This window comes from Andrographis paniculata, unplaced genomic scaffold (genome assembly GCF_009805555.1).
Source record: "Andrographis paniculata isolate CXL003 unplaced genomic scaffold, ASM980555v1 Contig11END, whole genome shotgun sequence".
NCBI lineage: Eukaryota > Viridiplantae > Streptophyta > Magnoliopsida > Lamiales > Acanthaceae > Andrographis > Andrographis paniculata.
This window is the reverse complement of record NW_026137391.1, coordinates 2,244,822-2,316,910: the sequence shown is the minus strand read 5'-3', so window position 1 is coordinate 2,316,910 and position 72,089 is coordinate 2,244,822. Positions and strand designations below refer to the sequence as shown.

Sequence of the window (72,089 nt, the reverse complement as noted above, 5' to 3'; positions counted from 1 at the left end):
TTGTATATATTTTATTAAAATAATTAAATATATATTTTAAATTTTATATAATAAATTATAAATTATATAAATCACTTTGAATTTAACTTCCAACTCAAAAGCTCGATCGATACCCAAAGGCCCCCTAAAATATGAAAAGGAAAACGCAACCAAATAAATCTAACATGCGTCATGAGTACTTATGATTAAATAAAAATTATTATTTATCTTGAGGATATCCTCCTATTTAATTAATTAATTTTAAATATATAATGATTGGGAACAAAGTTCATGAACCTTAATTTAGAACACGCATGCACGCAGAGATTAAATAAATAAATAAGAAATTGAATATTAGATTATATATTAATAAAATTAAGTAATTAATTAATTTGTACAGCGCCGCCAAGTAACGATAAGAAATGGACAGTAGCTAATAAATGATCTTCCTCATGACTTTCGTTACAAACAATGTATCTGACGTCACTATCAAATCAATAGATATATGATGATAACAACGTTAAACTATATATCACTATTATTATTATTATTATATGATAATATAGTTAGGCAAGGATTCATAGTACTTGGTCTATTTTGTCGATTTTCCTTATTGGTCCTTGCTTTTTTCCACATATCCTTTTTTTAAATTGTTGAGTTGAGATTAATATTACTCTCTCCGTACCATTGAAAAATTATTATTTTTTCGTTCATTTCAAAACAAAGTTATTATTTTCTAATTTAATAATTGTACTACATATATGGGCGGATATATGTGGGGCACCAGCCCCCTCCTCCCACCCCACCCCACCCCACCCCGTTTTTAACTTTTAATTTTTTGTTTTTATTTTATACTCTCTCCGTCCAATTTCTATTGTCCTAAAGTATATTTGCACGGTTTTTTAGGTAATTGTTTTTTTGTTATAAATTGACAAATTTGCCCTTAATTGTATGGTAGAGATTAAAAGTAATAAATGAGTGAAGGGTAAAAATGTAAAATTTGTGTTTAAAAAAAAGAAATAGGACAATAGTTGTTGGACGTCCCAAATAGAAAAATATGACATTAGTTTGTGGACGGAGGGAGTAATATATAATATAAAAAACAATAAACAAATTAAAAAATTGTTAAAAATTGATAGAGTATTTATGTGAAAATTTAAAATTTGAATAATAAAAATATTTTTATCATAATAATTGTTTGATGCTATAAAAATAGATATGAACAAAAAAATAATAAATAATAATTAAAGAAAAAAATCTTCAAAAAATTCTCAATCAAATATACAGGAAATGATATTTTTAAGAGCTATTTCTTTTTAATAAATGTTTTTACTATTTATCAATTTTATATAATACAAAATTCATCTGTTATTATGCAGTTGTCACTGTAGATTGATATTTTGCAAGATTTTCGAAATATGATAACTTCATTGATAAAATTATTGGATAACAAATAGATGATGATCGTTTCGAAATTTGAAAAATTAGCCCCCCTCTCATTCTGGTTTGGTTCCGCCTCTAACTACATACCTAACATAATAAATACCCTTTCAACTTACAATATATTACACAAATATCATTACTTTTATATTACATAATACTAACAGGGATATTTTTATCTTTTTTTACTACAATCCAATATAATATTAATATTAAAAAATCTACGTGTAAAAAACAAATGTCACCCTTTCAATAGGACAGAGAGAATATTATTATTACTATTTTACTATTTTATTATTTTATTATTTTTTGGGAGTTATGATCACCAGATTCAATACATTATATTGATATGGATTGTGTCATTGTTAAGTTGAGTTGAGACAAATTAAAAGAGTTTAGATGACAATGTTTCAAATATTAATGCTTTGTTAAATTAATGAGAACTCCCTCCTATCGGCTCTAAGGTCTTATTTATCTTTTGCGTCATTATACTTAACGTTAAAAATATCATTATATTTATATAATTTTTTGTACAAATATCATTACAATAGTATTATAAGACACTAATTGAAATATTTTTGCTATCTTTTCTTAATTTGTATTACGTTTTCATATAATAATTAACATTCAAATATCAATACGAAAAAAGTAAATTGACCCTTAGAGCCGGACGAATGAAGTATATTTTTTGAAGTTTTGATATCATTTATTTATAATAATTTTCTTAAAAAATATTACCACCTCCGTCCGGCTTTAGGGTCTCATTTATTTTTTGCGTGTTGATATTTCAATATTAATTATTATATCAAAATATATTAGAAATTAAAAAAAAATTACAAAAATACTTCAATTAGCGTCTTATAATCTAATAGAATGATATTTGTATGAAAAATTATACAAATATAAAGATATTTTTAATATTACGTACAATGACGTAAAAGTAATGTTACCCTTAGAAGTAGACGGATGGAATATATAATTACATCTATTTATTTTAACAAAATATGATATCAAATACTCAAATTTTAACTTTTTTTTTTTTATTATTTCAAAATTTCAAAAACAACTTTATAAACATAGCCTTATATATTAATTTGTTTGCGTTAGCCAGTGCGCACTTTCGAGTAGCGGTTGCGGGTTCCCGTATCATAAAAATAAAATAAAATAAAATACTAACACTAGAACAATTTTTTCGATACCGAGTTAAGTTACCAACTTATTATTATTATTATTATTATTATTGAATGCTCAATTGATTTTGTGATTCAAAATACTTAATATGCCCATATTTGATTTTGAAATGTTTAATGATATTTATTAACACGTTGTATTTATTTTAACAACAATAATAAATATGAAGACTGGAGATGTTGTCATATTCATATATTTAATTATCAATCAATTTTTGAAATAATATATATATATTTTTTACAATAAGACTTTATTGTATAAAAAAAATATATAATAATTTATATAAGGAGAGAAAGAGATACGATCCCCTGCACTGCCACTACGCTATCACAGAGATCAAATAAAAAAGCAAGCAAAATACAAACACAGCCGATAAGCAGAAACAGTGGCCCACATGCAATAGAGCCCAAGGCCCAAACCGAGAATCAGCCCAGCAACAAAGAGTGCCAGCCCACTACAAAACTTTTCAATAATAACTTATTGCAACTTACTTCAATATATATATATATATATATTTCAAATTTTGCAAGTGTAATCATAAATCAGATCAAGATGCTACATGCTAAAAATTAGATTTGTGTTTGGATTTGATGTTTTCTTATTGAATTTAGAATTTAAATAATATTTTATATAATCTTAGACCATCTCTAACTGGGCTGGAATTTTGACTTTACAGCCCCATAAATGGAGTTCTCAAGTTTTCAACTGGGCACTATTTTTTACACCAAAAATGATGTTGCAATGTAGCAATGCCATTTTCATGGTGTTATGTATTTTATTTATTTATTTTTAAAAAATTTGTATTTTAATTAATTTATTTATTTATTTATTTTTTAAATTCTTTTTTAAAAAAATATTAATTTTAGATATAAAAAGTAGTTTAAAATAATATATATGATGAAATATTTGAAGAAGAATATTAGTTTTGAAGTAAAAAATAGAGTTGTGGGTTGAAGTAAAATTAGTATAGCAACTGCATTTTTAGAGTTATAACGATATAAATGAAGTTGTCCGGTTGAAAATGACCTTATGTATTAAAAAATAATACTCTCCACTAGAAGTATGTGTTATTTCTTTTGGATGTTAACTAAACTTGTGTACACAGTAAACGAATTTATTAACCCACCATTATATTACTTTTATTTTAATAATAATTAATCAAATTGTCACTATTTTTTTTCATTAATTATATATATATATTTATCAATCTTTAATAATTTTTTTTATAATATTCTACTTTATTTTTTTATTTACCCAATATTTATTTTAAAATACTACATCGGTCCCGCAACAAGAGCACTTTTTCAATGTAGATTTTTTAATATTAGTATTATATTAGTTAGTAGTAAAAAAGACAAAAATGCCTCTACTAGTATGATGAAATATAGAAGTAATATTATTTGTGTAATTGTGATGTTTTGGGCATATTACACTTCGACCCGACCCAGCCTATCGAAACCCGGATCCTGTGCCCGCGGTTCGACCCAATTGAGCGATGAATTGGATGATGGGTTCGTTTGGCCTGAACCGCCCTGGACCGCCCCGAACCGGTTTGGAGTCTTCATATAAATGAGTGTTTCCCCAGTTCGGTTGATAGCGTGATTCATTCTCTCATCCCTTCACCTCGCGATACTCACTGAAGCCCTAACTTCCCGACGCATCGCGATCGATCTATGCTTGGTCTTTCCGGCGAGATTGGCCATCGAAGCTTGAGATTCGTCCCCCGTGGTTGTGATTCAGCCTATTCTAAGGCTGTTCTTCGGTTTGATTTCTTGATTCTGTCTTTATGAGCTGTTCGTGGTGTTATTTGGTTGTCCGCGATGATTTAGGCTTAGAATCTTGAGTTTTTCTTTCGATTGGGGTTAGATTCGCGCTGATTGTGCGTTTCCGTGGATGTCAATAGGGTTTGGGTTGAGGTTGTGTGTATATGTTGCTATTCGGTTGGAACTTTGGGTAAACTGAGTCCGAACTCCTTCGATTTTAAAAGTATATAAAAGATTCGATGTTTCTTGTTTCGTATGTGTTCGATTAGTTGTAAACTACAAGTATTAGGTCCTTTTTTACATCAACAAGTGGTATCAGAGCCATTAGGGCTTGTTAGTTTACTGAAATCGTGATTTTCGAGTTCCTGGAGTGAACACCTAGTTCTCTCTGTAAAATCCGAAGGTTTTGTGTAAATAATCTCAAGTTTTATCGAAATCTTGGTTGTTTACTTTTCTGTCAAAGTGAAAACTGATTTTTAAAGGTGTTTTTCACTTCTGTAAAGGTTAGATGTCCCTGATTAGGGCTAAGATAGGCCCTATAGGAGATTAGGACTTGAAATCATCCTTGTTTGGTTGATTTGTGTAGTTCCTTGTTGATTGATTCATCCAAACTTTACTAATCTGTGTATTAAGTGCGCAGTTGGAAGGATTTTACAGGTTGGAGGCTTTGAATTACGAAAAGGAAGTCGAAGAATAGTTGCGGAGCTTGGAGCGGGTAACATTCCTAACCTTGTTACGTGTTTCTTGTGAGATTTCAGTTTTTGGGTGGCTAAGTGTGGCAATTTTAGTCTGCTAAGTGGCTGTTTTTGTGCTAAGTGTGGATGTTTGAGGTTGTTGTGACATTTAAAGTGTTAGTTAGAGCAGTTTGTGCAAATCTGATAGTGTGTTGAGTGATTCTGTGAATTTTTTTTAAGAACCAACGGCTGTTTTTTTTTTTTTTTGTGAAAATTTGGTGATTGTTTTTCCTCTTTTAAAATCATGGTTGGTCAAGCATTCTTTAACATACAGCCTTTTGATGGAAAATTTGATTTTGCAATTTGGAAACAAAAGATGAGAAGTGTCCTTGTAACTCAAAGATTGATAAAAGCCGTTGAACCTGATCAAGCAACCGACCTTTCTCTTGAAGAAAGGTTTGAGCTGGATGAACTTGCGTCATCGTGCATTATTTTAAACCTAGCTGACCATATAATTAGGAAAATAGGTACTTATGGTTCAGCTGAGGATTTGTGGAACAAATTAAATAACATGTATATTGAAACTTCTCTTCCAAATATGATACATCTTCTAGAGCAATTCTTTAGTTTCAAATTAGACATTTCAAAGATAATAGATGAAAATTTAGATGTTTTTTTCCAAGTTAATTCAAGACATAAAACTTACAGGGGATAAAAACATAGATGATTACAACTCTATTGTCATGTTAAATGCTATCCCTAGTACATATTCGGATGTAAAATCATCTATAAAGTATGGTAGGGATGTGATTACTCTAGATGTTGTGGTAAATGGTCTAAAAAATAAAGAAGTGGATTTGAAACTAAGTAAAGCTAATAAACAGTCACATGGTGAGGTGATGCATGTTAGGGGTAGATCTCCCTATAGACCGAATAAGAATGGCTCTTTTTCCAATAACTATAAACAATGGAATAACTCCTACAATAGTCAACATAAGAAGAAGTCTAGAAGTAAGTCTAGGAATAAATCTCAAACCCCTTCAAAGTATGTTACACGGTGTTTTAATTATGGTGACACTTCACATTTCATTAGGAATTGTCCTAAGAAGAATAGAAACTTAAATAACAACAACAATAATTTTAGAAATGGAACAACCCCTATTAATACTTCTTCAAATTAACAAGTAAACTTGATTTCTCATGATGATTGCTTAGGTGAAGTGTTTGATGTTACTGCTAAATGTTCCAATGTGACTGGTTTTAATAAGAATGAATGGTTATTAGATTCAACTTGCACCTATCACATGACCCCTTTTAAGGAATTTTTCAGTGATTATAAAACTCTTTTCAACTGTAATGTGACTATGGCTGATAATAGGGTTTGCAGTGTTAAAGGAATAGGGATTGTTATGCTGAAATTTAAATATGGAAATCTTTTAAAGTTGTGCAATGCGAGACATGTCCCTAATCTGTCGAATAACTTGCTTTCTTGTGCTGGTTTGTCTTCTTTAGGACTAGAAGGAAAATTGGAAATGGATTTTATGAAAATAACTAAGGGTTCTTTAGTAGTTTTCAAGGCTGATTTGATAAATAATCTCTATATTGTGACTGCTGTGCCTATTTGTGATTCTGATGCTTGTGTGAATGTTGTCCATGACAGCACTGAGTTGTGGCATAGGAGATTAGGTCATTTAAGTAATAGAGGATTGGAGATTTTGCATAAAACTGGTTGTTTAGGTACTGGAAATTTCTCAAATGTGCCATTTTGTGACAATTGTATATATGGAAAGCATCATAGAGTTAGTTTTCCTAAAAAAACCCACTGAAAGTAGGATTTTTCAAAAGATATCCTTGAATATCTTCACTCAGATGTATGGGGACCGGCTAGTGAACCCACACATGGTGGTAGAAGATATTTTTTGACTATAATTGATGATTTTTCAAAGAAATTTTGGGTATTTTTAATGAAACAGAAGTCTGATGTGTTTGAAATTTTAAAAAATTGGAAAATTTCTATTGAAAATCAAACGGGTAAAAAGATTAAGTGTTTGAGAACTGACAATGGCTTAGAATATTGCAACACTTGGTTTGATAGCTTTTGCATTGAAAATGGAATAAAGCGACATAAAACAACCCCTTATACACCTCAACAAAGTGGGGTGGCTGAGCGGATGAACCAAACTCTATTAGAAAGAGTTCGAAGCTTGCTTGCTTCCTCGGGTTTATCCAAGAGCTTTTTTGAGGTGAGGCTGTGCTTACAGCAGCCTATTTGATTAATAGATCACCTTCAGTGCCTTTAAAGGGTGAATGCCCCGAATTTAGGTGGAGTGGAAAGAAAATTGATTTTTCAAACTTGAAAGTATTTGGCTGTTCTGCTTTCATACGTGTTTTTAATGATAAACTTGAACCTAGGGCTGAGAAGTGTGTGTTCCTAGGGTATCCCAAGGGTGTTAAGGGATATAGGCTATGGTTAAACACTAAACCAGGTTTCAAAACTTTTGTTAGTCGAGATGTAGCATTTAATGAGAATGAAATGCCCTGTTTGAAGCAAAATCAGACTTTAAATGATGAAAACACTGCTGTTAATGGTTCTAATGATACTCAAAATGAGGTGGAGCAAAATCATTATAATTTAGCCAATTTAGAGGCTGAATTACTTGATAATAATGCCTCAAATGGAACTGATACCATAACAGCCAGTTCTGATCCAGATTTTAATTTTAGAAATTCAGAGGCTGATCCGGGAATCAGTTCTGATGATGTTAGTGAGGGAATTGAATCTGGAATTGCTGAAAATATTGATCAAAATCTAGAAAATTATCAACTTGCTAGGGATAGAGTTAGGCGAAATGTAAGGCAGCCTCCTAGGTTAGATGATTTTGATGTTGATGTTAACTTATTAACGTATAATGTGTTTGAATCATTAGATGGTAATGAACCAAGGTCATATAGTGAAGCTATGAAATCAAAACAAAGAAATGAGTGGATTAATGCAATGAATGAAGAAATGAAGTCATTAAAGGATAATAAAACCTGGATTTTGGTGCCAAAGTTAGCTAACAGTTCTGTTGTTGATTGTAAATGGCTTTACAAAGTAAAACAAGATGAAAATAGAGTTAAATTTAAAGCAATATTAGTTGCTAAGGGGTTTACACAAAAGGAGGGAGTAGATTACAATGAAATTTTTGCTCCTGCTGTTAAATATTCTACTATAAGGCTCATGCTTGCTTTAGTTGCCTATTTCAATTGGGAATTGAAACAATTAGATGTAAAAACTGTATTTTTACATGGTGATTTGTATAAAAAGATTTATATGAAACAACTGGAAGGCTTCTTTGATAAAATTAATCCTAATCATGTGTGTCTTTTAAGGAAATCCGTTTATGAACTAAAACAGTCCCCTAGGCAATGGAACATAAAATTTGATGAATGCATGAAATATTTGGAATTTAATAGAAGCAATTTTGATCATTGTTTGTATTTTAAAATAGCATGTGAGCATCCCATATTCTTGCTATTATATGTTGATGATATGTTGATTATGAGTCCTAGTTTGGAAACCATTAATCATGTGAAAGATTGTTTAAGCAAGAAATTTGATATGAAATACCTAGGAGATGAAAAAGTAATTCTTGGTATGAATATACTTAGGAATAGACAAGGTAACATGCTGTTTTTAAATCAGTCTTCATACATTAAGAAAATTTTGAATAGATTCTGCATGACTGATGCTAAACCCTCTGTTGTCCCCCTCGCTTCTAATTTCATTTTATCTAAAGATCAATGCCCAAAATCTGAAAATGATGTGAAATACAAGCTGAATGTTCCTTATACTAGTGTTGTAGGTTCTATTATGTACTTGATGGTGTGCACTAGGCCTGATTTAACATATTCTATTAGTTGTTTAAGTAGATACATGGCTAATCCGGGTGTGGAACATTGGAATGCTTTAAAGTGTGTGTTTAAATACTTGGTTGATACTATTGATGTTGGTTTAATATTTGGTAAACACATTAGTGAGTTACAAACTAAATGGCTATGTGGATTCCAATTATGCGAATGATAGAGATTCTAGGAAGTCAACTACGTCGTATATCTTTACTTTGTGTGGTTTTTTTGTTAGTTGGAAATCCCAACTACAACATATAGTTGCTCTTTTTACGACAGAATCGGAATATGTGGCCATAACTGAAGCATTAAAGGAAGGTATGTGGTTAAAATGTTTATTAAATGAAATAGGCTATTTGAAAAATGAAGTAACAGTTTTTTTCAGATAGTCAATCCGGAATCCAGCTTTGTAAAAACCCAGTTTTTCATGATCGAATGAAACATATAGATGTTAGGTTTCATTTCATTCGTGATATAGTGTCTAAGGGTTTTTTAAAACTAGAAAAAATACCTTCTGAATATAATCCTGCGGATATGGGAACTAAAGTTTTATCAATAACAAAATTCAATTTGTGTAAGAAAACAGTGTATATCGATACTTTTGTTAGAAGAATCTTTGAAACTTAAAGGCTTGTATCTTTTGAATTTTAACATTCTGTTTTTAGCATGATACATTTAATCATGTAGCTGTTTGTGTGGCTGTTTTTGTTTAGTTTTTCAGCTGATTTGTTTTTTATGGCTGTTTTGTTAAAACTTGAGAACATTAACCGTAATAATAAGTCTGCAGGTTAAAAGACTGAAATCGTTGGAGCTCGGACAAGGATGACACCCTTAAAGCACTTTCTCCAATGCCCAAAAAGGTGGAGATTTGTGATGTTTTTTGCATATTACACTTCGACCCGACCCAGCCTATCGAAACCCGAATCCTGTGCCCGCGGTTCAACCCGATTGAGTGATGAATTGGATGATGGGTTCGTTTGGCCTGAACCGCCCTGGACCGCCCCGAACCGGTTTGGAGTCTTCATATAAATGAGTGTTTCCCTGGTTCGGTTGATAGCGGGATTCATTCTCTCATCCCTTCACCTCGCGATACTCTCTTAAGCCCTAACTTCCCGACGCATCGCGATCGATCTGTGCTTGGTCTTTCCGGCGAGATTGGCCATTGAAGCTTGATATTCGTCCCCTGTGGTTGTGATTCAGCCTGTTCTAAGGCTGTTCTTCGGTTTGATTTCTCGATTCTGTCTTTATGAGCTGTTCGTGGTGTTATTTGGTTGTCCGCGATGATTTAGGCTTAGAATCTTGAGTTTTTCTTTCGATTGGGGTTAGATTCGCGCTGATTGTGCGTTTCCGTGGATGTCGATAGGGTTTGGGTTGAGGTTGTGTGTATATGTTGCTATTCGGTTGGAACTTTGGGTAAACTGAGTCCGAACTTATTCGATTTTGAAAGTATATAAAATATTCAATGTTTCTTGTTTCGTATGTGTTCGATTAGTTGTAAACTACAAGTATTAGGTCCTTTATTACATCAACAGTAATATATTGTAAGTTGTAAGAGTATTTATTGTGTTAGGTGTGTAGTATAATAATTAAATTAGAAAATGATACCCTTGTTTTGGAATGGATAAAAGTAAAAAAATGGTATTTTTGTTATTAGACAGAGGAAGTATCATTATTTCGAACTTTCTATACTTACACAATGTAACATAAGCATCACATATAAACAAAGTATATTTTTATTGAGAAAGTACATTGAATATTAGAAAATTTATTTTGAAATACAAATAAAACGAACTTTAATTTTTAGTTCAATATGCGAGGTGGTCAACGAATTCATAGGCAACCAACGAATTCTTGGAAATAAAAGGTAAAATATTAGGAATATTGAAAATATTTTTTACATCCAGTGCGACAATTGTAATCGTCGGGTTGCCATATTGTGAAATCTCTGTAAAATCTTTTTGATTTCACATTTTACAAAAATATTTTTTTCAATATAATATACTAGACAATCCGCAAGAAAATTATCTCGTGTTACACAAATCAGTCTTTATAATCTTCATAGCAGAAAAAGATCTTTCAACTGTTGCAGTTATGACGGGCAAGACCAATACTAACACTATAAGTCGATATATCAAATGAAAAACAGTATAAGCTTTGAACTCAATCATCTTATTTGCAAGACCTTCAATGTCACAAAGATTTGAGAAATCCGATTCTCTTCGCACATAATGAATGTATGATTGAAGTTGTAATCTCAATTCCATTAGATTCTCCCCAGTAAAGTCTTCTGAGTACAATTCAGACATGTAGAATATCTGTTCAAAATCAAAGTTAGCAGACAAATTGTTAGGATCAAGGCAAGCTATGCACATAATCAGCTCAGAATTCAACTCAAAAAATCGGGCATTCATTTATTAAGAAATAGCATCAACAAGCTACAATTAAAAAATTAATAATATAAAATAATAAGTGAATATCATTATAAAATGAACAAGAATTTAGTTGTCCGTAAAACTATGTTTATACGAGAATGGTGAATATAAGTCTTTCATCCCATCCAATATTCTTTTTGCCCAACCCAATATAACATTTTCCATATTGAGTACTAAAATCTCATTTTAAAAACAAAATTCAGTTAATTCCTTCAAAAACTCATTCCGACCATTATTTCTAAATACCCTCATTTCATCTTTCAGTGACTCTATCAATTGCACAACAAGAGATATGTTTTGATTCTTATGTTGTAAAGTTTGTAACAAAACAATTATCATTCCTAATAAACACATAATCAAATGACCAATGGATATAAATTTAAAACTCTCCATCTTATCAATCACACTACCGCAATGAATCGACTCTTCGGACCATCACCATCCTCAAATACTGCACTTCTTTCATCACATCACATAATTGAAAAAGTCAAAGAATTGTTTTTATGTGAGAACCCCAATGAGTATCACCCGCTCGAGCTGAGGCCATTTCTTAAGTTTTTCCTTTTCCTGTCAAAGCACAACCTTCCTCTATACGTTTGACATGGGCATCATGTTGTTATCTCAAATTATCTCTCTTTTTACATGAGGCTCCAACAACGTTTACAATCATAGAAAGGTATTTAAAGAAATTTAAGACATACCCATTATTTCTCATGCTAGCAACAACAACAACAAGTAATTGAAGTTGATGAGAAAGACAATGGATATAATGTGCACGCCCATTTTCATTTAAAACAAGTGCTTTAAGTCATTGAACTCACCTCTCATACTACATGCACCATCGTGGCCTAGACCTCTTAGTCTTCATAATGACAACCTATTTTTTGCAAAAATATCATCAATATCATTTTTTCAAAGATTGCGAACAAGTATCACTAATATGTACCACACCAAAATATCGTCCAATCACTTCTCCATCATCATTAACAAATCTTAGAATTATCGACATCTGCTCCTTTACCAAACTATCTCGCACCTCATCAATTAAAATAGAGAAATATTTATCTCGAATTTTATTCAAAATCACATTTCTCACCTCTATAGCACATACATTGATAATTTGCTTTTGAATATCTGGAGAACTCAATTGATTGTTGGCAGAGGCATTTGAATTCATTACACTATTTATGTCTTTATTCGCTCACAATACCAACTGATGAGTTCAAGAAACTTACATCACTGCACGGATTGTGATGACTCGTCATGTCCACGAAAAACTAAGCCTTGTCCCAGAAGATATCGAATTATATTAACAACAACAGTCAACCGAGTGTAATAAGTGATCTACATTTCACTACTTTTTTTGCACAAAAACACAATCCACATTATACTTTTGATCTTTATATCCAAAGCATTTAGCTCTAGCATATTTATATGAACTATTTTTACCAACCCCGTGCTCCTTGAATTTCTGAATAGCCTTTTTTTCAAGTTTAGTGAATGCATCCACTTTGTATTTATGCCCTTCACCAAACAAATAGCACCAAAGACAAAAAGACAAAATCTTTAGACACACTATATTTTAACCCGACAAAACTCTTGAACCATGCCTCTTGAAACTTTGTTTTACACTCATATTGACTTAGCGGAAAATCATATTATAATGATTGACAAGGTCCATTGGCCAAATATCGTCGCCTCAATTCATCTTTGATTTCTGTGATAACTTTCAATTGGTTTTGGAATGCCAAGATCACCAATAATACCATTCTCTTTATCCAATTTCGCCCGATTCTCTTTTATAATCTCATTAACATTAATATTAGAATTCGACTCGATACAAATTGAAGTCGCATCTTTTTATTTAGGATTTTTTGGAAGAAAATATATTTTCATTTTTCCCTAATTAAAAAAAAGATATAACAAATAAGAAATTCATATTTAAACAAATAAACACAAACAATATATTTTATAAAAATATAACCCTAAAAATATACTTACAAATTCACACCCAACAAGAGACAGGAGCAAGATTGAGACAAAAACTAGAGATTGTGACAATAGACAAACTGCAAAATAAAAAATTAGAGTTACAAAAATAAAATAGTATATTAAGATTAAAATTAAAAAAAAATTAAATTTATTTACCTAAATAGAAAAATTGTTCCCATACAAATACAAATACAACTATGACACAGCGTCTTCAAGTTTCAATAATTTTATTCATGCCGATTTTCGGATCCAAATGGCCAAGAAAAGGGAAAAAGAAATTTGCTAAGGAAGAACTAGAGGACAAACAAAACAAAAACCAAATAAGTTGAGAGATTGTCTGTCTGTCTAAAGACCTAATATTTATTATATGTTTTTTTTTATAAATAATAATAATTATTATATTATATTATATTATTATATTATATTTCTACTGTTTCTTTTATTTCTTTTATTATATCATATTTGGATATATTTTACATAATATTTTAAAATATATGATTATACATTTTAAATTTATTATATATTAATTATTTTAATTAATATACTTAATTACTTATTAATTATATTTAAATAAATTTCCACATGTATACAAAAATGTTGAGACAGTACATAGTTTCAAAAGTAATTCAATTCAAGAAGTTTGACAAACTCACAAATTAACTATACAACAGTTTAAACTTACTTTGTTTTGGTGTTTGGAATTTGAGTTGGGATTTGAATTGTAAAAATTTTGAACGTGATATAAATAGGTATTGATGTGATGTTTTGAATGTAATTTTAATTTTTAGTATAATATAAAAAATTTAAAATAAATATTTGATTTGATATTTTTTAGGGAAAAATTTTGGATGAATAGTAAAATTTTGATAAAATCCTACAAGCGAACACAGCCTAAAAGTAGTAGTGGGGATGGAGGCTGGAGATCTAACATCATAAAAACCTAAACTGGTCCAATCTCCACTGTAAAATTAGGGCTGACAGACAATTTCGATGTTTCCACCATTCTCCTGAACTCCAACATTTCTTCTCTATCCAACATGGAGACTCGAACTTGCAGGTCTTCATCAATTCCACGCCTTTCCCTCTCCACTAACATTTGCAGTGCTGAAAGGGCTGTTCTTCCTCTGCAGCTATGGAGTTGAAGAACTCTCAGACTTGGAATGTCTCCTAAAAATATCGTAACGTCGACCACTGTACCCAGATCAAGAATTTCCAGAACAGGAAAACAGCACTTGTCTATGTCCCTAAAATCTATTTCAGTGAAGCCATAAATTCTCAGATACTTTAGAGAACGAAATGGCCATCCCAAACGATTCGAACAGCCTCCTAAAATGCAGCCATTGATTCTGAGATCTTCGAGATTAAACAAAGAGGACAACAATCCCACATCATCCGGAAAAAGCTTGATGTTGTCTAAACTCAATTTCTTGAGTGATATTGGAAAGGAGAATTGGCGCAGCAAGACACTGTTCATATCCGATCTCGTAAGAAAATATATTGTCAATGATTCGAGCCCTTTTAAACCACAGATATTCTCGAGACAGTAATCTGCATTTTCCTTGTATAGCTTGATTTTTAGCTTCTTGATGTGTTTCATCTTCCTAAGGACTTCCTTTGTGCACTTGAAATTTACTATATTCATGAAAGTCTGAAGATGTTCCATAGCATTATCTTCTTGCAATTCAATGGTTGAAGGAGGGTTAGGGTTAGGGTTAGGGTTTGGGACATAAATCTCACTGAATTCCACATGTCTCAGATGCTTCATGCTCCATATTTCAATTGGAGCTGAAACTAAACGAGTGTTGTGACAAATTATAGTCTGCAAACTCCAAAGGTTCCATATTGCTGAAGGAACAGCTCTCACAGAGGTTGAACAACATCGAATGTACTTTAGGTTGACATGTCGAAAGATATCTTCGAAAGAATTTATGTCCACATCATCTACTACACGCAGCAGCGATTTATCCGATATCTCCGGCATACCCTCGCCACGGCATATTAAAGTGCGGCGCCGTGGTGGATTTAAGGCATCATCGAATTCTTGAGAGAGATCCTCTTCATTAAAAGCAATGTAATGATTCCTTGAGACCACATAGAAACTCTCTTGTTGAGCAATTGTTAGGCATAGATCTCGGATACATTCATGAAGACAACATGCTTTAATCTTTCCGGTTAATCCCTTCCAAAGGACTAAAACAAGATTCCTATCGACGAGATCCTTTAAATAATCCTCGCCAATTTCTTCCAAACTTTTGTTATCGCGACATTGTTGAACAAAACCCTCCGCAATCCATAGCTTAATAAGTTGAGAAGCACAAATTTCATGATTTTCGGGAAAATTACCCAAATAAAGAAAGCACGGTTTCAAATGTTCGGGTAAATATTTGTAGCTCAATGACAATATGTTGGCGTAACTTTCGCAATCTTTTAAAGTTAAAGTTGGCTTTAGGTCTCTTGTCACAATCTCCCATTTGTCTTTGATCAACGGCAAATTTTTCAGAAGCCCTCCAATGACACTGATAAAGAGAGGAACCCCTTTACATTTTCGAGCAATATCTTGTCCAATATTCTCAAATCCATTAGGGCAACCTTCTATTCCAAATGTAGTTCTACAAAGCATTTTCCAACTTGTAACTTCATCAAGAAATCCCTTCTCAAGAACTGAAACGTGGAAAGAAGCTGTCATTCTTGATGGTTTAGTTATTACAATGATTAATCGACTCATATTGTTGTTATCCGGAAGGCAAAACCTTATGGAATCCCAAATTTCTAAACTCATCATGTTATCTAATATAATTAGATATGTGCGACCAAATAATCCTTGGAAAAGAAATTCTTTCAATTGGTTATCAGTCACAGAAGCATCAATGTGTTCTTGTGCTATTAGACAAGCACACATTTGCTCAAGAACATCTCGCAAGCTGCATTCTTTGCACATTGTGACCCAAATTCTGACATCAAAGTGACTCAAAACAAGATCATTTTCGTAAGTAGATTGAGCTAGTGTGGTCTTACCAATTCCGACAATCCCGGTTATTACAATGACTTGAAGTGAAGATAGCCTTGCCATGAGGTTTTCCAAGATATAATTTTGTTCGATCTCAAGTCCCACTACAGGTTTCTTCCAAGAACCTGTCATGGAGTATTGGTGTAGATGGTGATGTGCAGGATGACTTGATGAACTTGCAAGAGACCTGGAGGGCAGCAGCACCTGATCTTTGAGTCCTACACACAACTGAATTATCGATTTCATATTTTCCACAACTCTTACAAGCAACTTAATCTGTGACAGGAGATCAGATCTAGATCCTTTGAAAAATTCAGCCACTATGCAATTATCAATGGCATCCTCTGCGTTGTGAGCTGCATCTACGATCTTTCTCTCCAGATCCCATAGCTGTTGACTGTCTCCATGAAAATGGGTTTTCAAAAATTCCTGAAACAAACAACCCATTTCCCCTAGACGATCAATTTGCCACCTGTAAAAAGTTAACTGGCTGCTGCTATTCTTGATGCGCCTGACGGTATGAAGAAAAGAAAGAACAGCTGCATAAGCAGCAGCCATCCCTAACCTCTAACTGCAGTTAATTCCTACATGTTTCAGAGGAATTTAGGCATGAATCCAGGGTTGACTTTTTTTTTTTTTTTTTCTTTATTATTGGAAATCTAATCAAAGAATTAAAAAGATACATACATACACCAGGAGATCGTAATGGATGCAAGAAACGTTCTGCTGGTGATTTGCTGAATCAAATGATCAACTGAAGCACCTGTTGTAGGATTGATTATTACAGATCCCGTACGTGGTTGATGATCTCTTAGCAGTTGGGAGTTAGGAGTGGCTGATGAATATTGAAGATTTAATTTATATAGCACAAGAAACATTCTTAGTGCGATGGTGGCCCCACACTTGTTGTAAACAGATCCCAATTGTTGTTGTTTTCTGTTGTACAGTAAAATGTTTTCGAAAATAGGATGATATGAAGCCTATAGAACCTGTTTTGAGTCCTACACATAACTCAATTATTGATTTCAAGTTTTGCTCCACTTTTAGTAGTAACTGAATCTGTGAGAGGAGACCAGATCTCGATCCCTTAAAAAAATTCAGCTACTATGCAATTATCAATGGCATCTTCTGCTTTGTGGTCTGCATCTTTGATCCTTCCCTCCAAATCCCATTGTTGTTGATTGTCTCCAAGACAATAAAATGTTTTCAGAAATTCCTGTACCGAAAAACCCATGTGTTCTAGATGATCAATTGGCCATCTGTAGAAACTTTGGCATGAAGAAGAGAAAGAAACTGCCGTAATTCCTCTAATAAGAAATATTAGAAACAGAGCACACAACATAAGGTTGAAGAAGGTAAGGCAGAAGAAGCTGAGAATAGCAGACTTTGAAATGAATCTGTTTTCATTGGTCCAAAGAAGAAGAGAATACAGAGTTCATATATATATATATATATCTATATATATCTCAGACTGATCCAATCTAAAACCACCTAGAGAAAATGGAATCAAACTACTGATATCTAACAACCTAACAAACACAATCAAAGTTTATTACAGAGGTAAAGACCACTGAAATAGTGATCCCATGTACCAAGAAGCACTGCACCAATCCACCTCGTAGCCGTTGCATGGAATCCATAGAGCCGAAAGCATAACTCTATCGGTAGAGGTCGAAGTGGCGGAGCATGGAGATGACAACATAATCGTGGATATAAATAAATACGACAATAAAATATGAAAAAACATATATGGAATATAACGGGTATGGATGTACCGGGAGAACATTTGATTCTCATACCATGTTGAAATATGAAACTGAAATTCTCTCTTTTAATCATAAGAATATATGCATATCTATAATGATATACAAATAGTCTAAATAAGATAAGAATCTTACAAATCTCTTATATAAAACAAATATCATAAATATAATATATATAAATATTTTTACATTTATCTATAATATCTGTATGATGATATAAACAAACTGAATTATGAAGAAATCTACATTGATTGCAAATGTAATTATTCGGTATAGTATCCCGAATATATCGAACAAAACCATATTTTCTATCGAACTTTTTGATATGGCGAAGGTATATATATAACGGTATTATACACCAAAATTTTTGATACAATATTGACATATACTGTTTATATAGAAATTTTTTACACAATGTCGTTTATGGTAAAGAGATGGAATAAGCACAAGACAGACAAAGTCCACATCGAATATAATTATTGAAAACTCGAACGCTCAAACTTATTCTATTTCCCCATTATAAAACAATTAAATAAACCTAAAATTCATCGTCTCCTCCTCTCAAGGGGAAATCACTCATCAATATATCAGAAGTTATGGAATCATTCACTAAAAAAAAAAAAAGTTAGAAATTTAGTTACAAAAGAATTTTGTAGCAAAATGTAATGAATTTATAGCAAGAATATTTTTGCGAACAAATTCATTTAATCACTTATACCGCGTTAGTAAAGGTCTTTGGCAATATATATGACTTTCGTAAAAAAAAAAAAAAGAAAAAGTTTTTTGCAATGAAAATTAAGAAAAAAGATATAGTTACAAAAGTTAAAATTGATAACAAAGAGTTTTAAAAACAAAATATGTATGGATTTTTTAGCAAAATAATTTTAGCTATCAAAAATAATTTTGTAGCTAAAACCTTTTGGCTATGAAAATAGAATTTTTTAGCAAAGAAATTTTAGCTACAAAATTAATTTTGTAGTGCATACTTTATTTTTAGCATGAAATCAATTTTTATTGTTAAATGACACGTTTTAACTACAAATATATTTCATAATTAAAAATATGATTGCTAATCAAATATATATATATATATATATTTTGTGATTCCAGTCTGCAACAGCAGAAGAAAACGCAATAGAGGTTGTCTCGTGTAAGCTGCATGCACAAAAATAGAGCCTCATATGGCAAAAATAAATTCGATCCTACCTAAGATAGACAACTACAACCGAAAATGAGGGTATTAGGGTTAGAAGATATTTTTAGTTTATTTATTTTTAATGTAATTTTTAATTATATATTAATAATTAAATTATTTAATAAAAATATTATCGATATGGCATAACACCGAAATATCAACATTCCAGAAATAAATTCTAATATTGTACTTACTTTTTTGACACAATACCAATACTATACTGAGAATTTTGATATGCCAAAATTTTTCGGTACAAAAGTCAGTATTTTCGGTAAATTTCTCCATTCTCATATATAACATTAGCATATGGCCTATTATGTCGAGCTTTTACCCATATTTGCACTTACCCATATTTGCACTAAGTGCCCGCTAACATCTATTTCTTTAACTATTCGTCTATATGGTGATCTTTTCTTTAAAATGATATTTTCAAATTTAAATGGATCAAACATAGTTCGATCACTATTTTGGACTACATTGTTTTGTTGAACACAATTGTCTCACCATTAATTATTTTCATATTATTTGTTTTCCATATGCTAGAGACGGTCCGTCTCGAGATACCTAGGGATTCGATGCGCTCTTAAAAAATCTTGACCCGTACTACTTTTCCACTTTTATCGTGCTCTAACAGAAATTGGGCCACCCGTATTTTTGTCTCTATTGAAAGATTTGTTTTGTTACTTCCTTTGGGTCCATAGTAGGTGTAAAAACTACTTTGGATATGAGTTCGATTGCTTCAAGGTTGTTGTTTTGGTGGGTAAATGAGTATTAAATATGAAAAAATTACAAAAAAATATTCCTCATATATATATCTCATTATCACTTTTTTTTCTATATTTAAATATATTTTATATATTTGCAAAAATCGTTATTTATGTTCTTTAGCCGCGCATGACGTTCACACCACGCGTAGCTACGCGCGGCCAAAGGATATAAATGACGACTTTTATAAATATATTGAACATAATTTACCAACGAAATAAATACGAGACAAAAGTGATAATGAAATATATATGTGAGATATTTTTTGCAATTTTCCCTACTAAATATTGTTATCCTCACGTATTTATAGATGTACTATAATTAATGATTTAGTTGGATTTAGGGGGCAATTTTTTAGTGGCCAATATGATGAGAAATATTTTTGTGGAGAAATGGAGGGATAGAATTAGAGCCAAATGAAAGTTTGAATAAATTTGGAATGAGCTCTGTGTTTTTATGGTAGACAATATACATCTCTTATATAGAAAGCATGATGAAAATCTAATTGACTAATACAAATAATGATATTTACTTTCATTGGATTCAGATACATACATAAAGTGTATAAATTTTATTTTATAGTTGTTAAAATATATTTATAAGCAATATATTATATTTATGGTAGTTATCTTATTTAAGAGATTCATGGGATTCTTGTCTTATTTAGACGATTTGTATATCACTATAAATATGTGTGTATTCTTATGATTGAAATAGAGAATTTCAGTTTTATATTATAACATCGTATCGGAGCCAAATTTTCTCCGTGTACCTCCATAACCCGTTATATTCCGTATATATTTTTATATTTTATTAATGTATTTGCTTCTATCTTCGATCATGTTGTTATTTTCATGTTGTCTCCGCTTCTACTACTCTACTAACAGAGTCTACTTTCGACTATAAAGCCGTTGAGAGACATGTTTTCGACTCTAACTCTATTGGAAGCGAGGGAGTCCTGTTTCCGACTCTAGCTCTATTGTGAGCGAGTGAGTCCTGTTTTCGACTCTAGCTCTATAGAGTGAGCGAGTCCTATTTCCGGCTCTAGTTCCATTGTGAGCGAGCGAGTCCTGTTTCCAACTCTAACGGTGTTAAGAGTTCTGCTTCTGACTCTGATCCAGTGGACGACTACATCACTCTCAGTCAATCTTGGCGAATTCAAATTCGTACGTGGAAGATCTCGGTTGTATCTTTTTCGGTCACTTCTGACAAACTCAAGTTTGTTCGATCATATCTTGAGTTTGAGGAGGGGTGTTAAAATATATTTAGAAGCAATATATTATATTTACGGTAATTATCTTATTTAAGATATTCGTGAGATTCTTATCTTATTTAGACGATTTGTATATCACTATAAATATGTGCGTATTTTTATGATTGAAATAGAGAATTTCAGTTTTATATTCTAACAATACTAAACTATTATAAACATCAATAGTTAACGATGATGTTCATGGATCTGTTAAATACTGATCAAACTAACAATGATTTTTTAATATTCGTAGGTCAATCAATCAATGAAGGGTTAACATAATGATTAAGTTAGAAATTTCTTCGAATCCAATGGGTAGGATATAAAAAAATGTATCAATAAATACTTCTAAAAGACAAAAGAAGAGTTGACGAATAATTAGATATGTCAATGGAGGGACCATTGTAAGTGCTACAGTGGAAGATGTTCCATTGTTTTCGAAATATCCATCTAGATTTAATGAAGTTTAATGTATAAATAATTGCGAGTTCTTTATAAAAATTTAAGTATCATTTTTATATCAATAAAGCATCCAACATTTGATCTAAACATTCATTTCAACATTTTTTTTTAGTTTCTAAATTTGTTGTTCGTATCACACAATTTTTCGAGGCTTGTTACAGAATAAATCGAACAATATATGTGTATATTATAAAAATACATATCTACATAAATCTCAAATTTATTTATTTATTTATTTTTTACATAAACCCTTGACAACATATCATAATATCTCATATAATATATAATAGAATATGTAATAGCACAAATATAATCTGTCTAAAGTATAAACAGAGAGTATGAATTGTCGTCCCGACTAATGCAAAATTTTTATTTCTTATATTTATAAATGATTAGTTAAATATATGAAGGCAAAATGTCATGAATGTTAATACATTTTTTGGAAAAGTGTAACATATAATTTAATACAAAATAGTCTTTTTCTATCTAATATTATTATTATTATTATGATGATTTGATATATATAAATATACATATATATAGAAAGTTGATACACAAATAATTCACCTCTAAATGTCTGATAATTTTTAAAGTAACAAAATAACGATTTCACAAATTTTAATTTATTATAGTATTTAATTTCATTTGATAAAGTATATTTATAAATTATATATTACATATGTATAAAATACAAAAAATATAATTTATATTATATAAAATATGTGGAAAATGCCTAATAAAAAAAATTGAAAGCAGGATAAAATTTTCTCAACAACATAAGAGGCATCTACGATACATCACATAAATTACATCAAAATATATTTTCAATAAAAATGTATTTTTTGCAAAATCTGTTTGAAAATCCCACAAATAATCATCTTGATTCATGCAAAAAAAATTAAATAAAAATCAGTAAACAAAACCATTTTACTTCTGCTTTCCCTTACTCCTACCTTACCCCAGCTCTTTCACAAGTAACTATATCCTTTTTTCACTATTTTTATGACTTACCTTTCTCAAGATTTTGTAGCATATAGGAATATGGGAGATGGAATCGATTATTAGAATATAATTTGAAGCGGAGACGTCGACAAAAGTGGACAACAACAGTGTATAGCGGAGGGCTAGAAGAAGGGCTTGCGGGCAGGGAAAAAGACGCCGTAAAAATTTCGTGAAATAAAATAAATTGTAAATGATCGAGAATATTAGTATTTACATATATTTATATTGCACACTAATGGTGTTGATGTTTACGCCCTAAGACAAACCTATTTGATTGAAAAAGTTGAGAGTATTTATGCATTATACATATTAAAAGTCGGTATAATTTGTACATTTAATGTGAAAGCATGAATAAATTAATTTATACAACAATATATCATGCCTTTACTAGACAACACATTCCGTAATAAAAGACATGTATGACTTTGTCCGTGAACTTATGCCTGAAAGATCATGAGTTGAAAATATTTTTATCAATATTTTTTCAGTTAATTTATCGCACAATATTTTCTCAGTGTGACTTTCTGAATTAGCATGATTTGCAGGTTATTGCATTCAATTTAGGAATTTACTCGTCATGAAAAGTTATAAATACAATAAATATTATTAATTATGAATTAACCTTATTAAAACTACTCAATATTATATCCAATTATCTTAATCTTAATCTATAATTATTTTATTTTTATTAATACACTTCTTAATTACTTATTAATTATACTTTACCTAAATTCTCGTATCTACAGTAATAGACACATATTATCTAGGACGGAGGAAGTATATATTTTTAATGGGAATGCGCGGTGATAAATAACGTTAATTTTAGTTTGAAATTACAACCAAATACACCCTACATGCATGATCTATATACACTAAATATCATACGAAACAAAAAAGAAGATTTGATAGTTAATGTTATTGGATCGGTCCACTTGCTAAGTATATATTTTTTCATTTTGTGTTGTTCAAACACAACATATATTTTTTAGTATGTATGAACCTCATTGGATATTACAAATACTATCACATTATAGGGATAAATTTCATGCAAAAAGTAAATATTTGCTTTTGAAAAAGACAAAAGGAGTGTAAATAATAATCACTGAAATCATACCAAAAAAACAAATGTATATTTATAAGTATATTTTATTTAATTTATCTTTTTTTCTTTTGTCACATATATATATATATACTGGAAACAAAATATCATAATTTTTTAAATTCCATATATATTTAAAAATTTCAAATCTAATCAAAATTTATTCGTTCAAGCATGTGCACAACACTAGATCATTCTTAACAAGTTAGCAAGAGATTTTTTTTTTTTTTTTTTTTTTTAAATTTATTTCATTACAGTCTATCAGATATTATAAATCTCTACCTCTAATGAAGAATTCAGAAAAATAAACGATTCAATTAATTCAAATTGCGGCGCGTACCTCAATCCTATGTTCTCTTCTATCCTTCTCTCCATCGAACTCCACAATTTCTATGCATTCTTCGGTGTAAGTCATTGCTGAATCTTCATCACGGAGCCATCCCTGAATCTTCATCCGTATTATCGTACCTGTTGGAGTGGATGCTCAGTTCAAGAACTGTGAATTCATCGTGATCAAGGCCAAAAAGTCGAGCATAAATAGCATCTCGATTCCTCGCGTGCTCCAAAATTTATGCAGAAGGTTGAGTCATAGACTTGCTGTCTTTCTTCTCCAAATTTGCATATTCAGCTGAACAAATAGATATGATTATGTGACCGTCTGTCTCTGTGATAAACCATAATTTTCAATTTTAGGTTTTTCTTCAACTTACAAAAAAAGTTTAATTGTATCTTAAAGTTCAAATTATTAGGTGAGATTGTTATTTAGAATAATTAATCACTGGCAACCAAAAAAACATGAGCACACAACTCAATCATTACCTTCTTAGTCTACCTCGACATCGCTACCGAATAAAGTGTAGTACATCTACAAAAGGGAAATGCAATTTTCAGATATGGCGATTATTGTAGTTTCTGAAATGGAATCAGTATATCTTCAAGATCGATATACTTACCATCTCCCTCGAAACATCATGGTTCCTGTCTGCGCATCTTTCATTTAGAGCTTCTTGATGTTCAGGCTGCAAACCATTGAAAGGGCATTGGTACCATCACTATCAAATATGAAATAAAAAATTTAGGAATTAATGCATTTTTAGTGAAGAAGTCGTTTCAATTCATGCGGGCCATGTTGGTGAAATCATAAATGTCTTTCTTTCTATCCATATAATTTGTTACTTAGATCGAGCATGAGAACAAACACTTACAACAGATCGCATTCTCCTGCTGCTGGTCCAGTTTTCTTCGAAAGTATACTCGAATCACTTCTGAAGTGATTCTTCTTCTCTCCAATCTCCGTCGCCCACGGTGGAATTGTTACCACCTCCGGTGCTATCTCCGATGGAGAAACTCTGTCAATCCTTCGTGCAAGATTCAGTCTCTCAGTATTTACTGCAGTGTCTCCCCCATTCCTCCCCACCATCGATGGAGAATTCATCCTCTCGGCTCTTATTGCAGTAGCTCCGTCGTTCACCGGCACCATCGAAGCAGAGTTTGACTCAGCAGCTGCCATCGCATTATTATGCACACTTTGATTCTCAATAACTGCACTCAATTCGGATATGGAGTATTATGATAATTTCAATACAAATTGTTATGCTTCCATTATATATATCGAAAAATTGTTCATAACCATCATGTGATTTTGAAAGAAGCCATTCTCCCTTGTATTACGAAACCGTATGAAACTCTCTCGTCTTTTATAAAATATGCACATAATTTATTTTTAGGCTTTATGTGCAATATTTCATCAAGTACAAAAGAATTTTGTACAAATTTTAGAAAATTTTATGCAATATTTTCTTAAACACAGAATTTCATTAAATTTCTAGATCATATTGGAGAATTGGGCAAAATTTTCTAACTATCTAAAAGCGGATTTTATAAATAATTTTGATTATAGATACGTGTATGTATAAAGACATTGCTTTCATAATGAATGATAAAAAAATTTAAAAAAAAAAAACAAAAAATAGACACTTTAGATCATATATAGTGTTAAGAAGGGATCCGAACTTCCAACCTAAAACCAATCGGTAATAGGTGGAGTGGCTCTTCACCCTTATATAGTAGAAAAGTTCTCACATATTTACCAATTTGAGACAATATTCAATACTCCCCCCTCGAAATAATAATCTCGAAAATCCAAACCGGATCAACACCCAATATGGGGACCATGGCTCTGATATCATGTTAAGAAGGGATTCAAACTTTCAACCTAAAATCAAATTGGTGGTAGGTGGAGTGGTCATTCATCCTTATATAGTAGAGGAGTTCTCACATATTTACTAATAGTAGGACAATATTCAACATATATGATACATTATTGTGGATTAGCTTTAAAATAAATTAATACTAAGATAAATACAATAGATGATATGTTTGTATTTGATAGTTAGAAATCGCATGCGTTTATATTCATATCATATGCGATAATTGGGTGATTTTGATTGGATTCTACATAATTTATATGCAAATTGTTTATTTGCTGTGTGCAGAGGGCAAATATTAAATTTGGCATAATTGGCAAAAAAAATAAAATAAAATAAAATAAATTAAAGACCCAAAAGCCCATCTACAAAATAATTAGGGCAAACATTAAATAAAATGAGGGATCACACGTTTCAAAAGAGAGGACGGCTAGGGCAGAAACGCACAGGAGCAGGAGACTGATAGATCCATAGATCGCGCAGGAGCAAATCGACAGAGAAGATTTCCCCTCCCACTATGACTTCATCTTTCTCTCTTGTTCTTTGTTATTTAATTATGGAGTAGATACTTTTCTGGTTTGAGGGGTGATAATGTTTTGGTTCTTTTGTTTTGGAGATTCTTGATTTTCTTTATAAAAGTTCTTTTTGATTATCAATATTTGTCTAATTCTGATAATAGCGTTTATTATTGTTAGATTGATTGAATATTTTGGTACCGATATTTAAATTAGTCTGATAATCTAAAGTCAATTCAAGTAGGATATCCGTAATTGTATTCGCACTTGAATAGGTGACAACCGAGTTGAATAGTTCCTTCCCGGGGGTTAGACAATCAAATCTAATTGCTTCTCTTAGATAGTAATTGTTTTGAATTGGGTTTTTCTAGATTGGAATGCGGTTAGGCAATATTCTTATGGGCACACCTAGGTTTATTTGCTTAATTAGGGATAGTTAACGGTCGTACCTTAATTACCTACACCGCAAGGAAAAATTGGTTGTCAGAGCTTTTTGATAACTATAACCAATTTATTGATACTTTAATAAGAATTAATTTAATTGAATTAATGATAGAACACAAGTGCCATAACTGCATCATCCCTTGAGCCAGACATCCCCTTGATAGTCAGTTCCCCTTTAATTTAATTGCTTTGTTATTTTATTTTAATTAGATAATAAAAGAAAAATCCCCCTTTATTTATTGCATTAGAACACGAAAGAGTGAATCACACAATCCCTGTGGAGACGATCCCTTCCCCTATATTACATTAAACTATGATCACGGAGTAGGTGAAATATTTGATTGACCGCGCGACAGGTCAATTTTTGGCGCCGTTGCCGGGGATTGGCGCTTTGTTTTACTCTTTTGTATTATTTTAATTTATCCTCTTGTTTATGCCCCGTTCTTCTCGTACAGGTGAACTGATATTTAATCTTGAGATCGAGAAGGTTGAGCGAAAGCTACGAAAGGAAGCCAAGCAACGAAAAGCTGCTCAGGTTGCGAAGCTGGCAGAATCTTTAAACTACCTCAAAATCTCTAGCTTTAGCGACTCTGAAAGTGATCAAGAGACTGTCATGGCTGAAGATACCCGCACTTTAAGGGAGTTAGCTGCTCCCGACTTGGCGCAGCAGCCCTTATGCATTAACTTTCCAACTCTGAATAACACTATTGCTTTTGAACTGAAATCTGGATTAATTCATTTATTGCCTTCTTTTCATGGACTTGCAGGTGAAGAACCTCACAAACACTTGCAAGAGTTCGACGTGGTGTGCTCCAGCATGAAACCACCAGGTGTTACTGATGAACAGATCAAACTCAGAGCCTTCCCATTCTCACTCAAAGATGCTGCAAAGGATTGGCTCTACTATCTCCCACCTGGAAGCATCGACACGTGGAACGACATGAAAAAGAAATTTTTGGAGAAGTACTTTCCAGCTTCCAGAGCTGCGATCCTGAGGAAGGAGATATGTGGTATCAAACAACAATCAGGTGAAAGGCTCCATGAATATTGGGAGCGATTTAATAAGCTTATCATTAAATGTCCACAACATCAAATTCCCCCTCAACTATTGATTCAATATTTTTATGATGGTTTATTATTCATGGACAGGAACATCATCGACGCTGCAAGTGGTGGAGCTCTAGTAAATAAGACGCCGGCACAAGCTTGGGATCTTATTTCGAGGATGGCTGAAAACACGCAGCAATTTGGTTCAAGGGATGTTGGACAGATGAGCGGAAACAACAGTGACCATGCCATCCAATCGATGCAACAACAACTTTCTGAGTTGACGAGCTTCGTTCGCAAGATGGTCGTGGAAAAATCCAACCCGAGTGTCCAAGTCAAGGTGTGTGGAATATGCACGAGTGCAGGACACCCTACAGATGCATGTCCGACCCTCCAAGAAGAATGTGCAGTGGATGTGAACACTGCAAACTACGGTATGAATAGACCTTCAGCGTACAATCCATACTCCAACACCTACAATCCAGGCTGGAGAGATCATCCGAACTTGCGTTATGGAAACGCACAGCAGGGTAATGCTCATCAACCATTTGGAGCTATGCAGCAGATGCAACAACCTCGTTTCTATGAAAAACAGCCGCCTCAAGCACCCACAAGCAACTCCAGTCCATCTTTGGAAGACTTGGTGAAGTCTATGGCTACCAGTACCATGCAATTCCAGCAATAGATGAAGTCAACTGTCGACAAATTACAAGGTCAGATCAATCAAGTGTCAGAGGAGGTGAAACAACTACGTGAAAGAGGAAAGTGGCCTGCTCAGCCTGAGCCAAATCCAGCAAATGTCAGCGCCATCACTATCTGCAGAGATACGATGATTGAATGTTCCTCCCGGCCTAATCCAAGGAATACGAGTGCTATAACTCTTCGTAGTGGAAAGGAATTGGAAGGTCCACCTCTTATCTCAAGGGAACAGAATGAGGATCAGATTGAGATGGAGATTGAAAAAGAAGCTGAACTTCACGAAAAGGTACTTCCTGACTCTGTTCCTCCTACTGAAACTAAATCAGCTCCTTTTCCTGACAGGTTGAAGAAACCACAAAAGGCAAACAAACGAAAAGAGATGATGGAAATATTCAAGAAGGTAGAACTTAATATCCCGCTCCTGGAGGCTATCAACCAAATCCCCAAGTACGCAAAGTTTTTGAAAGAACTGTGCACTAACAAAAGGAAATTGCGAGGGGACGAGCATATTATAGCGGGTGAGAATGTTTCTGCTGTTATCAAGAGAAAGGTACCACCTAAAACAGGTGATCCAGGTATGTTTTCTATCCCTTGTAAGATTGGAAAAACTGAGATAACTAAGGCTATGCTAGATCTAGGAGCTGCTATTAATGTCATGCCTCGATCAATATACGACTCTTTAAATCTAGGGCCTTTAAAAGAAACAGGAATTATTATTCAACTTGCTGATCGAACCCATGCTTATCCAGATGGTATGATAGAAGATGTATTAGTTCAAGTGAATGAATTGATTTTTCCTGTTGATTTCATATTCTGGATATGCATGATGCACACTGCTCTAATCCACCGCCTCTTTTGTTAGGAAGACCTTTTATGTGCACTGCAGGAACAAAGATAGATGTTAAAAAGGGCACACTCAGCTTGGAATTTGATGGAGAAGAATTTCATTTCAATATTTTTAATCCCATCAAATGTCCTGTTGAATCTGAATCGTTATATGCAATTAATGTTATTAATTCTGTGGTGCAGGAAACTTGTGAGGTTGGTAATAAGAATAAACGAAGAACTTTGTTGACAAAACAGTTAGAGAAAAGACCAACTTGAGAGAGTAAGAAAAGAAAAAAGATTGTCGAAAAGTAGAGATGGATTCCCAAGGGATCACCATTGCTGGCAGCAAAAAAATATCATAAGGAGAATCAAAATTCTAAACCGAAGAAAAAGTGTGTGGCCAATAGACATCGCTTCAAATTATACCATGAGGGACCCTCACTTGATCCTATAAAGTTGGCACCCGTTGCCAATTTCGATGTTCAGAATTGATGCGAGGCGAAGTCTAGCTCAAAGACTATAAAGAAAAGCGCTTTTTGGGAGACAACCCAAAATCATTTAATTGCTTTCTTTAATTTTATTTATTTTTATTATTTAATTGCTAATAACACTTTTGATAGTTTTGTTTGGTTTAGTCGCCACCTCCAACCTCCGGCGCCGTCGACTTCTTCCTTCCCTACTCAGTCATCACCGATCACCACATCCGCTCCTCTAAATGGCTTGCGTTGGTTAGTTGTTTTCGCAGGACTCAGGAGAACTTCAAGCCTCCCTAAAAATCACGATCAAATGAAGAGGTGTTAACAAAGCTCCCAACTACTACACCCCCTATGGACTCCAAGGAAGTTCCTCTCTTCTTTTATTGCTTTCTTTACATTGAGGACAATGCATACTTTAGGTGTGGGGAGAGTTATGCAAATTTTTGGGCAAAATTTTCAATTTTGTTTTGCTACTTTTTATACCTGATTTGCTGTCCTTTCGCGTGTTTTTGAGATTTGTCTGAAGTGAGTCAAAGGTGGTTTGTGTGATAGGTTTGTCTAGCATGACTAATGAGATTTGATTGGTGATATATTGAGTCAAGTCGACGTTTGAACCCTGTGAGAATTTGAGCCTATGTTCCAAAGTTACAGTAGAAAATAAATTGCATATATTCAAGCTTTTGGAAAAAAATTTTCATGTGTGATTTGTAGTGCTCAATTAGATGACCTAGAACTTGAGTGATTATGCATGTTGAACTTGCAACTATCGGGTTTTGCGTTTTGAAAATGATAAGGGCATTAGGTAACCCATTAAGCCTTTCTTTATTACCCAGCACAATATATTCCCCTAGTTAGCCCATTTGAGCCTTCTTAGCCTATTTTTTTCTTTTATAGTAAACTGTTTTTTTAGCCTCATACCCTTCTTTCGATTGAGCCTTCTCCGATTTGAACTCTATGTTAGAAACAATTACTTTAAGTCCATGTTGTGATGCACTTTATTTCTTCGGCACTAGTTAGAAACGAACTTTGGTACGAATAAGTCATAGTATGAAGGAATAACTGTGGGTAGTGTAGGTATATATATATAGGCAAAAGCCAAAAATCAAAAATCAAAAATCAAAAAAATCAAAAAAAAAAAATAATTCAAAAAATCAAAAAATCAAAAAAAAAATAAAAAATCAATCAAAAAAAAATAAAAAAAAAAACGAAAAAAAATAATAATAAAAAAAAAATAATTATCTTAATAAAGTATTTTCATTATTAAAGTTTGGGTGGTGAATAGAGTAAGGATTTGATTATTTATGCCGATTTGTTCTTCATGTGCTAGCATCGTGTTCTTATTGTGTTTTTTTTCTGACATATTTTAGCCCTTATATATCCTTTTTCCTAACCTGACGATAAGCCCCGTTACAACCCTTATTGGAATACCCTTTGATTCTTTATGCTAGATTCGAATATTTTAAGCAAGGGAGATTTGATTTTTACTCAAGCCTATAGAATAATCTTTTGTTGCACTACCTGAGTGTTGATCCAATTATACACTTAATTCTTTCAGAGAGCATGTGAGAATACACTTTATCTTGTGAGGTTGACTTGGCTTGATGTATTAAAATTCGAATTGAATTGGTTGTGTTGGACCCTCTTGTCATACCGAGTTGCCTGCGATTTCTTTGGCTTATTTCGAATTTATGCTTAAGGGCAAGCATGATCTAGGTGTGGGGAGAATTGATAGTTAGAAATCGCATGCGTTTTATATTCATATCATATGCGATAATTGGGTGATTTTGATTGGATTCTACCTAATTTATATGCAAATTGTTTATTTGCTGTGTGCAGAGGGCAAATATTAAATTTGGCATAATTGGCAAAAAAAATAAAATAAAATAAAATAAATTAAAGACCCAAAAGCCCATCTACAAAATAATTAGGGCAAACATTAAATAAAATGAGGGATCACACGTTTCAAAAGAGAGGACGGCTAGGGCAGAAACGCACAGGAGCATGAGACTGATAGATCCATAGATCGCGCAGGAGCAAATCGACAGAGAAGATTTCCCCTCCCACTATGACTTCATCTTTCTCTCTTGTTCTTTGTTATTTAATTATGGAGTAGATACTTTTCTGGTTTGAGGGGTGATAATGTTTTGGTTCTTTTGTTTTGGAGATTCTTGATTTTCTTTATAAAAGTTCTTTTTGATTATCAATATTTGTCTAATTCTGATAATAGCGTTTATTATTGTTAGATTGATTGAATATTTTGGTACCGATATTTAAATTAGTCTGATAATCTAAAGTCAATTCAAGTAGAATATCCGTAATTGTATTCGCACTTGAATAGGTGACAACCGAGTTGAATCGTTCCTTCCCGGGGGTTAGACAATCAAATCTAATTGCTTCTCTTAGATAGTAATTGTTTTGAATTGGGTTTTTCTAGATTGGAATGCGGTTAGGCAATATTCTTATGGGCACACCTAGGTTTATTTGCTTAATTAGGGGTAGTTAACGGTTGTACCTTAATTACCTACACCGCAAGGAAAAATTGGTTGTCAGAGTTTGTTGATAACTATAACCAATTTATTGATACTTTAATAAGAATTAATTTAATTGAATTAATGATAGAACACAAGTGCCATAACTGCATCATCCCTTGAGCCAGACATCCCCTTGATAGTCAGTTCCCCTTTAATTTAATTGCTTTGTTATTTTATTTTAATTAGATAATAAAAGAAAAATCCCCCTTTATTTATTGCATTAGAACACGAAAGAGTGAATCACACAATCCCTGTGGAGACGATCCCTTCCCCTATATTACATTAAACTGTGATCACGGAGTAGGTGAAATATTTGATTGACCGCGCGACAGGTCAGTATTTTATGGTTGAATTTTGAAATTAAAATAATTTTATTATGCATTAACTTACTATAAATAAATGAAAATATATGGATTGTGCATATCATATATAGATAAATAACTATTTTCACCTTTGACATCAAAGGACTGAAGTTTACATTTACTTGCATATCATGTGTAAGCAATCAAAATGGCTTACAATACATCTCCATTTACATGGAAAATAAAGCATTTTGAAAAAGTTTCAAAAATATCTTCCAACTTTATGATGATTATTTGAGGATTTACAGTAACATAACATATAATGCAAAATCAAGAAAGAATATACTTGATAGAAATAAAGTAATGCAACTTATGCTAATGCTTTAAAAATGTTATAGATACCTTTATTTTTAAAATTTGTGACCGAATTGTTCTCCTATTTTGTTGTGGTATTCGACCACTAGGAGCAACTAGAATCGATCGATCTTCTCTATGAGCAGCACTTGTGGCTAAGACTTTTCTCTTTCCTTTTTTACTATTTAATTGATGGTTATCCTACAAAAAATAAGGCATATAAGATTAATTAGAATTTAAAAGCTTTAAAAAGAATACTGGAAGTTTTACGATAACGCGAATATAAGATTAGTAAAAAAGAATAATATTTTTTTACAAAAGTTAATCTCTTGAATTATTATTATTATCACCATCTGATGACTCGGTACATTTAGAAAAAAAAAAAAAAAAATCTTACCCTATTGTCAAGAGAGGATTAAGGGTTATAAATTACAGTGTCCTTTCGAAAATTGCCAAAAAGAAAATCTCAAATATCATATTTATAAAAATAAAAACTCATTAAATCTTTACTAGCTTTCCATAATCTCATTGGTTATAAATAAACAATTCTTTCACCGTTCTAATTTTAATTTGTCAATTGATTTGAGTTTTTTGTCAAAAACTTTGAATATATCAAAAGAACACCGATTATACCAAACAACTTGATATATATATATATATAAATATATATATATATATGAGTTTCTCATTTAATTTTAGTCATTGAAGTGAATTTTTCAAACTTGAGCATCGAAAGAATCTCAAGCAAATATATAATAACTAGATCTAGTCTGACTAAAAGCATAAGTAGACGAAAATAATGTCAATAATGTACCAAGAGATAGAGAGAGAAAAAGAGATTTGAAGAATAAAATCACACGAAAATTTTATGGGTTGTTTGTTTTGTGAAAACAAATCAACGTATTTCCTCCAAAAAAATTAATATGTTATATAAACTAATTATTTTTATATTACCTACACAAATTCCTATATCTTATATATAAAAAATATCTTTTCAAATCATTTCACAAAACAAACAAACGCTTTGACTCTCCATAAAAAGCATAGAATTTCAAATTTTTTTAAATTTTAATTGGTTAAGTTAAAATCTAAATTTAAGAAACTTGTGCAAGACAATTTTTATATAGATGAAAAATGACAATATCTCATAATCAAAGATGTACAGTAAAAACAATGATATAGAGAGATTTAGATTGTTATATAAAAATTCAATTACTATGATTTTTCAAAGAAAATGGTCCGAAAAATTGCAAAAAATATCCCCATGTATACTCCATTATTACTTTTGTTCTATATTTATTTTGCTGGAAAAATATATCCCATATATTTTGCGAAAGTTGTTATTTCTATTTTTTGGCCACACGTAGCCATACGTGATCGCGCGTGGTGTGAACATCGCGCACGGCCAAAGTACAGAAATAGCGACTTTTGCAAATATATAGGATATATTTTTCCAGAGAGATAAATACATGACAAAAGTGATAGTAAGGTATACATAGGAAATATATTTTGCAATTTTCTGAAAAATGGTCTATTAACACTATCTAAGAAGTTTTAAATAGAAATTGGTATAAAAGAACTCTTACAATTTTGTAAAAAAATGGATGAAAGACAAAAAAGTGTTGTGTTATCTTTTACCTTAAATCTTGCTTCAAGAAAACGGCAGAAAAAAAATAACTTTCACAATTCATATTTAAAGTGTATTGAAAGAATAAAAAATGTATGAAAAAATAAAATTTGGTCAAACTGAAACTATAAATAAATAAAAAGATGTACATTGTATTAAAAAAAAAAAGGGAAGAAAAGACGACATATATTAAAGTATATAAAAAAAGAAACATCACCTTGAATTTAGAATTGATTCTCTAAAAAATTATTTAGAACGTTTAAATGTCTTGATTTTCTAGTGCTCAAATCTCGAAGAACAATATTTTATGAATTGGTTGATATATGACAAAATCCACCGACCTCACATACCGAGAAATTTAATTCACTATATGAAATTTTCTATTATTACCCTCACCTACCATCTAACGAGAAGATTTTCATTATATAGAAATTCTATCATTAGCCTCAATATTGTTCAAAGCAAATACACCATCAACAATATTCTAAAAAAATTGAAAACTATTTTTTTTTTTTTTTTTTTTGTCTCATAACTAACCCCCTTATCATTTTAGTCCTACAACTGAAGTTTGTATAGAAATCATCCGTAAGTAATTTTTTTTCACAATTTATCCTCCGATTCCGGAGATGCACATGTGGCAGTCTGGCACACCAAAGCACACGTGTCCGATAGGTAGGCGCCATCTAGTAGACACATGGAATTTTTGTTTTTAGTCCCACAGATGATCCTCTTATCGTTTGTCTTAAATTGACTTTATTTTTGCGTCTATCTAACGGATACGTGTGCTTCGATGTGGTAGGCGGGTGCTACGTGCGTATTTTCAGGCTGCAGGACTAATTGTGGAAAAAAGAATTTACTTATGGGAAGATTTTTATAAATATTTCATAAGTTATGGAACTAAAATGATAAATAGTTAGTTATTATACTAAAAAAAAAAAATCATTTAACAAATTGAATAGAAATAAATGTACAAAAAAAAATTTATTCAAAAAAAATACACGAAAGACAACAATTTTTCTTATTTACTTAGACTTTCATATTTGATTCGAGAAAACAATAGAAATGGAATATATATCATGTCTCAATTATAGTTTAATCTTAGAATTGATTTGAGTTTTTAAAAAATCGAGTGTATATTAAAAAAACTAGATCTATTTGAACCAAATGTAAAAATAAATGAATAACAACATAACAATGTTCCAAATTTTGGACAAATGACATCAAAGTGTTGTATTTTTTTATTTTTTTTTCTACCTACAAAGTTCTACAATTGAATGTTGTTTAATATTACCAACTAATTTGAGTGTTTTCAAATGTATATATATATATATAGAGAGAGAGAGGGGGGGGGGGGAGGGGAGTAGAATAAAAATGCATTTTATCTACTTAAATCTAGAATTAAGAAACATGGGCAATCCTTCGAGAAAAAAAATACTATGCTTTCCTCAATCTTCAAATTTCCGTCAAGTAAAATGTGCAAAAATAAAATACTCATTTTACAATTGAATTTAATTTTCATTTGTCGTAGAATTTTACAAAAAATAAAAATAAAAATGAAATAAAACGATATGAAAGTCAATATAATTTGTAACCCACTTTCATTTCAATTGAATCTACCTTTGAAGTCGCCAATAAGTAATGTATTTCACTGATATTCTTTAACCAAATAATAAAGATTAAAAAAAATAATAGAAAGTAAAATTTTATAAGGTTAACCCTAATTAAACTCATATTAGACCATCCCAACAAAACCCTAATCTCAATTCATTATAAGACTTTTCAACCCAACATTGTTTTATCAATAGATTTGGGTTTTTTTAATTCACATGTGTCAAAAGAACTTTTAATGTATCAAAAAGTTAGATCTCCTTAAATAAAAATAAAATAAAATAAAATAAAAACTAGATCTAACGAATTGAAAGTAAAATTGAATGAATAGAAAAATTCACAACTTAGTTATCAAATGAGAGGGAAAAAAAAACGGAATATGTATGAAATTAGATTGAAAAAGAAACATTACCTTAAATTTAGAATGTCTCGAAGAACTAAATCTAAGTGAATCGGAAGTAGGAATAAATGAATAGAAACATCCGCAATTTATTGGTAGGAAGGTGGAGGGATACATGAAAATAGATTGAAAATAAAGAAAAGAAACAATCACCTTAACTTTAGATCGACTCTTCAAAACATGTGTTGAATGTTGAAATTTTTGAATTATTTCGACTGCTCAAACCTATATTTAAGAAACTTGCAGGAGCTTATTTATATAGTAAAAGAAAAACAATATTACACGACAAATAGACCTTAATCTACTCAGACCGTTACTGGGCTCCAAGTGGAAAAAAAAAAAAAAAAAAAATGCTAAAATAAACTTGAGTCCATATTTATTTATTTAAATATATGAAAAGAGTCTTCGACCTTTAAAAGTGGATCAAAAAAATAGTGCAAATCAAATGTGATTCACAACTATATGGCTCGTCAACATACCCATGCCCTAGCCATGATATTATGTCACATAATTTATATAAATTGTATATAAACACAATCAATTTTGTGTTTAACTGTCAATGTGGGGATAGTTGGTTTATAATTTTAACAAATTATCCCATAGTGACTCTTAATTAACAGGCCATAATTATATTTATAAAGCCCAAATTTCCTTAGCCCAACACCTATATATATATATATATATATAAATATATATTAATCCAAACTAATAATTCAATTTAATGTGGTTTGTAGTGGCCGTTAATATTTCTATTCATCGATTAATCGATTTCAAAAATTTTAAATTTAATTTTTAAACAAAATCTAGCAATTATTATTGAAATTGACTTTCCAACATCAAAATATTGACAAGAAATTTAGATCATTATATAGTAATCCCATTAGTATGGTCAATTATCAAAGCAAAAGTACAGTAAAAAATTAGATTAATTGTTGTATTTTCTTCGACCATAAAATTTGGTTAAAAATTACTGAGGAAATGGAATAAATTACATAATTCAAATATAGTTTAATTTTGAGAATTAATTGAGATTTTCAACCCTTGGGTGTAGCAAATGGCATCGAGTCGTATTGAAAAATAAGATTTAATCAAATATATATATATATATATAATATAAATTAATAATCCGCTACATCTTGTTTAAATATATATATATATATATCAATTAATATTTAAATTGATTATCCATCCAACATCAAACAAGAAATTTAGATCAGTATTTGAAAGAGTCGTAACAACTTTAAATACTAATTACTTGAAACCAACGGCGTATAAACATAACTTAAAATAAAACTAAACAAAACTTATTATTATTATTATTATTACATCTGTTTCATAACAATGCTTTGATTAGTGACATGGTATTTTAAAAAATATATCACATACGCCACAATAAATTTCTTCTTCGCCCTCCAACACATTTTATTGTATTCATCTTAATATGTGGTTTCTATGGTTTAGCATCGGTGTTTTCACCTATTTCAACTAAGCTTTTTCCACTTGCAGCAAGCTTTGACTTTTCTCTCACATACTTTGTTGGCATATTCAAAATTGCCAAACCCTTTTGTTTCTATTTTTGGCATATGAGCAAGTTGCAGGATGTTGTTGCAGGTTCTGTTTGATACCATTTCGGGAAACCTGCCAACTGCAGAGTTGACCGAGTTACAGCTTTTGGATGCATCTTGTGTGTTCTACACTCAATGGAATAGGACAAATGAATATGCATTGGACAGAGGACGTGCAGGAGAAGCTGCATGTATTGTCCTCTCATACTGGATGGCATTAAATGACCTTGAACACACTGCCCCAAAAGTTGTCACAGTCAACTTTTGTCTTTTGTGTAATGTGTATATATTTGATATGGATGTTTGTTTGTATTCGTGGGTGAGCAACCAGAACTTAGAGAAGTATTCTCTCCACCTGTTAGAGTGTTGAGAGAGCTCATCCATGGAGGATTGAAGACGAGAAGAAGGATTCTTGGAGTCGAAGCCGAAGAAGATATTCATCCGGTAAACAACCTTATTCTTAGCTTGGTCGCTGGCCTGCTGGAGTTGTTGCGGTAGAGTAACAGCCAGTCCATGAGAGTTTGTAAAACTAAATGGAGCTTGGGTAGAAGATAGGTTGGGTAGTTCGGTTTGGTGTCTTATATGGTGTAAACCAAGTGTTTGGTTTAGTTAAGACTCCTGGATTGGAATCCCCCAGACGTAGGTTGGAAAACCGAACTGGGTAAACAAACTTGGTGTGTTGTTTTTTCTTTTTGCACATATTCAGCCATCGATTCGTGCATGAACACACACCTCTGTTATAACCGCGAGACAACTACGTTGTAAAGCTGTGTTTACGTCGAACGTTTCACAGTTCCGCTGTGCAAGGTACTCGGAGGCGTTGGACCTCTTTCGCGCCCCTCTCCGCGACTTCCAACATCTGGTATCAGAGCAGCGTGCTCAATACCCCGAGTAGATCTGTCCGTGGTTCAAGATGAGTCGTGAAGTAATCTCGTCTATTCGTCCACCTGTGTTCGATGGGAACAACTACACCTACTGGAAAAACAGGATGGAGGCCTATCTGTTAACTCTTGGTGATGAAACTTGGGAAGCTGTAGAGCTTGGCTGGACTCCTCCAACCAAAGTTGTGCCTGGAGAAACTCAGAACGACCCCCCAACTATCGTTCTAAAGTCAAAAAATGAGTGGACACCTGAAGAAAAAATTGCTGCTGGTGGAAATGCCAAAGCCGTAAATGCCATATTTGCTTCTGTCGATGAAGTTCAGTTTCGTGTCATCTCAAACTACAAGAAAGCAAAAGATGCATGGAGAGCCTTGGAAAATGCATTCGAAGGGACTGCTGAAGTTAAAGAAACAAAACTCCAAAGGGTAGAAAGTATGTTCGAAGCCCTGAAAATGACTGATGATGAAACGATGTCTGAGTTCTACACTCGATTCAAAGATGTGGTAAATCAAGCATATGCTCTTGGCTTAGTATATGATGAACAAAGGCTGGTTCGAAAGATGCTGAGAAGTGTGAACAAAAAGTTCAAAATCAAAGTCTCTACTCTTGAGGATAAGAAGAAAACCAAGAACATGAATCTTGAAACATTGAATGGTATTTTCATGAATTGGGAGATGAATCATATTGAAGAAGAAAGTTCAAAAGGGATTGCTCTTACTGCCGAAGATCTGGAGCTTGTCGGATCTGATGAAGAAATGTCTCTGCTGTCCAAGAAGTTGTCTCGAATGATAAGTGAAAAGCGTGCTCGAAAATACCACAATTCTGGAAACAGAGGTCACTATGGTGGTAAAACAACTGGAGAACAACGAAAGTATCCAGAACACAAAAGTTTTGGTTACAACAAAGAAAAGGGAGCTTATGATAAAAGCTACAAGAAGAAGTTCAACACTACTTCTAGGCCAGAAAACTCAAGTGATCCGAAATGCTTTGCATGTGGCGGAGTTGGTCATGTGAAAGTGGAATGTGCTACATTCAAGAAGAAAGGTAAGCATGCATTTCAAGCTACCTGGAGTGATGAAGAAGGCGGTCAAGAATCTGAAGATGAAAGAGATAATGAAAGCGTTGTTGCTTTTGTTGCCAAAGAAGGAGAATCTAGCAAAGGAAAAGAAAGTGTTCCTGAAGAAGAATGTAACAGCAACGACACAATCGAGATGGATATCTATGAGCTAATGGAAGCTTATGAGGAAGTTGTAGCTGAACAGAAAATTTGTGTTAAGAGAAACAAGGATTTGATCAACACAGTTTACCGTTTGGAAGCTCGAGTTGAAAAAGCTGAGGAAGTGAATCAAGAAATGTTCGAAATCAATGAAGGACTTCAGAAGGACGTCAAGCAGTTGAAAATGAAATATGATGATCTGAGAGAAGAAAATGATAGACTCAGAAAAGGAAAAGACAAACTCGATGAAGTTTTATCAATTGGAAAGCCATTTGGAGATCATCGTGGGATTGGTTATCAAGAATCCATGAAGGTGAATCCAACTACCTTTGTGAAAGGAGGTTTGCTTACTGATGTGAAGATTCCAGAGAAACCTGCAAAAGGGAAGAACACTGAAGGTCCCAAAGAAAACAGAAATGAGAGACAAAATCAAAATCGCAGAAGGAACAGACGTGTCAACGCGTCGTTACAACAGAAGAGTAACTGCAAATACTGTTTTCGATTTGGTCATGCTGAATCTCACTGTTTCAAGCTGGCTAGGGATTTGATGTCTGGAAAGAAGGTTAATTGGCCCTCAGATGAGCTGAAACAAAGGGTGAATTTCAGAATGGAATGGAGACCTAAGAAGAATCAATCTAAGATGATGTGCAATGTCATCCTTTCTAGTCAAGAAGCAACAAATTCATCCCGATGGTATTTCGACAGTGGATGTTCACGTCATATGACGAATCAGAAGCATCTATTGAAGTGATATTTGGAGATGGAGCCAAAGGAAAAATTGTGGGCTATGGTTCTCTCGAAGCCAAAGGTATACCGAAGTTGACGAAGGTATATTTTGTTGAAGGCTTGAGTACTAATCTCATTAGTATCAGTCAGTTATGTGATGATGAGATGTTAGTGAAGTTCACTAAGGATGCTTGTGAGGTTTTCAACAACAAGAAAGAGTGCGTGATGACTGGAAAAAGGTCAAGGAACAACTGCTACTTACTTGACAAACCAGTGGATGTTGCATTGATCTCAAAAGATGATGAAGCCCTTCTATGGCATACAAGACTTGGCCATGTCAACCAACAGAGCTTGATGAAGTTGAGCAAGCAAGGAATTATCAGAGTACTTCCAAAGTTTTCGAAGTTACCTAACTTCGTTTGTGGTGATTGTGCTCGAGGAAAGCAGAAACGTGTCTCTCATCCGCAGTCGGAACATCAAAGCAGCAAAACTTGTCTTGATTTGCTGCACATGGATTTGATGGGTCCAGTGGATACACCCAGTCTTGGAGGTAAAAAATACATACTTGTTTGCATTGATGATTTCTCTAGATATACATGGGTTGATTTTATGAAAGAGAAAGGAGATACTTTTGATATCTTTGAAAAATTGTGCAAAAGACTGATGAATGAAAAGAGATCAAAGGTTAATCGAATTCGTACCGATCATGGTAAGGAGTTTGAGAATCAAAAGTTTGATGGTTTTTGTTCTGATCTTGGAGTACTGCATGAGTATTCAGCCCCGAAGACCCCACAACAAAATGGAGTAGTCGAAAGGAAGAATCGAACACTTCAAGAAATGGCTCGATCAATGATGCAAGCCAAAGGTGTTGCAAAGTACTTATGGGCTGAGGCGATCAACACTGCATGTTATGTGATCAACAGAGTATATTTGAGACCCCACACTGAGATCACACCGTACGAGCTATGGAAAGGAAGAAAGCCGAATGTGTCATACTTTCACACATTTGGATGTCGATGCTATATTTTGAAGGATAGGAGTCATCTTCAAAAATTTGATGCAAGATCAGATGAAGGAATATTCATTGGTTATTCTCATAACAGCAAAGCTTATCGCGTTTATAACAAGAGGATGAAGAAAGTTATGGAATCGATGAATATAACTTTCGATGATTCTCGTGTGGAAAGGAAATCAGTCAATCAACATGATGATGAAGATTTGATACCTCTTCCTACTATTCAGAATCAGAATATCTTACCTGAGGTTCAGAATCCTCTACCCCAGATTCCAGAAACAACTCGTGATGAGAGTTCAATGTTGTTCGATTGGAGTGAAGCAGATGAATCTACTGAAGTTACCACTGCTGCAGAACAACCTGGAGAATGTCAATCTGAAGCTGAAGTAAGGAGATATGGTTCAAGAATTTCTAAGAACCACCCTATTGATGCTGTCATTGGAGATCCACAAGAAGGTCGTCGAACCAGAGGAAAACAAATTGATTTTAGAGAATTTGCTGGCATGAATTGCTTTGTGTCTAACATTGAGCCAAAGAACATTGAAGAAGCGCTGAAAGATGAATACTGGATCAGTGCCATGCAAGATGAGTTGAATCAGTTTGAAAGGAACAAAGTCTGGACGTTGGTAGAACGACCAGATGACATCAATGTGATTGGAACAAAGTGGATATTCAAGAACAAATCTGATGAGAAAGGGAATATCACAAGGAACAAAGCTCGGCTAGTTGCACAGGGATACACTCAGATTGAAGGAGTTGATTATGATGAAACGTTTGCCCCCGTTGCAAGAATTGAAGCCGTAAGATTATTACTCTCAATCTCATGCTCACTTGGATTTTCTCTATTTCAAATGGATGTCAAAACTGCATTTTTGAATGGCTGGATCAAAGAAGAAATATATGTGGAGCAGCCTAAAGGATTTGAAGATCCATTCTATCCAAATCATGTCTACCGATTGAGGAAAGCTTTGTATGAATTGAAGCAAGCACCCCGTGCTTGGTATGATCGATTGTCTACCTTTTTGATTGGAAAGGAATATGCCAGAGGATCCACAGATAAGACGTTATTCATCAAACATAAAGGTACTGATGTTATGATTGCTCAAGTTTATGTCGATGATATTGTCTTTGGATCAACGGCAAAGAAGTTGAAGGATGAATTTGTAGAGTTCATGCATTCAGAATTCGAGATGAGTATGATTGGAGAGCTGACATATTTCCTTGGATTACAAATTAAGCAATGTCCTGATGGGATATTTCTGAACCAAACAAAGTATGCAAATAATATGGTTGAGAAGTTTGGTATGAAGAGTTCTAAGACTGTTAGAACACCGTTGGGACAACAGGACAAGCTGTCTAAAGATGCTGAAGGAAAGGATGTCGATCAGAAGTTGTATAGGAGCATTATCGGAAGTCTGTTGTATCTTACAGCTAGCAGACCCGATATCACATTTTGTGTTGGTGTTTGTGCTCGATTCCAATCAGCCCCGAAAGAATCTCACTTGAAAGCCGCAAAGAGAATTTTGAGGTATATTAATGGAACATCCGAACTTGGATTATGGTATTCAAAGAGATCATCACTTGATCTAATTGGATTTACTGATTCCGATTGGGCCGGATGCTGTGATGACCGGAAGAGTACGACGGGAGGATGTTTCTACATTGGTGAAAATTTGATCAGTTGGAGTTCCAAGAAGCAAAGTTCGATTGCTTTGTCTACTGTTGAGGCGGAGTATGTAGCCGCTGGAAGTTGCTGTGCGCAATTGTTATGGATCAAGCAAATGTTGAAGGATTATGGAATTGAGAAGGAGTCGTTTGTACTGTGGTGTGACAACACTAGTGCAATCAGCATATCAAAGAATCCAGTTCAACATGGTCGAACGAAGCACATAGAAATCCGATATCATTTTATCCGAACGCTTGTGGAAGCTGAAGTGTGCAAATTGCAGCACATTGGAACTAATTTTCAAAAGGCAGACATCTTCACCAAAGCATTGGATTCAGAGAGGTTTGAGAAATTAAGAAGAGAATTAGGTATGTGTTCATACCTTAACTAGTGCGAATTATTGAAGGAATTAAGTCCAATATTCATGGGATTTTATCTGGATATATTTTGGAATATTGGGTAAATATAAGGAAAGGAGAAATACGTGGCAGAATATTATTGGAAGGGAAATTTATAGCCTTTTTAGGGTTGCAGAGTCTGCAGCCTTGGACAGTGTTCCGACGTCAAAACGTCGCTCTGACATCCCACGCGCCTGGATTGATGGGAATTAATGGAGGTTGCGTGTGAAGGTTTTTTAATTCCCTTGTATCTATATCTTCGGATCAGAGTGCACATACATCACTCATCCTTTCTCTCCAAACCCCAATTTCAACTTGTGAAGGAGTTTTTCTCTCAAAATCTCCAACCATGGTGAAAACACGTTCCGGCAGAGTTGCCAAGGATGTTAAGCAGAAATCTGTTTCAAAGAGGAAAGTTGGAACTACAAAGAAAGGGAAAAAGTTGTCTGAACGTTTTTCCCCTGTTCTTGAAACCGTTCATGAACATGTGATGGAAAAACCTAATCGTGAAGTTGAGATTCCAGCAACTGATGTAGCCCATGATGAGGGAACCGCTGTCTCAACTGCTGAAGATCATTCTCTTTCTGAAGGACTTGAAGGTCATGTAGCGAAACATGCTGTTGTGCATGAAATTGATCTAAATGAAGTCGCACCCATGGAAACTGCAAATGAAGATGAAGTCGCTATTGAAATGGCTGGCACACAAGAAGAAAATACTGAGGAGAACCCTGTTGATGTTCAAGAAGTTGAAACTGTTACTGGCGGTGATGCAGAGGATGCTACAATCACAAAAGAGGTTCCTGCTGTTGATGAACCTGGAAGTGAGGCTGTGCTTGAAGAGGTACCTGATGAAGACATTGAAGGAGTTGGAACAGAAGTACCCCAACCCGTGGATATGAATTTTGAAGCTACAGAGGTAGAACAAGTCATTCCTGAAAATGTGATTGAGGAAGAAGAAGCTCTTCCTATGGAACACCCCGATATCGATGAAGAAGAAGAAGATGAGTTGGACTCTCTTCGTCTGTCCTCTGCTTTGGACAGACTCCGAAAAAGAAAACATGGCAGTTCATCTCGCAATGCCCCTGCCCCTGTCCCTGCTAAAAAGACTTTCAAAAGGACTAAGGCAAAGAGTCGAAAATCTAAAGGAGTTTCTGATCCTCCTACTGTTCGTGAAGATAAAGCGTTGAATGAGGCATATTATTATGCTTCTGGGCGTCGTTATGCTCAGGATATTCTTGCTGGAAGGACTGTGATTTCAGAAGCTCAGTTTATTCGGAGAGCGTATACCGACGTAGGATTTCGTGCGTTCCTTGAGGAAAAACATTTGTTGTTTTGGGCGACCGGATTGGAGCGTTACTGTCCTCGCCATGTCAAGGAGTTTTATGCCAACTTGAGTGGGAAGGTACTCGATCCGAACTCTCTATGGTATCATAAGATATATATTCGTGGCAAAATTTTGGAACTTAGCCCTGCAGTGATCAATGAGTTGTTACAACTGCCGGCGAATGATGAAAATAAGCTGCCATCTGAGCTGATTGATGAATCAACAAAGGAAGTTGCCAGAACCATATCTGCTGGAAATGCTTCGTCATTTGGACGTTCTGGAGTGACTGGAACAATGCTGACAATGAAATATCAGTGTCTCTTTAGACTTTGTGGATGCAATATCTTACCAACCGCTAACAATACAAGTATCAGCACTGATATGGGTACTCTCATCTTCTCTATTGATAAACATTTTGAGCTAATTAATTTTGGTTATTTGGTAATCAAGAAGATGATTGACTTTTGTTCGGATTCAAAAGTGGAATGGACACGATTGCCCTATCCCGGTTTAATTTGTTTGTTCTTGAGTTCCAAGGGAATTCATCCAGAACCGGATGAGGAGGTGTTTCCCATTCGATCATTTATTGCCCAGTCCAACCTCAAAAAGCTTCACAATGACTTTCTTCTCGGTGCCCCATTGGATGCCGATGCTCGCATAGAGAAGTGTAGGGCGCTACTGACTGAAGTCATGAGGGAACAATCTGCTCTGTCTGCTGCTCTCATTGCTCAGAATAGAAAAGTGGCACAGGCCATGAGGCTGATGCCTCGCAAACCTGGAAGCGTCAATGATGAGGACGTTGATGCAGATGATGATGGAGATGGTAATGGTACGGAGGAAGCCAACCCTTGACCACCTCTTTTTGGCCTCTGCTGCAATGCAAGGGGGAGAATGCAGCAAGCCAGGGGGAGTGTGTGCTGTTGAGGAGGAATTTGGTATTACTATCTATTGTTTTCTGCCTGTTTTTTGTTGTTAACACATTTGGATGTTAAAGCCGCTTGTGGCTTGTTAGAATTGATGGTCTGTAATAACTCTTAACCGGATTGTGATTGTGACTGTGGATGTGTGAATGGTGTGTGTGTTTGCTGCTTATTATGCCTTGCTGCATATGCCAAAAAGGGGGAATGATTGTTGGCATATTCAAAATTGCCAAACCCTTTTGTTTCTATTTTTGGCATATGAGCAAGTTGCAGGATGTTGTTGCAGGTTCTGTTTGATACCATTTCGGGAAACCTGCCAACTGCAGAGTTGACCGAGTTACAGCTTTTGGATGCATCTTGTGTGTTCTACACTCAATGGAATAGGACAAATGAATATGCATTGGACAGAGGACGTGCAGGAGAAGCTGCATGTATTGTCCTCTCATACTGGATGGCATTAAATGACCTTGAACACACTGCCCCAAAAGTTGTCACAGTCAACTTTTGTCTTTTGTGTAATGTGTATATATTTGATATGGATGTTTGTTTGTATTCGTGGGTGAGCAACCAGAACTTAGAGAAGTATTCTCTCCACCTGTTAGAGTGTTGAGAGAGCTCATCCATGGAGGATTGAAGACGAGAAGAAGGATTCTTGGAGTCGAAGCCGAAGAAGATATTCATCCGGTAAACAACCTTATTCTTAGCTTGGTCGCTGGCCTGCTGGAGTTGTTGCGGTAGAGTAACAGCCAGTCCATGAGAGTTTGTAAAACTAAATGGAGCTTGGGTAGAAGATAGGTTGGGTAGTTCGGTTTGGTGTCTTATATGGTGTAAACCAAGTGTTTGGTTTAGTTAAGACTCCTGGATTGGAATCCCCCAGACGTAGGTTGGAAAACCGAACTGGGTAAACAAACTTGGTGTGTTGTTTTTTCTTTTTGCACATATTCAGCCATCGATTCGTGCATGAACACACACCTCTGTTATAACCGCGAGACAACTACGTTGTAAAGCTGTGTTTACGTCGAACGTTTCACAGTTCCGCTGTGCAAGGTACTCGGAGGCGTTGGACCTCTTTCGCGCCCCTCTCCGCGACTTCCAACATACTTAATCATTCGATTCTCCTTCTGCAGCAAAATTTATACACAAAATATTTTCTTCATTGTAACAAAAATTTCACGTTTTTCAAGTTTTACATACACTCAATTCAAGGAGCCAATTTTTCATGTAAATTATCGAGAGGATTCCACAATTGTGGATATCCGGTTGTCTCAAATGTTGAGACGTTTTGGCTGAGTAGTCAACACCCCACCGTACGTTCTGGAAAATGATTTTTGTAGCAGATTAAAAATACCCAAAAAAATCTCTCAAAAAACAAGAATCTTTTGTCCATCCATTCACAACATTTATGCTATTGAAGTAGTATAAATTCTTATATACAATGGACACCGAAAACAAGACCTAATGGTTCGTGCGACAAAATATAAAAATATATTGTGGCAACATACAACATAACCTTATCAGCATTTCAAAATATACTAAGTCATCATCTTAAATGTCTAAATTCATCATTCCTTATATATACTAAAAAAACTACACTTACATTGTCAGTTTTTAACGACTCAATCTAATTATCTTCGAGATATTCTACTTTGAATTGGCGCTCCTGATCATTAACTAAATAAGGATCAATAAAATAACGAAAATTCTCACCGGAAGGGCATAATAGGGACTCACTCAAGTGAGCAAATTTTCTTGGGACATACAAAAATTGAATAATTGGGTCTTTCGTTGGGAAGGCTTCTCCATTTCTATTTCATTTAACAACGGGTTTGAAAAAATTTCTTTCGTCCCCTGACTTGGGAGTTGAATACGATGGAACTTTTTAGTTTCTGGTGATGATGGTTTTGAGACGAAGAAGTTTCTTTCCCTGACTTACGAGTCAAACGTAATCGAATTTTTTATTTATGTTCACAACGGCTAGAGAGGATGACTCCTCTGTTTGGATGAGTTGAAGACGATATAATTGGGGAAAAATTACCCTAGTGTTGTAATACCCCTGGAGTAGGGCCGGTGTTAGGCCAACTCTCGTGTAAGGATGAACCTGTGTTAGGCCATTCGAGATTGAGTAGAAATTAAATGGATTGAATAGACTATTTATTTCAATAATATGTACATTTTTTTTTTCAGAAGTCCTACTGAAAGAACTCTAGAATTAAGCATATTTGCCCTTGAGTAATTTGAGGATGGGTGACCTTTGAGAAATCTTTCCAAGGTGCGCATGTGAGAGGACAAAACACGCTGTAAGGACTCGTGTTGACCTGGTGAGTTAGTCTGCAATCCCGACACGCCCGGCTTTACGTAGCTTGCGGGTCGGGGTATTGCAAGTGTAAAATAACATATATAAAAAAAATAATCATATTCCTTCGCAATCTAAACCATTGTTTATTCATCATCCGAGATGGACGGTTGTGATGTGATCAAAAGCTTGGCAGGTGATCCGCAGCCATATATATATATATATATATACACATTTCCGCATATGCACATATAAGTATAGCTTTAATTTTAATTTTTTTACTTTTAAAATTTTAAAAGTAATAGCATTTCACTCTAATCAAAATAATCATTTTAGTTACCATGCTAATTGAGTCAAATTAATATGATTTTGATTTGACTAAATCAATACATATTTATGAAGAAAATAACATATATTAATATATTATATAACACATATTTTGATAACATATTATATAATTACATATAACATAATATATTCTGATTTCAGCACAATAAACATATTATATAGCACAACAAAACACAATACATAACAAATACAAAAAATTCTAATACAAAATATATAGTACTCCCTCCGTCCCGCAAGAAGGTTGTCATTTGACTTTTGCGTCATTGTACTTAACATTAAAAATATCCTTATATTTGAATAATTTACTCGACAAATATCATTATATTTGTATTATAAGAGACCAATAAACGTATTTTTTGTCTTTTTCTCTTGATTTCTACTGTGTATTGATATAATAATTAATATTAAAATATCAACATGCAAAAAGGCCATGACAACCTTCTTGCGGAACGGAGGGAGTATAATATACTATATAATTCTATTTAGTATAATTTATAATAATTTCAGTACAATATATATCTCACAGAACACATATTTTTATATAATACCGTGTATGTTATCTCTCTTGTAATGAAATACTAATTGTTTTAAATTAATGTGCTAACTTGATCATATTCTATTGTCTCTTAATAAAATGTTAATTACTTCAAATTAGTATATTAAATTAGCTTAGTAAATCAACACGGTATTGATTTAATCAAATTAGTACAACAACATCCTTCCAAAATAATATATTAATTAAAGAAAATAAATATTTCAACGCAATGTTGATTCTTTCTTATCAACACTAGATCCACTCCAAATCCTTAAAAATTTATATTCTTGCCAAAACTTTCGTTAACGCACGAACCAAAAATGGAAAAAATTGAATTAACCACAGTCAATATAAATTATCGAATCATAATATTTAATATTATTAATAAAGATAAATTTTACTATTTTATATTCGGATCAAAATTCTAACTTTATTTTATTTTTTTATTTTCTATTTCTTAGATAGAGAAAACGATTCTTAATGTATGCAACGTCTAATGACAATAGGGGTAATTCGAAGGAACATATTCTGAACATATTTCACAGTCTCAACTGACAGTGCATGCAATTGATGTCACTAAAATATAGAGGTAAAATTACGGGTGAACAAAATATTCAAAATCCGAAAATTCGATTCAAACCAAGCCGAAATTTAAAATTTGGTTCGGATTGGTTCGAATTGAATTTTTGAAAAATTTCGGATTTTCGGATCGGATCGGATACCAATCCGAAATCCGAAATATAACATTTTAATATATTTTTTTATTATATATATTTAATATTTTAATATAAAAATAACTCAAAATTATTAATTATATTTTAATATATTTACTTTTATATATTTAATATTATAAAATAATCATAAAATATAAAAGAAATTTACAAATTAAAAAAATAATTTAAAATATTTAAAATTTCAGATTTTTCGGTTTGGTTCGGATTTTTTAATTCGAATTTGGATTTTCAGATTTCGGATTTCGGTTATTTCGGTTCAGTTCGGATTGATTTTTTTTAAAAAATTTCGGATTTTCAAATCGATTCGAATTTGGCAAAATCCGAACTGAAAATCTGAATGCTCACCCCTAGGTAAAATAAAATAAAATAAAAGAAACTTGGGGGAATATTAATTAAGATATAATTCGATAGTAAAATCATTAAAGAATAGGAATCATATCAAATTAAAGGCACAGTTATATTGTGTAGTAAAAAAGTGAATTAATCCAAACCATAATTAGTCATAGAGTGGTGAACATATTTTATATATGGTGATGAGCCTACATGGATTTATAGAATATTTAATACAAAGTTAATTTCAAAGAATTTTTCTGTTCTTATCTTATCCTAAGAGGATTGTTCTTTTTAGTGTTTATGATTTTTTTTGAAATAGTATTTGTTATTAATTAATTACTGTGAATTGTACAAGTATTATGAAAAATTATGGAAGTTAAAATAAATTGTGTTTTTTTCTACACAAGATCATTATGGTTGATTTAAAATATAAAATTTTAGTATAATATATATAAATTAGTATGTTAGGTGTTTATAAGAATTGTATTTGTTCGGAGATTTTTCAAAGATCTTTTTTTATTATTAATTAGTTTTTTTTTTCAAATATATCAAATCAAACTATTGTTATTTTTATTTGTTATACTAAAAAAAAAAATTAATTTTACATTCAAAACATCATCACATATAACATCTATTTATATTACATCAAAATTTATTTATATTATATCAAAAAACTATTGAATTAAACTAAAAAATTGTATTATTCAAAACCTAAACTTAAACTTCAGATCCCAAATGCACCTTCCCATAACTGATGATGAAAACACTACAAATCATAAACAATAAAACAAACAAACACTTCCCGTAAGGGATGGCCTCGTGACCGTGAGGTCATGGATTCAAATTCCAACGCCTCCAAGTCTTACATGTCGTACATTAGTTACCTTGTCGGACCTAGTTTGTAGAAAACAAACATACTTTAACTTTGTTACTATTCCCAACTTTTTTTTTCTTAAATATCAAATCAAACATTTATTTTTTATTTATTATATTACATTAAAATTTATTTTTACATTCAGAATATCACATCATTTTAATTCAAAAACCAAAACCAAAACTTTACAAGTATGTTTTTGTTGTTTTGAGATGTGATGTACTGTATTTTTATTAAAAAAATATGAATATTTTTTATTAAAAATAATGTAAAAAAAAAAACACACACACCCACGCACAAATAACAAAAAAGCCCCTTGTATATATATTTTTTTCCTATTTATTTATATATAGATTTTGTCCCATAAAACTATACATATGCTTTTTATATATAAAATTTTGAATATTGGTATTATATGTATACAGTACAAATAAACATTAATATCCTATATACAATTCATTCAAAAAATCAGCTAACACCCAATGATTATTACTTGTTACAAGATTCTAGTAAATTTATGCGTATTATTACTCAAAATTAATCATCAATACCCAAATTAACTCCATTATAAAAAATTATAAAAAAAATTGGCAGTAGTTAATATACTGATTGAATCAAATTTGGATCATATAAATTTGACACCATATAAATTTGGCGCAATCAGTACAGTACATCAATGCAGATAGCGCACGGTTCTATATAACACAATGTGCTATATATATTTATTATGTTGAAAATTAATAATATATTTTGCTGACTATTATCATGTGTTGTCAGAATAAGTAATGTATATTATATTACCATGTGTTGTTATGTTTGCACCGCCTATTTTATTTAAATGTGCAAATTTGGTCAAACCAACACTATCACTCACTAAGCTGGTAACTCAAATTAAAATAAATTGTTTATACAACAACTACTAATTCAGTTATTAGAACACAAAAGCAGTAGTGGACTGGACAAATGTTGTAACATACAATAATGTGACTCCAATAACACATTTGAATATGCAGTGGCGTGACAAGAAGACATTTATCCGGTAGCACAATAATTAGTATTTTGTAAAATCTAAATGAGGTTAAGAATAAAATTTATTCCCTCACAAAAATAAAGTTAATCCAATAGCACAAGTTACAAGATAAAATTTTTAGTTTATCCCAAAAAGAACTCAATCTCGCTCCCAAAATTATTATAAATAAAGCACTAAATAAAAGTAGTTGATATTTATAAATTTTCTTACCTCGAACTATGAAAAAGAAGAATATGACCAATGATGAATTCAACAATATAGCACAATATTTATTGCAAGATAACAACAAGGGTATACCAACGTATGGTAAAATTAATAAAGCAACAATCAAGTCCCGTAAGGGATGGCCGTGTAGGAATTGGACGTGTGACCGTGAGCCCATAGGTTTAAACCTCCAACGCCTCAGGTCACCTTGCACATAGGAGTATATAGAATAATATGACAAGAAGCAGTTAAATAGCAACAATCAATTATGACTCTTTATTATTAAAACAATCATAAGATTGGAAAAGACCGAATAAATTTGCAAAGAATTCATTACAACAATCATAAATCATCAATTGAAAGATAAGACAAAGAGGGCCTTATTAAGCCTTACAGTAATGTAATCAAACCCTCATTCATAGAGTTCAACAAAATAATGAGATTGAAATCCAATCTTAATTCTATTGAAGTGGGAAGAAAGTTGAATTTGATTAGGTTTAAATGCACACCAAGTATTATGCACATAAATGAGAAATAGTTTTACATTAAAATGTACTACATCATATTAGCCTATTTATAGGGAAGAGGGAGAGTGATTATAATTTGATCAAAGCATATAATCTTTCCATCTACTAAACAAGCTTCAGGAAGGAATAAGTCTAAAACCTAACCAGTAGATATAATGGAAACAAAGCCTTTGAAGTTAATCACTAATGAAGTCACCAAAGTTGTCATGATCAATAATGTATGACTAATTCATATTCGAATGTATTTACTACATGGTATGGACATCTTACTTAAAAATAATGCAACTAATTCAATAATGAAGGTAAAGTTACCAACAACATCAACAAAAAAAAATTTATTGTTGGAACAAGAATTAAACCTTAAGTCCAAGATCTGTCGTGGTGAAATAATTGAGATAAAAATAAAACAAAATAAATCTAACCTGATTTCATTAGCATTGTCCGATTCGAATCTACAAATTAACGGAGGGTTTTGTGCTCTTCAAGCATATGACGCAACCTCTCATGAGAAAACCACTAGGGTTTCTGCATGTTATTACTACGATGAGATATGAAAAGTAATGGATGCTGCGTCTAAACCTGGGATCACAACCCTAATTTATATCATTTATTATGAATTGACTTCATCACCCAATTAATAAGTTACCGAGTTTCTACACATAGGAGGCTCGCACTTACTAAATGCATCTAAGCCCAATAAATTTATAGATCACTTAGTATAGACTTAATTCTACTGATAGCCCAAATAGTTACATTTAACCCACGATCGGATTTTTAATCCAACATTTATTACAGTAAAATAAACTAAAACCTCACATTAATGTTTTTCAACCATCAAACAACGTCAATACAAAAAATAAACGATTTAAAGTGGTTTCAGATATTACAAACACTACAAGTTTCAACATCAAAAAATAATATGGAAGAATTTCTAGCTGCTATTACAAATTTATTTGATGAATTGTCCGCACAACTCTAAATAATCTTCTTCTAAGTTTTCAGACCTGTCTGAAGAAAATAATGACCTGTAATGATAGCAAAAACTACAAATTCCTCACATAGGTAAGGTTTTATTGTCAATAAGAATTACCTTCCTACAAAATTGAAGATTGATAAGGAATTTATCAAGACAAACATTGACATATTAATAGGAACAAATGAGGTAGAATGTACGAAAGAACTTATAATTGTCATTAAGGAAATTAACTAAATAATTGAAATTTTGGTCATTTGTAAGAATTTAACCTTTTGCAGTTAATAGTCAAACTTATGAAACATTTTGTAACTATTTTTTATTTTCTAAATAAGTTTGATTATATCTTAGAGCGTGATGGAATGGAACATGCCTTATAGTTGCACTATAAACCTTCAAATTCTATAATGTTACCCACAAATGGAGTTTTTATTTTATTACAAAGTGTTTATGATTTTATTTAATTTTTTTGCATAAATTCATTGAACAATGGAGAGTCTCTCGCTCTCAAATTTTGTTATCGTCACTGAGTTCGAAACATTAGAACTTTTCGAGATGTTTATTGCGAGTAATGGTCATGAGCCTGTTGGAGTGCAGACCCAAGTTCCACGTTGGAAATTGTAAAGAAAATTTCACATCTTATAAGTCCTAAATCAACTCCACTAGTATGAAGAATATCCAAAAACAAATTCATGCGGGCTCAGTAGCTCAGTCCCCTACAAAGTCTGATACTTGAATTATGTAGGGACAATCAACATAATTTAAGGACACTCATAATTACTTTGAATGTGTGCGGATCAGCTTTTTTTAAGTATAATATTATCATTAAGTCCATGAAGATTAAGCATATAGTCTCCAAAAACTCATTTGTAGGATATCCAATGCTTTGAATCAATTTTATAGGAAACAATTCATCGTTGCAAGTGAATGACCTAAACTACTAACAAAGGCCTGCCACACAAATAATTATATGCGCACATATAAATATTTCTATGTCTACACTAATGCATCTAAATTACATGGGATAGAGAGAGTATTAGATATGCGGTATAATTATTAAAAAAAATGAGTACTTATTTGAAACCGATTAAAAAAAAATAGATATACTTTTATGAGATAGAAAGAGTATATATATATATATATATTTTGTTTATGGTATTATCAATGGGTACAATTTATACATAGGGTTGTTCCTAATTGTTTATGAACTTAGGCTAAATCAAAAGTAAAAGCACTTCTTAATTTTCTTTTATCTATAAAAATAAATACATTATAAAATTTAAAATATTTTTAGATATAAACTCAGTAATTATTTTAAATTTTATTTTGATTTTAATTTAGTATGAATTGTAAGTAGTTATATTTAATCTAAGTTCAGTTTGGATTTAAATTGAAATAGGAATTTATGAGACTTATTTATGATTTGAATTACTTAATATTTTATACTCCATCCGTCTCATATCTATATATATTTGTCTTTTGCACGAAATTTTAGAAATAAAAAATCATTTTTGTAACAAAATTTTTTTGTCTCTAAATCTACTTTTTCCGTTACTAATGACATTAGAGACGGAATTAGGAATTGAATTACGTTAGCTACGTGAACTTTAGGGACGGAATTCCGTTACAAATATATTATTTTTTTGTAGTGTAGTATTATATTGGAATATAATAGGAATTAAATAGAAATGACTAAAATAACTTTTTTAGTATTGTGTAATATAAAGGTAATGACATTTGTGTAATATATCGTAAGTTGTAAGCGTATTTTTAATGTTAGGTAGATAGTATATTTACTAAAAAAAAAATGAATACTTTGTTATGGGACGGACTAAAATGAAAAAATAGATAGTTTGTTAAACGACGGAGGGAGTATTTGTTTTTATTTTTGTTAAAATATATAAATCTAAAATAAATATTAAAGTATGATATAATAATATGTTTTATAAAATATTTTAAGAGAAATAGTATATATTAATTTTATAAAAATTTTAAATTATGATATAATAATAAAATTATAATATAATTTTATATAAAGTTGTGTATGTGTAGCACGGATTTGCCCCGAGTATTAATATATTTTGAAGACAAAATTCTCCAAGTTAACATAATTATTTTCATTAAAATAAAAATGATGAACACAACTTTTAACTTTTATTCACAAGAACATTAGTAATTTTAACAATTATTTTTCTTTTAGTTTCAATATTAATACATCATGTAAATTCTAGTCATTGTCTTTGTTTGTATATTTCAAAGTATTTGCATATTTTACTTTTAACATAATTTTTCAACCATATATTTGGATAAATTTTAGTAACATTTTTCTTAATTTTTTTTGGAAGATTTTACAAATAAATATTTTGAAGGTTAAAAAAATAGTTTGCAAAAATAATATAAAAAAGTTACAAAATTTTAAAACATTCCAAATTAAAATTTATAATAACAAAGATTTAAGACAATTGTAGTATATATTCATGATATGATATGGACTTGAACTAATTCAAGTTATAATCATCAAATCCCCTTTTAAAATTATAGAATTATAATTTTATTTTTTTATTTAATATATTAAATCAAATATTAATTAATATCAAAGAAAAACTTACTTTAATTTTTTACAAAACAAAATCATAACCAATGCCTAAACAAAAAACTAAGGGTGTATTTGTTTGCAAGTTGGAAGTTATAGGTGGACTATCTCTAAAATAACTGATGCAATATATATTAGATTAAAATAAATTTAAAATATATTATTAAAATGTTTTAAAATTTATGTCATATGTCTCATATTTTGCATCACTAATACTATAGATACTATAATTTAGAAGAAGTATTTTTAAGTAAACAATTAAAAATATATTTGTTAAATAATTAAAAATATATTTGTAAAAATAATTATAGTATAATGCGAATAATTATAAATTATAAATTAATTTTTATTATTTTAATTAAGATTAAAATATTATTAATAAGAAAATTCAAAATATGATAAAAATGTGTAATTTTTTTTTGAAAAATATGACATCACATATGAAACGAGAATGTAGAGCTCTCAATACGGATTAACGGGGCGGATTGGCTCACAATCCACCATAGTCCACAAATAAGCGGGTTGTTTGTGGGCTAATCCGCGGTGGAGCGGACTAAAATTTCATCAGTCAAACCCAACCCACCGGCGGGTGGCGAACTAAGCGGGCTAGCTCACATGCTTTTTAAAAATAGTAATATTATAAATATTTTTGTAATTAATATTTAAAAATAGTTTTATAGTTGAGTTTAAATAATATATATTTTAAAATAAATAACAAATATAAAAATTCTCAATTCTATATATTATTTGTTAGGTGTATTTTTAAAAAAACTAATAATAATAAATATTTTAAAAATAATCATAATTAATATATTGAATATGTGAATAGATTCTAAAAAAATGAAATTATAAAGAAGACGAACATAACAAATAATGAAAAATTGAAACAAATAAGACTAACTTTAATAAGAGAGTTCGAGAACAAAACATGCAGACAATATTGATTAATTTATTCAAATTAATGATAATATAAATTATATTTTATTCGTTTTAACTAAAAATATCTTATTTTAGTAGATTAAAAAGTAACAATATGTTATTTATTAAATAAAGTGTACAAGATGATTTTGATATCTTTTACTCTTTGTACGTTATTTATAAAGTAATTATATTTATAATGATATATTGTAATTTTTATAAAATTAAACTATATTCTGATATTAATATTTAATTACTTTTATAATATTTTTTTAATGTGACATTAAAAAATGGTAAAAAAAAATACATTTAGTTGAGGCGGGTGAGTACTAATTATTATATTTACTTGACATACGGGCTAACACAGTTCGCATGAATTGGCCCGTTTAAGCCCGCATTTTAAGAGGTTTTAAAAAATCACAACCCAATTCTTTTTAAAAGCGAAGCGGGGTGGGTCAACCCAATGTGCTCAACCTATTTTGATGGTTCTACATGAACACGTGAGACGGGGCGTATATTTATGCAATCATTTCTTAAAAATATATATAATATAAATAAATATTTCGTTCGTCCCACATAATTTATCCCTATTTTCTATTTTCGTATGTCTCACATAATTTGTCCTCTCTATTTTTAGAAATATAATTATACACTTTAATCACATTTTAAATTTTAAATTTTATAATTTTTAAAATTTTAATTAAACTATTTAGTTATCTTAATCTTAGTCTATAGTTATTTTTACTATACAATAATTATTTTTACTAATACACTTCTTAATTACTTATTAATTATATTTTATCTAAATTCTCGTATTTACAATAATACATCCAAGTTATGTGGGACGGGGGAGTAATACATATATATATATAGATATATAATTAACCTAAATTAATACTTCCTCCGTCCATTTATAATGTTTACATATTTCTATTTTGGGACGTCCAATTACAAAGTTAACATTTCATTAAATACCCTATTTTTTTTTTACAAATACCCTTACTTTACATCACATCATTACTTTTACACAAAAAAGTAACGGCAAAAATGTCATTACACTACTTTTAACTACTCACTATAATTAAAATACTATTATTTCTTAAACACCGCGCCAAAAGTAAATGTAAACATTGTAAGTGGCCGAAGGGAGTATATAATATCTAGAAAAAAGTTTAGTCTATATTTATTTAGGAAAGATAAATTTAAAAATATTATAAATTGATTCTACATTCAAAATTTTAAAAAACAAAAAATGTTAGTAGTATAGTATCAAACTACACTTCAACTTCTAATAAAACATACTTAAAATTATTCAATTTACATGTGTCTTATTTCCAAAATTGGTGTAGCATTTCTAAATTACTTGTGTTACATTAGGGTTTTCTGGTTTGTATTTAGGTTTGATATATTTTTTATTTAAATTCTAATTTAGATAGTATATTGATATTACATATCATTATACGAAATATTATACTCCCTCCGTCCAGATACCGTGTCTGTTATACTGTAGACACGGTATTTTAGGAGGGGGTGTAATTAGTATATAATTAAGAATGTATTAGTGAAAATAATTATCCTATAATATAAATAATTATAAATTAAGATTAAGATAACTAATAGTTTAATTAAAATTAAAAAAAAATAAAATTAAAAAAATTAAAATGAGATTAAAGTGTGTAATTATTTTTCAAAAAAAAGAAAGTGACATAGTATGTGGGACGGATAGAAATGGCAACATGGATATGGTATCTGGGACGGAGGGAGTAATATTTTTATTGAAAAAATAGTAAAAAATAACAAAGTGTTGCAACAAATGCATAGACTTCACATATATCTATTTTTAAAGGAATATACATGTGAGTATATATGTATTATTATAATTATCATTATTGTTGTTATTATTTCACTTTGTCAACCCAAGAAATAATAATACGAGCTTTTTATTTTAATTTATTTTATTCAATCTTTTTTATTTTTCAAATCTAAGATTGAAAAGCATAATTACGACAACAAAATATTCTGGATTTATGAAAAGTTTCTTTCAAGTACTAATATAAATTTAAAAAAGAAAACATAAAGAATATACAAACACAACTTGGCTTATCTTTTTAAGTAATTAATTAGAATCTAGTGGTTCTTTGTGCAAATATTTATTCATAATTAATAATAATATATATAAGTAATGATAGACGAATTAGAAAAGTGTACTTTTTAATGTGTTGAGTATTTTTAGTAATCTTTACCAAATCAAACCAATTTTGTTCAAAATGTTATTGTTGTTTTTTTTGTTTTTTTTTTTACTAAAACATTAAAACAAACACAATAATTTTTTTATTTTTTTATTTATTCTTTTTTTTTTATGTGGTATGAATAATTGTATTGATTATATAAAAATTAATATTTTGTAATGTATTGCCGACTTCTTATAAGAATAAAATATATTCCCTCCATTTCGAAACTAAGTATCCATTTGTTTTTTGCACGTAGTTTTATAAATATGAGTATTATATTAGGATATAGTAGGAATAAAGTAGAAATGACTAAAATAACCTTATTAGTATGTGTGATATAATGGTAAAGATATTTGTGTAATATATTGTAAATTGTAAGGGTATTCGTAATGTTAGGTAAATAGTACAGTTACTAAAAAAAGGAAATGAATACTTTGTTATGAGACGGACTAAAATGGAAAAATAGATACTTTGTTATGGGACGGAGGGAGTATGTTTTATCTTTTTTGACACAATTTTTATTATTATACATAAAAAAAAATCAATTCATTCAAAAATGTCAGATGAACAGAATCAAACTATGTAATAATTATTTTATCTAAAATATTAAAATTAAAACTCACTCATTCCACCGGGAAAAATTGCAAAAAATATCCCACACGTATACTTCATTATCACTTTTGTCATGTATTTATCTCTCTGGCAAAATATATCCCACATGTTTTCAAAAGTCACTATTTCTATCATTTGACCGCGCATGGCCGCGCGTAATTACGCGTAAGGGCGCGTGGTGTGAATTTTACGCGCGAGAAAATGACATAAATAACGACTTTTGTAAACATGTAGAATATATTTTGCCAGGGAGATAAATACAGGATAAAAGTGATAATAGGATATAAGTGTGGGATATTTTTTACAATTTACTCCGTTCCACCACTTATTGTTTAGGATTTGTTCACCTCGTAGTTTGTTTTTTTTTTTTACCATTTTTTTCGATACAATACAATTAGATTTGGAAGATGTTTTTAGAACTTTTGATATTAATAGTAATTGTTTTAAATATATATATATATATATTACATCAGATAATTTTTTCTATTAAGGCTTTAAATAAATCCGATTCACCTAATTGAAGCAAATTATTCTATACTTATATTAGTAGTGTGTTTTGGTTTGTGTTTGAAATACAATTACTAACTGGTTCTATATTTACTTTTTTGTGTTGATATTTGAATTTTATTTATTATATTAAAATATAGTACAAATAAAAAAAAATGACAAAAATATTTTTATTAGTGTCTTATAATACTAATACAAGGACATTTGTAAAAAAAATTATCCAAATATAAGAATAATTTTAATGTTAAGTACAATGACGCAAATATGTAAATGTAACTCTTAAAGACGGACGGATAGAGTATTATTATTAAATTCATATTGTTCTTAATAAAAAGGATAAATTATATTTTTAGTCTCGTAGTTGGAGTCTTTTATCATTTTAGTGTTGTACCTAAAGGTTGTCTCAAAATAATCGCATAACTGAAAATTTTTGCATTTTTAGTTCTCCGGCGCCGGAGATGCCTGCATGGCACTAACATGCCTTGCCAAATGAAAGTATCCGACAGGTAAGCGACACTTAGCTAAGATGTGGAATTCTTTATTTTTTAAAATTTTTAATTTATGTATTTTGTCTTTTTTCGCATTGTATTTTTAATGCCTAAATTAAAAATTTTAATAAAAAAATAAAAATTTTCACGTGTCTGTCAGGTGTCGCTTACTTAGCGGATACATCTTCCGGCGAGCCAGACGGGTGCCACACAAACATCTCTAGCGTCACAAGACTAAAGTGCGGAAAAAAATAATAATAAAAAAATATTTAATTTATGTACTCATGTGTTTTTTATTGAGTTTGAGAAAATTTAATTTGAGTTTGATATATATATATATATATATTGAAAATAATAAAAGTTGCATGACAAAAATATTTGAATGAAATAAAAAAAGAATGCATCCTATACTTAAATATTTTCAGTTGGTTTCTGATTGAATTTGAATTTTTTATTTAATTTATGTTTATAGAATATTTAGATGTGCTTCTTTATTAAAAATAAAAATGATAAATTATGAAAATTGAATACTAAAAAATACAATTTGAGAGTAATCCAAACAAACCCAAACATTTCTATCGAAGTATTCTCCTCAAATGATTCGAATAGCAATTATTTCAATACTTTGGAAGATACGATCTGACCCATTCCATTTATACTATATAACCCACCATTAAAAAAATGAAGTATTTGATAACATATTTTGTTAAAAAAAAAAAAAAAAAATTGATATATTACGTCCATAAAATTTATAAATTTTTATATTTAAAAAAATATATATGTAATTTCCACTTATAGAAAAATAATATTTACAAATTCTTTGATATTATACTTATTTATAAGATATTACAATAAGTTACACTCACAAAGATTTTCTTTTTTTCATTAATCTACTGTTTCAAAATATTCTTATTTTATATCACAATCAACTTATATAATATTTCATCCGTCCACTTAATAAATTTATATTTATGTAATTAACATTAAAAATATTCTTATATTTCTATCATTTATAATATAAATGTCATTATATTTGTATTAAAGTACACAAAGAAATATATTTTTATCTTTTTTTCTTAATTTGTAATACGTTTTAATATACAATACTCTTTATGTCTCACTTAATTTGTTCACTATTTCTATTTTTGTCTATCCCACATAATTTGTCTTCTCCTTCTTTTAAAATATAATTATACACTTTAATTTCATTTTAAAATTTATAATTTTTTAATTTTAATTAAACTATTTAGTCATCTTAATCTTAATCTAAAACCGTTTTTATGAAATAATAATTATTTTTATGAATACACTTTTTAATTACTCACTAATTACATAATACCTAAAACTCTGTGTCTAATCTAAATGGAACATGTTAGAATATGAAACTGAAATTCTCTATTTTAATCATAAGAATGCGTACACATTTATAGTGATATACAAATCGTCTAAATAATGCAAGAATCTTACGAATCTCTTAAATAAGATAACTACCATAAATATAATACAGTGCTTTTAAATATATTTTAACAGGACAAATTAGTTGGGACAGAAGGAGTAATATTCAAATATTAATATGCAAAAAATAAATAAAAATTTATTAAGTGGAGTGTTGTATTAATTAAAACACATATCTGACCTATGTGAGTAATGTTATTTAAAAAAATTACTATTATTGACAAAACAAAAATCTCCCTCAGTCCTTTAACAATTTATTCATTTTTTTTATTTTGGTCCGTCTCATAATAAAGTATCTACTTCTTTTTTTTTAGTAATTGTACTGTCTACCTCACATTACAAATATCCTTCAAATTTACAATATATTACACAAATATCATTACTTTTAATATTATACCATACTAATAAAATTATTTTAACTTTTTAATTTTATTTCTACAAATCTCAATATAATAATAATATTTTTAAAACTCTATACAAAAAGCAAACGAAAGATAGATACGAGACAGAAGGGAGTATGTGAAGTTCAAAAACCGTCCATGTTCCGAATCTCAAACAAACACAACCTAATACTAATCTTATTACATTTGTATAAAAATATTAATATTAAAAAATATACGTGCAAAAGACAAACGCTCCATTTCAATAAAATATTAATATTTAAAAATATACGTGCAAAAGATAAACGCTCCCTTTCAATGAGAGGGAGAGAATATAAAGTTCAAAAACCGTCAATTTTCCGAATCTCAAACAAACAAAACCTAAACAAAAACATACTATACACTTTGACGCCTTATTTAAATTTGACGCGAGTGAGAGCGAGAGAGATGCACAATCAAATATCCGAATTCACTTTTGACTAAACCATCCCCAAATTTACATTCGACTCCACAAACTCCATCATATTACAAAACCGTCGTCCGTCTTCCTATAAATACTCGATTGAATCCTCGGCCTCCGACCCACACTCCGAACCTGACCTGAAACCCTAAAAATGGAGGGGGCCACTTCGAGCGCGAGGGACGAAGCGCGGTACCGCGGCGTTCGGCGGCGGCCGTGGGGCAAATTCGCGGCGGAGATTCGCGATCCGACGCGGCAGGGGGCGCGGCTGTGGCTGGGAACGTTCGACACGGCGGAGGGGGCGGCGAGGGCCTACGACAGGGCGGCGTTCAAGCTCAGGGGCCATTTGGCAATATTGAATTTCCCCAATGAGTACTATTCTCAGCTCGCCATTCCGCCGTACCGTCCGCCGCCGCCACCGCCGCCGCGATACGGCGGCTATTGCTCGCCGGCGGACAAGATTGAGCTCGAGTGTCTGGACGAGGGCTTGCTCGAGAGGCTCCTAGAATCCTCCGAAAAATGAAAATATTATAATTATATATATATATATATAGATATTGTGGTATGATGAATTTGGTCTTTGTTGTTCTACGTGATTTTCGAATTAATGTACATTTTATGGAAAATAATAAATTAAAATAAAGGCAAAATTATTCATAATTTTATTGTGGTTTCGAAATTCAACGTAAATTTTCTTTTTACTTTAAAATTTTCATGGCGTCCTCTTATACTTTAAAAAATATTATATAAAACTCTACTATCGTTTTAAGACTCAGCGTAAATCTCCATTTTCTTTTAAAAAATTGTATTGCGCCCCTTTATAATTTAAAAAATATTGCATGAAACCCTACTGTAGTTTTAAAACTCCGCGTAAATTTCCACTTTACTTTAAAAAATTGCATGGCGTACTCTTATACTTTAAAGAATATTGCATTAAACCTCCGCCATTCAAAACATACAGATAGGAAATCTTCTCATCATACAAGAGAATTTTCATGGTGATGGAATTTTATACAATATTTTTAAACATATAAATAAATGTCATAAAATTTTTAAAATATAAAAAATAATTTACGCTGAATTTTAAAACGACCAATTTTACCAATAATGAATTACGCAGCAGAAAAGGGAAGCGGAGAACTAGTACTTTATTTAGGGTAGTGCGTATGTATTTCTTGGGATTGTCTATTTCTGGAAATGACTAAAATGGGTTGACGATGATGCTGTAGTACTACCTCAACATATAGAATATGCTTTTTTCAGAAAGATTTTGTACATATCTCACTCATATATATATATATATAGAGAGAGAGAGAGAGAGTCAAAGGAGACATGGGTGGGCTTTTTCTTTTAGTTCGATAGATTCGATACTTTTGTGCTTCTTCCATTAATTACGTATACTCAGATAGATATCACTGAACTTCCCTATTGCAGTCTTCATGAGTATCCAGAAAAGATATGTATTTTCTTGCTACAGGTAATGTGTTTGTTCGATCTTAGATTTAATAATTTTAATGGAAAAGAATAGTTTTCTTCTTAATTATATAAAAACAGAAAAAAAGATAAATGAAAATAAAAATAAAAATAAAAACATAATCAAAATACTATGCCAATCATGGTTACCAGAAAACTGATTTTGGGCATAAATAAATTTATTTTGGGGGAAAGTTAAGAAAATTTTGGTAGAAAGAGGTGGAAAAAGAAGAAGTAGAAGGAGGCGGCCGGCAGCAGTGCAGCGGCGGTGTGCGAGGAAGAAGAAGGATTTCAGAATGAAATTTATGAACTATTGAAAAAGTATATTTGTATAATAAAATTTATATAATTTTAAAATTCATTATTATTTAAATTATGTATTTAATTAAATTCATATGTTTTGACATTGTTTTTTAAAATAAATTAATACTAATTGTAAATTTATTGTTTAAATTTATTTATTATACTCCATGAGTCCCATATAAGGAGTAACGTTTGCTTTTTGCACGTAAATTTTTTAATATTAGTATTATATTGTATTGCAGTAAAAAAATGAAAATAACCTTATTAGTATTGTGTAATATAAAAGTTGTGGTATTTGTGTAATATATTGTAAATTGAAACGGTATTTATTATGTTAGGTAGGTAGTACAATTACTAAATTATAAAATAGTACCCTTGTTTTGAGAAAAAAAAAAAATGGAAAGAGAGAGTATATATATTTTTAATAAATTTTATACTAATTATGAAATAATTATAATATTTGCAATTTATGTTAATAATCAATTAACAATCAATATTTAACTAATACACCGATACGTATTTAAAATAGTTAGTACTGATTCGTGATGGCAAACTATTCCGATGGCAATGGGCGCACGGATTATTATTGATAAAAGTAACTTAAACTAATTATTTGAATCCTGTCAATATATATTTGTTGGATTTAGGATCAAATATGTTTATCGAACATACTGTTAAAGTCATTATTTTATTTCGTCGTAATATTTAAGTGATCTAATTAATACATTAATTATAGATTGATGGGCTTGGTGATCGTTATAAAATGAAAATGCAGCTACCTACGTATAATATTATTATCTTGGCGACATGACCAATTAATAATATTAATTAAAGACATAATTGTAATTATAATTATGTCTGTCTTATATATAAATAGGCTAGGATTATGTCCCGAGACAGAGCGCCATGTAGATATTTGATTCTTCTTAAAAATTTTATTTTTCAACCATCGAGGATTGCAAAGGAACCGATACTTTAATCTTGGAAGACCAATCCCTTTAAGCACTTAAAATTCGCATATTGTTTCATCTTCAAGTACGTTTCTGCTTTAAGGATCGAAAAACAGTTTTTAATTGAGTAGTTGATATGATTTTATCGTCCAATATGATTTTGGATTGAGTAGTTGATATGATTTTATCGTCCAATATGATTTTGGATTGAGTAGTTGATATGATTTTATCGTCCAATATGATTTTGGATTGAGTAGTTGATATGATTTTATCGTCCAATATGATTTTGGATGCTTATTATATTTGGTCCAGAGATTTCTCCAATACATATTCTATAAGGTGAAAATAACTATAATAAATTTTTTTTAAAAAAAAATCTTACAAATACTTAAGCTAGCTAAGTACTAATCATATATTTCCTCTGTTATTACAAAATACGTTCTTTTCTTCTTTTTTTTTTTTTTTTGTCTATTATAAAAAATAAGTTAATTTTTTTAGCAAAAAACTATAGTCGGTCATATTTAGTTATGTTTTTTTTTTGAAATTACGTAACTAAATATATAAAGGAAGTGTAACTAAATATAGCATATGAAGGAAATTCTATTTTCTACCATTTTTAACCATCTCTTTTTTTATTTCTTTTATTACAAAAATATATATATATATATATATAGACCACATTATTTTGACATTATTTTAAAGAATATTCCCTCAATCCGTCAAATTTAGAATATTTGGTTATAACACCGAGATTAAGAAAAATAAATAATTTATTGAAAAAGTGATAAAAGTAAAAATAAAAAATAAAAAAAAAATAGTTGGAGGTATTTTTAGAAATTTAGTTAAAAATTAAAAAAAAAAAAAAAAAAAAAAAAGAGAGATAAAAATAGTGACATTTGGTATAAATAAGTATTGGATTTAGGATAATACTTAAACATTGATCTACTGACTTTGTCAAAATTAACTAATATGATAAATTTAGCGAACAGACTAAAACAAATAAGAGTAAATTTGGCTAGCGAAGAATATACTTTATCATATAAGAGTCAAAGTTATTACTAAAAGGTTAGGAAAATGGGATAAATTGATATTGATCAACCTTAATTAGTAGGTGATGTATAAATTACAGTATATAGTAATAGTTCATGTGACCTCAATATATAGTATGAATTGACAGCACATGTGCTAAAAAATAATTATTTATATTCTCCCTCTGTCCCACATAATTTGTCTCTATTTTTATTTTTGTCCGTCTCACTAAATTTGTCCTTTTCTTTTTTGGAAAATTGATTATACACTTTAATCATATTTTAAAATTTAAATTTTTTTAAATCTTAATTAAACTATTTCGTTATCTTAATCTTAATCTATAATTATTTTTACTAATACACTTTTTAATTACTTATTAATTATACTTTACCTAAATTTTCGTATCTACAGTAATGCGTCATTTTATCTAAGACGGAGTGAGTACTAATTAGGGCTAATCAGCACACTGTTGATTTATTAACCCTAATCAATATCGTAATTAGTCAAATGGATTCTATTCTACGCTAAGCATTATTTCATCTGTACTATATGGTTTTTATTTTTTATCAATTGATTTTTATAATATAATGGTGATTGATAAGAGTATAATAATATAATTTAAACATATATTGTTGAATAAACATAAATAAATAAATACAAATTATTATATAAAAAATTTATTGAAGTACATATGAGTTACATTGAACTATATATTAGCATATGACTATATGCTAAAATTATTAAAGTTGTTGTTCATGGAAGAATATTGAATAGGGTCTATTCACATGTTTTTATCAAAAAAATCAATCATAATAAAAATATATTATTTTTTTCTTCTAAATATTTTAAAAATAACAATAATAAAAAAATTTAGTTTTTAATAACAAACAATAAAAATTTTACATTAAAAAAATGCTAATGTTTTTTACAGTGGCATAATAGTCAGTGGTTGAGACCAAGAATCAATTATTTAAGATATTTAGGATATATTCCGGATGAGTACCTATATAAATGCTTCATCTGTCTCAATTAATTTGTTCACCATTTTAATTGTAGCACGAAGTTTTACATTTTATGTAATTAGTATATAATTAAAAAATGTATTACTAAAAATAATTATAATATAATAAAAATAATTATATTAAGATTAAGATGACTAAATACTTTAATTAAAATAAAAAATTATATATTATTATTTTTAAAACGTGATTAAATATATAATTATATTTTCAGAAAAAAAAAATTTATATGGGACGGGCAGATATAAAAATAATAAAGAAATTAAGTGGGGCGGAGATAATATATAATAAGACACGTGTGCATTGAGGGTAATGCAATGTGAAATCCTAAATGCATAGCGTGAATTCTCAATAAAAAAAAAAAAAAGATAAGTTATAGTGATACGACGTTAGTATTTTTGTTAGTGCATATATATGTATACATATGTGTGTGTATAAATGCGCATATATATGTATACATATGTGTGCGTATAAATGTATTTGTGAGTTTTCACATTTTATGTTATTTGATATATATTTGGTAGTATTTGTGGATTTCTAAAAAAGAAAATAAATGAGTTTTTTCATTAATTCTTTTCAATTAATTAATCTATTTTAAATGTTACACATATATTATTGCACGATTTTTTCAGATATACTTTTGGATATATCGCTTAGACCCTGTGTCCAGTAGTTCTAGACGAGGACAACATCTAGGTTTATGGTAGGGTATTCGACTCCAATATACTACAATATTTTAGTAATAGTGGACAATGTAATCGAGTAATTGGATGACTTAGTAGCATGGTCATTAAGGTATTAGACCTATTGCAGTTGAATCATAATCGGTCTAATAATTTGTGTTAGATGTTATTTCACTCATTAGATTAATCTCTAGTGAGGTCAACCGATAGTTTAGGATTATATGTGAAATTCTATATATGATCCCATTGGAGTCTGCGACGAAGAGTAGAGGCTTTGAGTTTCTCTTGAACAATTTCAGGTTGCATGGATTTGACTACATTACATGGTGTAAAGCTAGATAAGCCGAGCTTTGTACCTTGAAATAGCTCATGACTTATCACTTTTAATCTGGAAGATCCACTTGCACCTAATGGCACGTTTGTGTGCAAGTTTTGTGAAAATATCTCAAGTGTGATTTCCCTCAAGGGCATCAAGTTTTTCTTTCATAGCATTTAACCAAAAGGGGTTGGAAGAAGCCTCCAAGTAGGTTGTTGGTTCTTTCAACTTCAGTGCATGAGCAAACAAAATCCTTCACCCATCCGAGCTTTCTAGGCTCTTTCAGCTTCAGTGCATAATGCAGTAGAAGGAGTAGGAGTCATGGAAATATGTGGTTCGGTCGAATCAGTATTGTTTGAGAGTGATGGAGTGAATGAGCATCTTGAGAAGCTGCTGTAGGAATATTGTTGTTGCCTGGAGAGATTGAGTCACTTAAGGGTGAAGTGTAAGAGGGAGCGTTAAGGTGCACCAGAGAAAACTCAGTAGAAAGAGAATCCAATTCTGAAACAATATAGCGTAAGCTAGCGAAAATGAACTCAAAGAACTTCACATGCTTGGAGATAATTAACTTCTTAGAAGAAATAATGAAAAATTTGTATCCTTTAATGCTTTTTTCATACCCCATGAAGATGGCTTTGAAACCTCTGTTGTTGAAATGCAAAGGCAGCTAAAACCTCTCAGAATATTCAAATTTGGTATTTTGTTGAAGAGGACTTCATAGGTGGACTTCCATTGTAAAGTGGGACTGGGTAATATAATGATCAGGTGTGTGGCCATTAGCACGGTCACACCCCAAAATTTTGAATATAACTTCGCCTGAATTAGTAGAGCTTTTGCAACAGAAATCAAATGTTGGTGTTTTTTTCCACTCTACCATTCTGCTGTGGTGAATAAGAGCATGAGTTGTAGTAACAGATGCCATCATCAGGAATACTCAAGTGCATCTGTTGTAATCATCAATCAATGTGAGGAAATATTTTGCTCCACAAGTAGAAGGTAAACGATAGGGGCTCCAAATATCAACATGCACCAAGTCAAAATAGAGTTTGCTCTATTGCAACTAGAATCACATGGTAAGTGCCTCATTTTACTGAAACAACAAGCATCACAAGGTGAATGGAGGAAAATTTCAGTATGTTTATTCTCAACATTAGAATTAGAAAACAGCTTCTGTAATACTAAGTTAGATAAGTTTAGGGTTTAAAAGTAGAGTTTGCTCTATTGCAACTCGAATCAAATGGTAAGTGTCTCATTTTACTCAAATAACAAGCATCACAAGGTGAAATGGAGGAGAATTTCAGTATGTTTATTCTCAACATTAAAATTAGAAAACAATTTATGTAATACTAAGTTAGATGGGTGGCCCAATCTAAGATGTCATTGGGTATCCAACTTGATAGCACACACTTTATTTCTTCAATCTTCAAGATAGTAGAGTTGGCCCTTACCCACTCATTTTCCAATCACTTGTTCCTCAGGGCCTTGAATTAAAAACCAATTATTTACGAATACCACAGAACAGCCAAGCATAGAGCAAAGTCTATGGATATAGATTAAGCAGTATTTAAAACCGGGTAGGTAGCAGACATCAAGTAACATAATATTGTCATTTATTCTAACAAATTTTGTCCATTCAAGTATTTGCACTGTACTATTAGCCATGAAGACTTTAATTGGATTCTCAAGAGGTAAGAAACAATCAAGTAGCCTCTTGTCATTAGCCACATGACAAGTGGCTCCACTGTCAAGTATCCAACCTTTAAAATTGGATATATGTGTAGAATTAGTTGAGCAAACTATACATGTGTGATGTGTGTTGAATAGATTGGCCTGCTCACTATGAGAATTGTAGGTCTCAAAGGCTCGTCTGATTTCTCTCTGAATTAAGTCACTTAATGCCTCACTAAAGATGGATGAGGTTAACCTGGAAAAAGGTATACTCCTATTGAAAGTACAATTAAATGAAGCATGTTGTGAGCTAGTCAGAGTTTCATCTCCCATTTGTAGTGTGGCAGTATCGTTGACTAAATTGTTACTTTCTCTTTTCCTCTTATCAAATTTTATTTGTACCATTCTGGATAACCATGAAGCTTGAAAAACTCTTTTTTAATATGGCTAGACTTTCTGCAGTAGTCACAAACTAGACTTTGTTTATCTGTTTTCTTATT

At 31.3% G+C, this 72,089-nt stretch overlaps 4 protein-coding genes, 1 non-coding gene and 1 pseudogene across 5 annotated transcripts; 3 read left to right on the top strand and 3 right to left on the bottom strand.

The window, feature by feature from the left end:
• Positions 1–14,252: 14,252 nt before the first annotated feature.
• Positions 14,253–17,181, bottom strand: LOC127250235 (putative late blight resistance protein homolog R1A-10). Its single transcript, XM_051273405.1, has 2 exons — positions 17,054–17,181; positions 14,253–16,950 (listed from the first exon to the last, which is right to left on the bottom strand). Exon 2 carries the CDS (start codon positions 16,922–16,924, stop codon positions 14,300–14,302), a length of 2,625 nt encoding a protein of 874 aa, XP_051129362.1. The 5' UTR covers positions 16,925–16,950; positions 17,054–17,181; the 3' UTR covers positions 14,253–14,299.
• Positions 17,182–24,653: 7,472 nt separating this feature from the next.
• Positions 24,654–33,404, bottom strand: LOC127250930 (uncharacterized). Its single transcript, XM_051274418.1, has 4 exons — positions 33,356–33,404; positions 25,110–25,446; positions 24,858–24,923; positions 24,654–24,769 (listed from the first exon to the last, which is right to left on the bottom strand). Exons 2-3 carry the CDS (start codon positions 25,412–25,414, stop codon positions 24,902–24,904), a joined length of 327 nt encoding a protein of 108 aa, XP_051130375.1. The 5' UTR covers positions 25,415–25,446; positions 33,356–33,404; the 3' UTR covers positions 24,654–24,769; positions 24,858–24,901.
• Positions 27,504–39,402, top strand: LOC127248162 (uncharacterized; annotated as a pseudogene).
• On the bottom strand, positions 28,059–28,165 carry LOC127251249 (small nucleolar RNA R71). Its single transcript, XR_007838860.1, has one exon. It is a non-coding gene; the product is annotated as a small nucleolar RNA R71 (small nucleolar RNA).
• Positions 39,403–44,758: 5,356 nt separating the features above from the next.
• On the top strand, positions 44,759–46,585 carry LOC127248147 (uncharacterized). Its single transcript, XM_051270377.1, has one exon. The coding sequence runs from the start codon at positions 44,759–44,761 to the stop codon at positions 46,583–46,585; it is 1,827 nt and encodes a 608-aa protein (XP_051126334.1).
• Positions 46,586–64,055: 17,470 nt separating this feature from the next.
• On the top strand, positions 64,056–64,781 carry LOC127250451 (ethylene-responsive transcription factor ERF098-like). The gene has a single exon (XM_051273748.1). The coding sequence runs from the start codon at positions 64,303–64,305 to the stop codon at positions 64,669–64,671; it is 369 nt and encodes a 122-aa protein (XP_051129705.1). The 5' UTR covers positions 64,056–64,302; the 3' UTR covers positions 64,672–64,781.
• The last annotated feature ends 7,308 nt before the right edge of the window (positions 64,782–72,089 follow it).

Bases quoted from the DNA above. Each gene is read 5' to 3' on its own strand.
- LOC127250451 (XM_051273748.1), top strand. From the start codon at position 64,303: ATGGAGGGGGCCACTTCGAGCGCGAGGGACGAAGCGCGGTACCGCGGC.
- LOC127250930 (XM_051274418.1), bottom strand. From the start codon at position 25,414: ATGGCAGCTGCTGAGTCAAACTCTGCTTCGATGGTGCCGGTGAACGAC. The intron at 24,924-25,109 runs GTAAGTGTTTGT...AATGGTTTGCAG, and splicing joins GCAGGAGAATGCGATCTGTT to CCTGAACATCAAGAAGCTCT.
- LOC127248147 (XM_051270377.1), top strand. From the start codon at position 44,759: ATGGTGAAAACACGTTCCGGCAGAGTTGCCAAGGATGTTAAGCAGAAA.
- LOC127250235 (XM_051273405.1), bottom strand. From the start codon at position 16,924: ATGGCTGCTGCTTATGCAGCTGTTCTTTCTTTTCTTCATACCGTCAGG.